This window comes from Anabrus simplex, chromosome 2 (assembly GCF_040414725.1).
Source record: "Anabrus simplex isolate iqAnaSimp1 chromosome 2, ASM4041472v1, whole genome shotgun sequence".
In the NCBI taxonomy this organism is placed as follows: Eukaryota; Metazoa; Arthropoda; class Insecta; order Orthoptera; family Tettigoniidae; genus Anabrus; species Anabrus simplex.
Window position 1 is genome coordinate 101,495,419 of NC_090266.1, and position 72,089 is coordinate 101,567,507.

The window sequence follows — 72,089 nt, forward strand, 5'->3', positions numbered from 1 at the left end:
CATTTTTCTGTATTTTGTAGCTACAGAACAAAGCTTGTGATATACAACGTTCTAGGTCTGTTGTGATATACAACCTCCTTGCTGGGAAAATGCACTAACGTCATGGTGAGTCCTACATCCTACATGTCACCATTTAAAAGAAATATAGTCCCACAGTGTTGGAAGAGCGATTGAAACTTTAATGTACAGACCTTTGTTTAACATATCTTGTACTAGCTGATGTACCTGTGCTTCGCCACGGAATTCTAGTATATATGTTGTGAGCAAGATTGTATTAAATTGCATAGCTCTTAACATTACCCTAGAAACGCGACGGAGAAGTCACCAAACATCTTTTCTCATATGAAGACTGAGTTAGGGAGTTATCACTGTAATGGTAGACCCGCCTGCATACCATCAGTCACAATCAGGTTGGGGAGATTTCATTAGAATGGTAGACACTCACTCTCCACCCGCTTTTTTTACATCCTCAGAAAACTGTCTTAGTGGTTTTCCCAACTGAAATGAACTTACAATTCAATGGCGTCAGTAAGAATGGCACGATTAAAAGCAATGCTTTCATATGAAATACTCGATCAAATGAAACACCACACATTTTCTCACTTTTAACGAATAGGACTACACTGCCGATCTAACAGTCCAAAGTTCCAGAGGTGGAATGACCAAGCCGCAGACAGCCGTGATTCGTGAACTCTCTTCGTCATTTTTCGGCGGGGAGAGGTTGGAATAGTGGAGACTCCCAGGGAAAAAACTACGCCCCTTTACTAATATGCTTCCAAGGAGTAGCCGATGAGTCGGAAAATATCAATTCACTACACTGGCGGCGGAAAAATCTATCTGAATTGGAGGCAATTTTTTTCCTCCAAGCCAAAGGAGGAACCCCCCTCTTGACTGATAATTTGGAATAAAATGAATGTAGAATTTAATAACAGTGAAGAGGAAGAAGTTTTTCTTAAGAAACGGCTCGTTTCGGGCTTGAATTTTGAGTTATTTAGTGAATTGTAATATAATTTGGAATAGGCCTAAATTGTTATTCTAGACCAGGCCATACTACTACTACTAAGTCAACCTCTGCCTTAAGTATGCACACTGCTCATTCAAAACAACGCATCAGAGTAGGGATCGAATAACTTGAATTCATGAAGAACCAGTGTGTTACGTACCAGCTGTATCAGAAAATGTATGAACCAGAGGAATGGCATGCTAAATAAGAAAGTTTTCTAACTCGCCGGCTATTTCCAGCCAATATTCAGTCAGGCTATTATACTCAGTACGCAGCAGTAGTCCCATCTATCGGAGTTGAGAGGCAACATAAGATACAAAGAACATCACAACAAACAATAGTCAATGTAATGTTTTTGTTGATCAATGCTATGCGCTTTCGATATTGTAGGCCTTCACATTTAGTTTTCTTCCGACTACTCATCGTAGTCGGTACGGTATAACTGAATAAAACATAAATTATCGGAAATTCTATTATCTGTAACTTTTGTTATGTAGTACTTTTCGATAGGACCAAAAACATAGGTATTTGAAAATAAGTTTTAGGCGCCTTCCCCTAAACTACAATTTCATCCAGGGTGAATAAAATTGTTTATGCTTGGAATGTAGTTTCTTATTCCCCGACTCTATAGGCTTATAGCGATTGTCATTAAATTCTGTTAACCCATTTTCTCGTGGCTCGGCGTCGATGTGGACTTAGCAACAAAATACAAATTCATGCATATCTGTGTTATCATAGCCGGTACGGTAAAAATGTATAAGACTAAATGGTCGGAAATGTAATTCTATATAGCTTTGGTTATGTAGTATTTATAGATACGACCACTAAAAATATAAATATTTGAGAACTAAATTTTAGTCCTTCCCCTAACCTACTATTTTTCAGCGTGAATAAAATGATTTACAGCCTAGATTGTAGTGGCTCATGCTCCGACTTTGTATGCCAGTTTTCAATGCGATAGGACCAATAATGACGTAAAATTTAAAAATTAAATTTAAGCCTTCCCCTAAACTACCGTTTCACTCAGCGTAAAGACAATGATTTATAGCCTACATTGTAGCGATGTATTCCCCGACTTTGCGTACCAGTTTTTATTAAGATACGACCACTAATAACATAAATATTTGAAAATTAAATTTTAGGCCTTCACCTAAACTACCTTTTCTATCAGCGTGAATAAAATTTTTTGTGGTTTATATTGTAGCGACTTATTTCCAGACTTTGTATACCGATTTTCATTAAATTCTCTTCAGCCGTTTTCTAGTGATGCGTGTACATACATACATACATACATACATATAGACAGACAGACAGACAGACAGACAGACAGACAGACAGACAGACAGACAGACAGACAGACAGACAGACAGACAGACAGACAGACAGACAGACAGACAGAAATTACGGAAAAGTTAGTGCATTTCCTTGTTACTGTGGACATGACCGATACAGAAGTACCATTCTTTTCAAATTCTGAGCAATGTACAGACAAAACTCTTATTTTATATACACTGACTGACAGAGCAAATGCAACACCAAGAAGGAGTGGTTCGAAAGGGATAAAAGTTGGGGAAAAAACAGAGACGGCACGGACGAATAATTGATGTTTATTTCAAACCGATATGCAGGTTACACAATGCGCACGCCATCGACTCAGTAGGATGTAGGACCACCGCGAGCGGCGATGCACGCAGAAACACGTCGAGGTACAGAGTCAATAAGAGTGCGGATGGTGTCCTGAGGGATGGTTCTCCATTCTCTGTCAACCATTTGCCACAGTTGGTCGTCCGTACGAGGCTGGGGCAGAGTTTACAAACGGCGTCCAATGAGATCCCACACGTGTTCGATTGGTGAGAGATCCGGAGAGTACGCTGGCCACGGAAGCATCTGTACAACTCGTAGAGCCTGTTGGGAGATGCGAGCAGTGTGTGGGCGGGCATTATCCTGCTGAAACAGAGCATTGGGCAGCCCCTGAAGGTACGGGAGTGCCACCGGCCGCAGCACATGCTGCACGTAGCGGTGGGCATTTAACGTGCCTTGAATATGCACTAGAGGTGACGTGGAATCATACGCAATAGCACCCCAAACCATGATGCCGCGTTGTCTAGCGGTAGGGCGCTCCACAGTTACTGCCGGATTTGACTTTTCTCCACGCCGACTCCACACTCGTCTGCGGTGACTATCACTGACAGAACAGAAGCGTGACTCATCGGAGAACATGACGTTCCGCCATTCCCTCATCCAAGTCGCTCTAGCCCGGCACCATGCCAGGCGTGCACGTCTATGCTGTGCAGTCAATGGTAGTCTTCTGAGCGGACGCCGGGAGTGCAGGCCTCCTTCAACCAATCGACGGGAAATTGTTCTGGTCGATATTGGAACAGCCAGGGTGTCTTGCACATGCTGAAGAATGGCGGTTGACGTGGCGTGCGGGGCTGCCACCGCTTGGCGACGGATGCGCCGATCCTCGCGTGCTGACGTCACTCGGGCTGCGCCTGGACCCCTCGCACGTGCCACATGTCCCTGCGCCAACCATCTTCGCCACAGGCGCTGCACCGTGGACACATCCCTATGGGTATCGGCTGCGATTTGACGAAGCGACCAACCTGCCCTTCTCAGCCCGATCACCATACCCCTCGTAAAGTCGTCTGTCTGCTGGAAATGCCTCCGTTGACGGCGGCCTGGCATTCTTAGCTATACACGTGTCCTGTGACACACGACAACACGTTCTACAATGACTGTCGGCTGAGAAATCACGGTACGAAGTGGGCCATTCGCCAACGCCGTGTCCCATTTATCGTTCTCTACGTGCGCAGCACAGCGGCGCATTTCACATCATGAGCATACCTCAGTGACGTCAGTCTACCCTGCAATTGGCATAAAGTTCTGACCACTCCTTCTTGGTGTTGCATTTGCTCTGTCAGTCAGTGTATATAGATTAGACTGGGCACATGAAGTTTTCTTAAAATACTGAAAACACTAAAGTGATACACAACGTATTTGCAGGTTTCAATTTCTGCACACAACAGGAAAGGGCTCCTAAAGTGTAGAGAAAAATCAGTCTCCAAAATCTAGTAATAAGGAAAAAATTCATTTGATGCAATTCAGCAAATATCTCATCTGGGCACAACACTTCATATGATAATGAAATAAACAACAATACCGGATAAATTCTGGCACGCAAAACAACGGTTTGACCTGCGATACCACTATGGATGACAAAGAATCTTACAGGCGTTGCACTAAGCAATGCAAACAGGGTTAGAGCACGACTAATTGCACTACTATCTGCTAATAAACGAAAACAAATCCCCCACCAAAGACAAAAAATATCGGGATATGGAGAAGAAAGTGCAGAAATTAGCGGATGCATTTGTCTCAGATCCTTATATATCCATGAAGCAGAGAAGTATACCTATTACCAGTTACCACGCAGATGAAGACGTGGCTGAATGACTTCGCGAACATTCTAAACACTGTCAGTGAAGCTAATACCATTCCCACGTCACAGCAAAAGCACATACGGAATAATCGAGGTTACAATATAAACAATTATGGAAAAAATAAGGAGTGTAGTAACAACATCAGCAATAGCGGAATCAATGGTTGCAGCGGATGATTTCAACTACGGCGAAATAAATCGAGTGTTTTCAAATATTAACTTTCATACACGACCAAAGTTATTTTACCCACAACGATGCCTTAATGACACAACACAAATGTCAATCTCAGTCAAGTGCTTATTTTATTTAAATAAGTGTGTTCTTGTAATAGTTCTCTTAATGTTATAAACCACTTTATGTAACATTTTAAGTATAGCCCTAAGTATGGTCTACCACTTCAATATTAATTTTAATGTTAAGACCAATAGGCTAAATAATGTCCAAATATTTTAACATGTAACTTCGATTTTGATTTTCAATAAATCAAAAATTGTATTGAAAAGGTGGACATGTATAATTATTTCATGACCTTACTCTACACAGGAAAAGACTCCACTCATGGCCGAAACTCCTATAGAGTCACAGAGTTATAAAGCAATCCGTTCCAGCTACTAGCAAGAATTCTAATCAGAATAGTAACGAGCACAGGTGACCAACAAGTCCCTCAACAGTATGAATTCAGGAAAGGACGATCCTGTCAAGAGGCAGTGAAAAACACTGAGTGACGTTCTCGAAGCTCTGTGCATGCCAAATCGTAGTGATGGTGATCATTGTTTTAAGGGTAAGTACAACTCGGCAACCTGCTTGCTTGTGATGAAGATGTTTCTTGTTTAAAGGGTCCTAATATCGAAGGTCATCGGCCAACTCGGCAACCATCTTATATTAATATTAATCGGGGGGCAAATATGGAAGGGATCCAACACTTCGAAAAATGAATGTCTCGGTCAAAACAGACAAGGTCCATGAAGGGTGTGAAAGTGAAAATTTTCCAGGCCTCTATACCTAATACCGTCGAGGTCGGGAAGGAACAAGGGTTGACGAAGGGAGACCGGATACAGTAGATGAAAGTGAGAAGCCTAGCACAAGAAAGTGGAAGCAATGCCAGGTCACCAAACCACGCTTCCAATGCGTTGGGGCTTCTTTCAGTCACCCCAAATGACAGGTAGGGAATATCGTGGGTGTTATTCTACAGCCCCCACCAACAGCGGGACTACATGCCAAAGCAAGAATACTACTCGGTTTTCATAGAATATGCAAAACAGCATTAACAGAAAGATCATCTCAGCTAATCTGTACACAGCAGGAATCATTTAATCCTTTAGTAAATTGTGCTGAGCAAAATAAGGTGGATGTCAGCCAAGAGAAAACGGCCAAGATTGTACACAGGAAAGGACGGAGGAATCCACAGGAATTCACCATCCGCTTCGCAATAGAACCCCTGACAAGTGCCGTAACACTGAACAAAGGAATTTTACCCCATAACGTCATCAGGATTTATGATTCAGTCACAACGTCGAAAGAAATAACAAATAACACATACATACATACATTATCATTATAGACTGTTATGCCTTTCAGCGTTCAGTCTGCAAGCCTCTGATAATTTACTAAACGTCGCCACAATCCTAGATTTGTAACTAGTGTTGTGGCCTCGTTTAATTTCAAGCAAGCCTCGGACTGACAAATAACACAAACCGGGGAAATTTTGCCAGCAGCCCCTCTGAGCCACCTGTTCTTCAATATCGCTGCTGCTGGCATCATGGAAAGTTTCACTACCTACAACATCTCTATATTCCAATGATAGGACCTCCAAAAATCATTTAATCCTTTAGTAAATTGTGCTGAGCAAAATAAGGTGGATGTCAGCCAAGAGAAAACGGCCAAGATTGTATACTGGAAAGGACGGAGGAATCCACAGGAAGTCGCCATCCGCTTCGCAATAGAACCCCTGACAATCCTCAAAATCTTCAAATATTTGGGGAAAACTACTTTACAACCAACGAAGAAATCATTCCGGATACATGTTAAAGATAGAGGAACCGTAGGAATACTCTAGATTAAAAATCTCAAGGAATTGAACAAAAGCACTGTCCTAAAACTTTTCGAAGCCAAAATATCTTTATTCTTTCTTCTGTGTAATGGCAAGTTATAGAAATTGTCCAGGAAAGCTTATGTCCCTCGGACTTCATGACGCTGGAAAGAGTAAAGTCACGTTTCCTTTAAGTTGCAGTTGACCTAACGAACTACTCCCATTTGAGGCTGACATATGAGCTCAAGAAGAAATCCTTCTTGATGAAGAACGTACGAATAACATTCCGGTTTCCATCAACGCAAAAATCGTTAAACTTTTAAAAACAATAGGAAATAGAGTGGAGATGAAGTGTGGCTGGAGGTTTACAAATCTAGTGCAATGTTGGGTCAAATTACTAGCCAGCCACTCCGCCAGGTCATAACAGGACTAGCAGAACATAGTTACAGTCACAAGATATGCAGAGTAAATGTGTTTAACGGACCCGAAGGTGAATACGTGTGAAAACTCCGCACACAATACTGTGGGAGACGTCATATCATGAGATGCGCAAAGAAAATTTACTCAATTAATCACTTTTGTAAAAATTAAGTAATATTCATACCCACACCTGTTCGTTCCTTGTGTTGTCATACATCTGTATACTGTATACTGACCCACAGTATAAAGCAATTCTTGTCACTGTCACAAAATTGGTGTCTGCTAGCCGAAAGTCAAGAACATACGTCAATGGATGTTACCGACGTAATATATATGTCCACGCCATCGGTCTCCGACGACCTTTTAGCGTCAGAAATCTGGACTGCATTTTGCAGGAACGAATGAAAGAAAATCCGATGCTCCTTTTATGTTTCAGACACACATCGACCTCCAGATCTCTCCGAGTATGGACAGATCCGATCTGCGATAAATCCCCGAGGTCATTCCTCATCATTTCTGTGGCCGGTCGGGTGGCTCTACATCTTTAATACAGCTCCCCGCCGGACTCAATAAAGCATACAGCTGCGTCCACGGTTGGAAAGTCAGCTACCCATCATGTCTACGTACCGTTCCGCCCTTACCATCACGACCAGCACCACCAATGCACATACCCTTCCCTTCGTTCCTTTCTATGTCTCATCCTTCCCCAATTATGTCATAGTCCCTCCCTCTCTCGGAAATCCCTGACAGACCCCGCTTTCTGTACACCCCCCCCCCCCCTGCTACTTTACACCTCAGCGACCTGAAGAGGAAGCCTCTGCTACGCTTGCCACTACTCAGCAATCGCCGCACCATCACTGTCGACACCACCACCAACATCTCAGGCCATGTACAGTTGTGTCATTCGAGGCGTCAATCCCGCCATCTCCAACCGTGAAATACTCAGTGAACTCCACGTAGAAAGCGTCCCTGCCCGGAGAGCATTCGGGATCCAGAACATCTACGGTCCAACATACCCGGTCCCCCTCCATCTACCTACAGAAGACGACGTGCAGCGCCTCATCAGCACAGGAGCGTATATACACCGCCAGCTACATCAAGTGGAACCCTATCTATCCTCTCCCCAACCTCTCCCTAGCCATCACGTCAACAATACACTTCATCGCCCCCGGCCAGCCCCTCCTACATACCAACGACGTCAACCCGCCCGTTCACCACTTCGCCCACCCTCTTTTTAGCTTCACACGAATCCGAATCTGGATATCATCAGACTCCTCGTCACCTCCTCATGCAACATCAGCGCAACCCTCCACCTCCTCACTCTTCCTTCCAACAATAGCACCTTCGTATAACCCTCCACTTCTTCCACACATCCCCCGTTATTTTGCATCTCGTCCCATCACTCCATCTCCACTAAAGAATATCTTCCTTTCAGATCTCCTTGATCTAACACTTCTCCACAACTCCGTCACCTCTCCAAGGTGGCCCGCCCCACCCCTTCCGGGTGGGGAATGAAAACTTTCTCAACTGCAGTTATATTTGTGATAAAGGCTTATGTACTTCCATTTTAAGATTGAAGAAAATAATATCCTTTAGAACTGTTCTGGAAAAGTATATTTTGTTGTCTGAATGGAGTGTTCTATTTAGAGCTGGAGTGGTAGAGTTGTTTTAATATTTGACTTTATCATTAACCTAATTGGATCTGTTGTGGTGTGTCGACCTACGAAATCCTAGACCACAGGTTCAAAACGGTGAGAGGCAATCGTGTTTTTGAAGGGCGGAAAAAAGCTTTTCTGCATTTCATGCCGTACGCATACGATGTCGGTATGCCAAGTATATCTGATGACACATTTTGTGTTCACTAGACAACATTAATTAAATCACAACCCCGAGGTTAATCAACAGATGTACGTTTCGCTATTATACGGTAAAGTAAACTGTACCATTGAAATCGATAGCTGAGGTCATAACCATGAAATTCTTCTTCTTATTATTATTATTATTATTATTATCATTATTATTACCGAACGGAGTGGTTGCGCGTGTTTAAAGCAGTACGGCTACGGAGCCATGCTCTGAATTCGACAGACGCCTTGGTTCGAGCCCCACCGTCGGCTATTCTGAGAATTTTTCTGTGGTTTTCCATTTTCACTTCCAGGCAAATGCTGGGAGAGTTCCTATTGATAGTTCACAACCGATTCCTTACACCTACCTACCGAATTTCCTTCACACTCATTCATTGTATCTTCATTAGCTCCTCAGATGAGGTTGGTGGCAGGAAGGGCATCGGCCGTAAAAACGTGCCATATACATTTTCCTTACCTCATGCCCAAATCTTTATCAAGAACGGGACTAAGGGATAGACATACAAGTATTATTATTATTAGTAGTAGTAGTAGTAGTAAATACTCCGATTAATCGACTCCCAAAACTTTCAAGTGTGAAAAATGTATAATTTCATATCATTTACTGAAACTATGCCTTATCTCGTTCAGATCATCCTAGTATTGTTTTACATGAAAAATGGAACCATTGTATAGATCATATTCGTGTGGTATTTAAGTATAGATGGACAAATACCACCGCTAATAACAACGTATTTGCATTTGTATTCGTGAATAAAGCATTATAGGCTCAAAGGATGAAACATTGTATAAAAAATTTCTGTGTACTGTCGCATTACTAAAATATCAAATTACTTACAACAAGTCAGTAAAACGGTTTCTCTAAAATTTAGTTTCAAATGCCCCTGAGACGTAGACCTCATTCCAAATTCAAATGGTTTGTATATTATTTTGATCGTGTAAGAGGGGCAACAAACGCTATTCGTATGAAAGTTTGTTTCTTCTCATGGCAATTTTTGATTAGGAAGTCAAAAAAAATAACCTAGGAGAGGCATGGAAGCACTCACTACAACAGCAATGTGTTCCCTGTGCTTCTCTGGTAGCAAATCATTTTGTCGGATGACATTACAGACATAATGGATTCTGTTATTAAGATCGTTGAATATTTGTCCACTATTCTGAAAGGAACATAATCCAATTCTGTCCAAGCATCCCTTTAGCTCCAATTATCACACAAGTCCACATGTATATATGTCATGTATGTGCCTTCCTCTCATGTGGAAAACAGAATAAGCTACAGTGTATTAGCCCCGGGCTGTGCCACATGCCCAATGATGCTCATGACGTGAGCTAGAAACGTTCACGTTCGCGTACTCGATAATCACTGAATACTTCCATCAAGCTTTGTGACATTTTAACTAAAATAGAGTTACATCATCGAGTTCCCTCCCACCCTTCACCTATATTCTGACATGATAGGATAATGAGATCAGACAATATCCAGCACTGATTTTGTCAGCTAGCTCATACGATTTAGAGTTCAAACTTGTGTGCATCATTACTAACTAACCATTCAAACAGTCCTCTGCGCAAACTTTCCATATTTCATTTTCTCCTACACTTTCGCAAAATACATTAAACCAGGCATAGTTGAATTTCGGGAATTAATAATAATTCCATTTCCTGACAATATGTCGTTCAGAGTGTTGTTATTTATTTCTGTTTCTTTACAATTCGCTTTAGGTCGCACCGACACAGATAGATCTTATGGTGTCTATGGGGCAGTAAAGACTTAGGAGTGGGAAGCAAGCGGCCGTTGCCTTCATTATGGTACAGCCTAATCATTTGTCTGGTGTGAAAACAGAGAACTACGGACATCCATTTTCAGGGCTGCCAAAAGTGGGTTTCGAACCCACTATCTTCCGGATCCAAGCTCACAGGTGTGCGCCCCTAACCGCACGGTCAACCCACCAGGTTTATTTGTTTATAATTTTGTCCTGGCGTTTTCTGAGCATTGGTATATTCTCTGTACATAAACCAGACAGTAATGATTACTGCGGGTGTTAAGTCTCATAAGAACTCCAAGCTCGATATCTTACGTCTGGTACTACAATGTAATATATATACAGATAACTTGTGTATAAACCGACTCCGGGGTTTATGAAGTGGAGGAGAATACGTAACAAAAGAAAATAGTTTAGGTATAGCAATGGGAGATTAAGACGACAATGGTTTGACTCAGATTTTAATGATATAAAGATAAGAGGTGTGGGATTAAATGAAGTCACAATTCCTTTAGTAAATAAATGATTGTATAGGCACTTATAACCAACGGAGGCATGAAGACTGAAAACTGAAATGCATAACAGTCTACACTGGTGATATACACTGTCCGATTACAACGACCACCTGCTAGTATCCAGAGTAACCATATGAAGTGCTAGCAGTGAGCCAGTCAGGTGTTGATAGGTATCTGGAGTTGTGCTGTCTACGTTGCATCCCAAAACACTTGAAGGAAATAGACTGCGAATACGACGATCGAGATGGTCCCATAATGTTCAACTGGACTGAGATAATGGCTGTTTGCGGGCCAGGGAAGAAATATTATGTCTTCATCGTGCTCTTCAAGCCACATATGGACACTTCTAGACGTATGGTAAGGCAAATTATCGTGCTGGAAGATCCTATTCTCCAAGAGAAGACAATCATCATGTAAGGGTAGACGTGATCGCTGAGGATGGACTCATAACCAACTTGATCAAGACTGCCTTCCCACATGGATGATGGGACATAGAGAATACCACAAGAACATTTCCCAGACGATAACACTGCCTCCATGGCCTTGTATTTGTAGAGAAATGGTTGCAGAGTGTAGGTTTCTCGCCGGAGACGCAGATATCCAACACATATATAAAAACATAACTAGTCGGAGAAGGCCAATCATCAGCAGGTCATGCGCCATCATTCTAAATCGTAGCCCGATCGCAAAAGGATTATCTTAACTGTTGCAGTAGGAAGGTATCTGGATGCCCCCTGGAACATTTGCACTGTGAGATATTGGAATTTAGCCTGTAGGTTGGTCTTTAACCTACCGTCGTATTCGACGTTCGTCTCTGATTTGAACGATGTGTGGAGCTCCGCTGTTTCCACTATGATTATTCCTAATGATGCCATTTGTCCAGTCACGATACACGAGGCACGTGAACAGCTCACAAAGGTTGCATTTTCCGGAATGTCGCTTTTGTTACCTATTTAGTACTTCTGATAAAATTAATAATTGCTGTATCCATTTTTTAAATTTCTTAATCAGTGCTCGACCTTGCAGCATAACTGGATTAATTTCCCCGTAATCTGGATCTCAATGTCACATGGGGGGGGGGGAACTCAACTGTCATCCTAACCTGTATATAAAGTAATACCTGTAAAATTGTCAGTATTACTCTCCGTTATTCCTTAATCAATGCATAATTTTAAATTATACTATATCATACATCGTTGTGGGATGGAGGGATGAGGAATTTACATGTGGTGTTTAACTTTCTGAGGTTCATAATAAATACAAAATAAGACAAAAATGCTTTGCTTCAGTATTCATTTAATGTACATCGTCTGATACACTTTAAGTGATAAGAGCCCGCACTTACGGGTCTAGTCACGCTCTTCAATTCAAAGTAGGTATAAGAAACGGCAGGCCCCATCCGGCCTCTGAGGAGAATGGTTTAAGTGAGGTTTTCTTATTTCCTGAACTGCTCTCAATATTTATAAATATTGATGTGAGTTAATGTAAATGAATACTGAATTAAAACCACTATATTTATTTAATAAAGAAGAGGTTTCTGCCTAATTGCATCGGCCTTCATCAGGGCATGTTAAGTTCTGCTTCCGAGAGTGAGTGGGTGAGTTTATATCCAATTTTGTCCTGAAAATAGTTCCGAGAATATAACCGGAGATTTTCTTCACTTTGCTCTCTCATCATGATGAAATAATGTAATGTACTCTAGGACAGTTTCCGATAACAACTTCTATTCTTTATTGACACAAATATATTACTGGAGTGGGGACACATGTTAACAGAGAAACTTTATGAAGTCTCTGTCTGATTGAGATAGCAATATCCTATATTAAAACGTCCAATCCCTGGATTACAAATATCGAATTGTATGAACCATACCCCATCCCTCTCCGATTAGATTCCTATTTCCCGCACTAATCTGCACGACGCCCATCATTCCCACGAGTTATCATACAGCATGGTCTATCTATACGGGATTGCAATCCAGTATAACAAATCTTGATTCAAAACGCTCTCGTGCCAGTATTTCACAATTATACCGATCGCGCGCACACAAGATTGGATACAAACGAGGAAAAATGTTCTGTGCGTTAGAAGTTGAATGTAACCACACGAGTTCCCCAAACATTCCACTGTGAAGGTCCAGTTAAGCTAATGATATAATGATATGTACGGACACTTGAAATTCACATGCGACATTCAGAAGCCACTGAAACAACATTTACTATGTAGACTAAATAAACACAAAAATCTATAAATTTGGAATGAATTTTCATTCGATTTATAGAATAAAATTTTCCACCAAAAGTAAATTAAAAATCCACCAAAACTGATATTTCTTAATTCACAAGTAATTTAACTTCGAGAGACTAATCCTACTAAGAGAAGACGTTATTTTTCAATATCGTGGTGTCTGTAGTTGTACCTGTTACTGACTCTGATCGAGTTTGCTCTCTGTGTTCGAGTGAAGTGAATATTGGAAGTTCCGTAATGGATAACCAAAAACCGTACCAATACGAATATTAACCTTTCAATATTGATCTGAGTTGTTCTAATTTATTAATACCCGTTCTTCGCTACGGAATTCTACATTGTATACAGAATTCTAGGTTAGGTAGTGTACACGTTCTGAGTAAGAATGTATTAAATTGCACAGCTCTTAACTTTACCCTAGAAACGCTATGGGGAAGTCACCAAACGTCTTTCATTATGTGAAGACTGGGTTAGGGAATTTTCATTGTAATGGTAGGCCATCTTGCCTACCATCAGTCATAATCAGTTTGGGGAGTTTTCATTAAAATGGCAGACACTCACTCTACACCTGCATTTTTACATCCTCATAAATGCTGTCTTAGCGGTTTCCCAACTGAAATCAACATAGATCAGTACGATGACGCCAGTAAGAATAGCATGATTAAAAGCAATGCTGTCATATGAAATACTCGATCAAATGAAAATCACACATTTTCTCGCTTTTAACGAACAGTACTCCGCTGCCGTCCAACAGCCCAAAGTTCCAGAGCCTGAATGACCAGTCCACAGACAGCCGTGAGCCGTAAACTCTCTTTAATTATTGGGGGGGGCCGCAATATTTTAGAGTCCTTGGGCAAAAGCAATGTCGGAAAATCTTAATTCGCTACACTGGTGGGGAAAAATATATCTGACTTGGAGGCAAATGTTTCCTCCTGGCCAGAGGAGTAAACCCTTCTTCGCTCCTAAATTGGAATAAATTAAATTTAGAATTTAATAAAATTGTAGAGGAAGAAGCTTTTCTTAATAAACGGCACTTTTCAGGGTTGAATTACGAGTTATTTAGTGAATGATGGTGCTATAATTTGGAATAGCCCGAAATTATAATTCTAGACCAGGTCATAAGTGAGCCTCTGCCATTATTCTATTGAGGTGTGCACACTGATCATTCCATTCAGCGCGTCAGTGTAGGGATTGAATAGTTGGAATACTAGGATGAAACAGTGTGTTACGTAACAGCTGTGTCAGAAAATGTATGAACCAAAGAAATGGCATGGTAAAGAATAAAGTTATCTAACTATCCGGCTATTTCCCTTCATTATTCAGGCAGGCTGTTATTCTCGGTACGGAGCAATAATCCCATCTATGGGAGATGAGTGGTAGCATAGGAGACGAAGAATATCACAACAAACAATGGTCAATATAATGTTATTGTTGATCAATTTTATGAGCTTTCAATATTGTAGATCTTCACATTTAGTATTATTCTGACTCTGAAATATAACTCTTATCATAGTCGGAACGCTAAAACTGAATAAAACATAAATGACCGGAAATTGTACTCATTACAACTTTTGTTATGTAGTACTTTACGGTAGGACAAATGACATAGATATTTAAAAATAAAATTGTATGCACTTTCCCCTAAACTACAATTTCATCCAGGGTGAATAAAATTATTGTTTATAGCTTATACTGTAGTTTCTCATTCCCCGCCTCTATATACCGATTTCCATTAAATTCTCTTTACCCATTTTACGGCTCGGCATTGATATGGACTTGGCAACAAAAATACAAATTCATTAATATCTCTGTTATAATAGCCGTTCCGGTAAATATTTGTGTGGCATAAATGATCGAAAATTTAATTCGGTATAACTTTAGTTATGTAGTATTTATCGACAAGGCCACTAATAATATAAATATTTGAGAATTACATATTAGGCCTTCCCCTAAACTACCATTTCACTCAGCGTCAATAAAATTACTTATAGCCTGGATTACATTGGCTCATTCCCCGACTTTACATACTGATTTTCATTAAATTATCTTCAGCCGTTTCCTCGTGATGTGCGTACATGGAAATTCGCGTAAAAAGTGCATTTTATTGTTCCTATGGACATGACCGACACAGAAATCACATTGTTTTTAAATTCTGGGCAATGTACAGACAATTCTGTAATTTTATATATATGCTGTAGATATGTTCCCATGCATTCTTATTCATTTTGTTTGCTTGTAATACTTCAGGTCTGATAGAGTTTAATTAGAAGATTGTTAATTTTTCAGGTTCTGTATAAAAGTGACGAGGTCATCGGCAAACGTCTAGATGCCGTTGCTTATAGACGAAGTAATTCAAGGTCTAATTTTCACATTTCACTGATATATGACGAGCTCAAACTTAAACAAACGATTTTATTAATCAAATAATGGTGTGTTTGGATCAGTCAATTGGACATCGTCAGACGTCTTAAATAATAGTAAAAAATAAAAGCTACTGTGAAAAAAATTTATACGAGTACTATATGAAGATATATTTACGAATTGTACACATTTCGTAATGAGGTGGAAGAAGTCTTCGTTCAACAGTTGTGATAGAGTTTTCGATACGGTGGGAGTAGCATGTTGTAGCACATTCGCAACTATGAGTTCACAAAAAAGAAAAAAATCTAGGATAGGACAAATGCAAACAGCAGGAAGCCTTTGCAGACTGTATAAGTAGTATAATTGGGTGGTTCGGCGGCCTCCTCCTCCTCCCGCGGCACGGGAAATTTGAATTTTGGCGGGAAATTTCAATTTTGGCGGGAGATTTGAATTTGTAAACAAAGCCACGTGCTTTTTGACAGCTGTCATCGACAACAACGCATCGCTAACCTCACTGCTGCCATCTTGACGGGCCTAAACCTCACTAGTGCCAACTTAACCTAACTAGCATGAGGTAAACAAAGCCACGTGTTTTTTTGACAGCCACGTGCCTTTTGACAGACAACAACGCATCGCTAACCTCAGTACTGCCATCTTGACGGGCCTAAACCTTAATGGTACCAACTTAACCTAACTAGCGCGTGGTAAACAAAGCCACGTGCTTTTTGACAGCCACGTGCTTTTTGACAGATTTGTAAACAAGGCCACGTGCTTTTTGACAGACAACAACGCATCGCTAACCTCAGTACTGACATCTTGACGGGCCTAAACCTTAGTGGTACCAACTTAACCTAACTAGCGCGTGGTAAACAAAGCCACGTGCTTTTTGACAGCTGTCATCCGCCATCTTTAATCTAGAGAGCACCGTGCTGCCCTCTATGTGGTGGTGGTAAATTCTACACGCTTTACAAACCCATGTGCTTTTCTGACAGCTGTCATCCGCCAGAGAGAACAGTGCTACCCGGTGGCGGCAAATTCCACGTGCTCTTGTTTGGAAACAAAGCCATGTGCTTTTTTGACAGCAGCCATCTTTAATCACCGTGCTGCCCGGTGGCGGTAAATTCCACGTGCTTTACAAACCCATGTGATTTTCTGACAGCTGTCATCCGCCATCTTTAATCCAGAGAGAACAGTGCTGCCCTCTTTATGGCTACTACCTTAAGCACGTAGTAGCGGGCAATTTGAAAAGTTCTGTTAGCTATCATCCGCCATCATTGAGCACCGTGCTGCCATCTTTAGTTGAAATGTGCTGGCGGATAATTTGAAAAATGCTTTTTGACAGCAGCTATCTTTGAGCACCGTGCTACCCTCTTTGTGGTGGTGGTAAATTCCACGTGCTTTACAAACCCATGTGATTTTCTGACAGCTGTCATCCGCCATCTTTAATCCAGAGAGAACAGTGCTGCCCTCTTTATGGCTACTACCTTAAGCACGTAGTAGCGGGCAATTTGAAAAGTTCTGTTAGCTATCATCCGTCATCTTTGAGCGCCGTGCTGCCATCTTTAGTTGAAATGTGGTGGCGGATAATTTGAAAAATGCTTTTTGACAGCAGCTATCTTTGAGCACCGTGCTACCCTCTATGTGGTGGCGCCAAATTCTACATGCTTTACAAACCCACGCGCTTTTTTTGACAGCCATCTTTAAGCAACAGAGTACAGTGCTGACCTCTTTGTTGTGGCGGCAAATTCCACGTGCTCTACAAAGCCACATGCTCTTTTGACAGCTGTCACCCGCCATCTTTAACCAACAGAGCACTATCATGCGGGCAATTTCGTTAGCTGTCATCCGACATCTTTAATGAACAGAGCACCGTGCTGCCCTCATGCGGGGCAATTTCGTTAGCTGTCATCCACCATCTTTAATGAACAGAGCACCGTGCTGCGGGCAATTTCGTTAGCTGTCATCCGCCATCTTTTAATGAACAGAGCACCGTGCTGCTCTCTGTAGTAGCGGGTAATTTGAAAAGTTCTGTTAGCTGTCATCCGCCATCTTTGAGCACCGTGCTGCCCGGTGGCGGAAAATTCCACGTGCTACGCGCAGCTGTCATCCGCCATCTTACATCGCAAACCTCAGTGCTACACTCTTTAGTTGAAAAATGGTGGTGGATAATTTAAAAAGAAAAATTCTACAGGAGCCATCTCTCGACGCTAATTGCACAAGATGGTGGCTATACATGACTCTTTAAAGGTGCTTATGCAAGATGATCGCTATACATAGACGCCCTTGGGATGCTTGCGCAAGATGGCGGTTATACATGGCTCCTTATGAGACACCCTAGGTATGCTTGCGCAAGATGGTGGTTGCTCTTATGAGGCGGCTTAAGGATCCTTGCACAAGATGGCTAGCGACGCCCCCTAAGGATGCTTGCGCAAGATGGCGGACGCAAGATGGCGGCTATACATAGCTCCTTATGAGACAGCCAGTACTCGATACAACACGTGATCAGAACATTGATTGATGTGTTCAGAACACAAAATAAGTAGAATCGAACACTGTACTCGATGTCGTTAACTTCAACATGTGATTAAAACATTGTTTGATGTGTTCAGAACACTACATAAGCAGAATCGAACGCTGTACAACATGTTAGGGGATACCTTTGTTCTAAGAAGATCAGATTGCATCCGGGAGATAGTAGGTTCGAATCCCACTATCGACAGCCCTGAAAATGGTTTTCCGTGGTTTCCCATTTTCACTCCAGGCAAATGCTGGGGCTGTACCTTATTTAAGGCCACGGCCGCTTCCATCCAACTCCTAGGCCTTTCCTATCCCATCGTCGCCATAAGACCTATGTGTGTCGGTGCGACGTAAAGCCCCTAGCAAAAAAAAAGAAGATCAGATTGAAACATAACAAGACTGGAATTGAACACAGCACTCGATATCGTTACATGTGATCAGAACATTGATTGATGTGTTCAGATCACTAAACAAGTAGAACCGAACACTGTACAACATGTTAGGGGATACCTTTGTTCTAAGAAGATCAGATTGAAGCATAACAAGACTAGAATTGAACACTGCACTCGATATCGTTACATGTGATCAGAACATTGATTGATGTGTTCAGATCACTAAACAAGTAGAACCGAACACTGTACAACATGTTAGGGGATACCTTTGTTCTAAGAAGATCAGATTGAAACATAACAAGACTAGAATTGAACACTGCACTCGATACAACATGTAATCAGAACATTGATTGATGTGTTCAGATCACTAAACAAGTAGAACCGAACACTGTACACTGTGATCCGATACAACATGTTAGGGGATACCTTTGTTTAGATTGAAACATAGCAAGCCTAGAATCGAACATTGTTTGATGTGTTCAGTACAACTTCAATGATTGACACACACTGTGCACATATCGCATAGCTAACACTTCAAATGATTTGCTTAGTACGAAAATAAAAAATCTATACCGCGTAGCTAACTCGTTCATCGCACTGCTAAGACGCTTAGTAAGTGCAAATATATCTCATACGAAAATCAAGAAAGCACACTGCGTAGCCAACTCGCTCGGGTCACTCGCTTAGTAATTGTAACACTGATACACACACACGGAAAAGAATGTTGCGAGATACTTACATGTTAAAAAAATATTAGGGGTGAAAGATCATAAATTATATGTGCACATGTTGTCTCCTCCAAGTTGTAAGATGAAATAGACGCAGTACTGCGAGTTTCCGCTCTAGCTCGCGAACGTAAGTAGCATGATATCTCAGCAAAAAAAAAAAATACGCGTGAGCTTGCTAGTCAGACACAATGATGGATACCGCGATTCAAATCCTGGCAAGTTATGCCGTCTTGCGCAAGCATCCCAAGGGCGTCTATGTATAGCGATCATCTTGCATAAGCACCTTTAAGGAGTCATGTATAGCCACCATCTTGTGCAATTAGCGTCGAGAGATGGCTCCTGTAGAATTTTTCTTTTTAAATTATCCACCACCATTTTTCAACTAAAGAGTGTAGCACTGAGGTTTGCGATGTAAGATGGCGGATGACAGCTGCGCGTAGCACGTGGAATTTTCCGCCACCGGGCAGCACGGTGCTCAAAGATGGCGGATGACAGCTAACAGAACTTTTCAAATTACCCGCTACTACAGAGAGCAGCACGGTGCTCTGTTCATTAAAAGATGGCGGATGACAGCTAACGAAATTGCCCGCAGCACGGTGCTCTGTTCATTAAAGATGGTGGATGACAGCTAACGAAATTGCCCCGCATGAGGGCAGCACGGTGCTCTGTTCATTAAAGATGTCGGATGACAGCTAACGAAATTGCCCGCATGATAGTGCTCTGTTGGTTAAAGATGGCGGGTGACAGCTGTCAAAAGAGCATGTGGCTTTGTAGAGCACGTGGAATTTGCCGCCACAACAAAGAGGTCAGCACTGTACTCTGTTGCTTAAAGATGGCTGTCAAAAAAAGCGCGTGGGTTTGTAAAGCATGTAGAATTTGGCGCCACCACATAGAGGGTAGCACGGTGCTCAAAGATAGCTGCTGTCAAAAAGCATTTTTCAAATTATCCGCCACCACATTTCAACTAAAGATGGCAGCACGGCGCTCAAAGATGACGGATGATGGCTAACAGAACTTTTCAAATTGCCCGCCACTACGTGCTTAAGGTAGTAGCCATGAAGAGGGCAGCACTGTTCTCTCTGGATTAAAGATGGCGGATGACAGCTGTCAGAAAATCACATGGGTTTGTAAAGCACGTGGAATTTACCACCACCACAAAGAGGGTAGCACGGTGCTCAAAGATAGCTGCTGTCAAAAAGCATTTTTCAAATTATCCGCCAGCACATTTCAACTAAAGATGGCAGCACGGTGCTCAAAGATGGCGGATGATAGCTAACAGAACTTTTCAAATTGCCCGCTACTACGTGCTTAAGGTAGTAGCCATAAAGAGGGCAGCACTGTTCTCTCTGGATTAAAGATGGCGGATGACAGCTGTCAGAAAATCACATGGGTTTGTAAAGCACGTGGAATTTACCGCCACCGGGCAGCACGGTGATTAAAGATGGCTGCTGTCAAAAAAGCACATGGCTTTGTTTCCAAACAAGAGCACGTGGAATTTTCCGCCACCGGGTAGCACTGTTCTCTCTGGCGGATGACAGCTGTCAGAAAAGCACATGGGTTTGTAAAGCGTGTAGAATTTACCACCACCACATAGAGGGCAGCACGGTGCTCTCTAGATTAAAGATGGCGGATGATAGCTGACAAAAAAGCGCATAGTTTTGTTTCCAAACAAGAACACGTGGAATTTGTCGTCACTACATAGAGTGCAGCACTGAGGTTTGCGATGCAAGATGGCGGATGACGTACCACATTTCAAAGGTAAGAAGCTAAAGAGGGCAGCACGGTGCTCAAAGATGGCGGATGACAGCTGCACGTGGATTTGTAGAGCACGTGGAATTTGCCGCCACTACATAGAGTGCAGCACTGTGGTTTCGGATGCAAGATGGCGGATGACGTACCACATTTCAAAGGTAAGTAGCTAAAGAGGACAGCACGGTGCTCAAAGATGGCGGATGATAGCTGCACGTGGCTTTGTTTCCAAACAAGAGCACGTGGAATTTGCCGCCACCACATAGAGGGCAGCACTGCTTAAAGATGGCGGATGACAGCTGTCAAAGGTAAGTAGCTAAAGAGGGCAGCACTGTTCTCTCTGGATTAAAGATGGCGGATGACAGCTGTCAAAAAGCACGTGGCTTTGTTTACCACGCGCTAGTTAGGTTAAGTTGGTACCACTAAGTTTTAGGCCCGTCAAGATGGCAGTACTGAGGTTAGCGATGCGTTGTTGTCTGTCAAAAAGCACGTGGCCTTGTTTACAAATCTGTCAAAAAGCACGTGGCTGTCAAAAAGCACGTGGCTTTGTTTACCACGCGCTAGTTAGGTTAAGTTGGTACCACTAAGGTTTAGGCCCGTCAAGATGGCAGTACTGAGGTTAGCGATGCGTTGTTGTCTGTCAAAAAGCACGTGGCTGTCCAAAATACACGTGGCTTTGTTTACCTCATGCTAGTTAGGTTAAGTTGGCACTAGTGAGGTTTAGGCCCGTCAAGATGGCAGCAGTGAGGTTAGCGATGCGTTGTTGTCGATGACAGCTGTCAGAAAGCACGTGGCTTTGTTTACAAATTCAAATCTCCCGCCAAAATTCAAATTTCCCGCCAAAATTCAAATTTCCCGTGCCGCGGGAGGAGGAGGAGGCCGCCGAACCACCCAATTATACTGCTTGTATAATTTGAAAGTAATATATATTCTAATTAAGTGTAACATTAAAACATTAAGGAGAGATCACAAATAATGCAACTGGTGAGAATTTTGTCGATCATACGGCGATCTGAAAAGCACTTAAGGAAGTTATGAACGTCAAGGTACATTGAGATGCGAATGTAGATTCTGGTACATATTCAACTGAAATTAATATGAATTGATCTTCTCTCAGCATGAAGTAAAACAAAAACTGAGAAGCCCTAGTTTTGATTTTTAGAAGCTAAGGATCAACAAAGACATACAAGGAAATTGAAAATAAAAATTGTCGGTTGACCCCGATGACTCTACAAAGATGGCGAAGAATATTCTTAAAGTGGCAAAAGAGTCCATTTTGCAAACTAAACGGAAGAAGAGTATGTGGTGGAATAATTAATGTGAAAAGACCTTAATTCAAATAACATCAGGAGCATAGAAGAGCAGAAACTCATCATAAACAAAGATTGGCTACGAAACTTTTAGTGGCTGATTCCAGGCCGCTGCAAACGCACTTGGACAAGGAAAATGGGAATAAAGCAACCGACAGTTATCACAAGTGAAATGCGATTTCCTGGATACAGAAATGAGGATTTTCTCCTACTTCTTACAAACGAAGCTCACTGAATATATATCAAGCACTAAGTGTCTGTTTCAAATTGTGAACAACAAAGACAGCGGTGAGAGTTTAGCAAAGTTTCTCAAAACGCTTATCAACTGTGATAAATGGAAAGAGACGTGAGCTGTAGACCAACTAAATGTCAAAGATTATGATTGTAACCTACAAGACAAATCTGAAATAAAAGCTATTTTCATGTAACTGGTGAACAACAAGGAAGCAGAGGAAGATTGGATTATGACACAACAGTTCAAAATGGAAAATGAACATTTTTTTTAATTAATGAGAAGATTCCACACGTTTAACAGTCAGCCTTGATGCATTCCTAACATAAAAATGGTGCATTAGAGAGGTGCACCACTCTTGTCAAATCATGCAAGGTATTTGGCAAAGCAATACAGAAAAGAAGTGAAAAGTAATCCACCAAACTTTTGCACATTACCAGGTCAGTTTCCGGAAAGTACGATCAAGAGAGAAAATAAATTTACCGAAAATGAAGATTATCTCACGGTACTTGTAGAATTCAGGGAGGTCTATTATTCTGTTGTAAAGGTGACTCTCCTGACGTCGTCGAAGTGTTTAGTGTAGACCAGAAATCACGGAAAATGTGCAAATAGTCTATTGGCTACACAGTTTGAAAATCAAGCTCATGGGAGAAGACTCGAATTCCTTGAAATTATGATGGTGTTAAACAAGGAGGAGGAGGAAAGTCCTCTGGGAACGAAGGACATATCTAAGAGTAGAGAAAAGAGGAACGAGTCAAACTCGGGAAAAAATCTTAAGGAATTATGAATCTGGTGGTCTTGCGAACAACATCGGATCAGCCACAAGAAAAACCAACAACCTTTAAGAGATGACCATTAAGCCTTGTCTGTAGTGGCTCATACCGCACAGAAGAATAGCCTTAATATTGTGTTGGTATCGCAAATGGTGTTGCGTTCTCATTCGTAATTGGCCGACATTTGAATTCGAGTACTGTGTATCCAATGCCATTCACTTTGTAAGGAAGTTGATTCCCTGAAACACCTACGTAGTGGTGCAGGTAATTGTACAGTAACGTTGTGAATCTGACGATCAAGAAACTCAAATTATCAACGGTATTCAGAAATTGAACTCGGCTGCTCTATATTTCGGTTAATCCATGTGATTCATAAATACATTGGAATTGTACCACCCTTCAACAAAGTTGGTGCTCATAATGATAAGAAAGAATGTATAATATTTACACGAATACGTATGGCAGTAACTAGAACATCTTAAATTATCAAATAAAGTGCACGAAACCAATATAATGAGATATTTTTCTAGATCTATCTTGCATGCCTTCTAGTCATACTGTGAAGTATACTGTTTGTTTCCTTTCTTCTGGCGTCTCACTTTAACCGCGATAACATAATCGTTATATGTTTTAGGAGCACGAAACATGTCTAAGAAGTTATGCATCCACCTACTCACACCATCGTATTTTATGAACCTACCCCTCTTTATTCAGCTTTGCCATTCGACAATATTGTGTTGCATTTTCATTTTAGCATTTGCCCTGGTTAATGCGTACCTGAAATTGAACAAGATTATATCGATATACCAGGAAGAGTTAACATTCTTCTTCCGAATGCAGAATCTAAATTAAAATTGCATCTTCAGCATAAGTTGAAATACTTCCATAGCGTTTCAAAGTACAGTCGCTCAAAAGGGAATATGTACATGGAATTTTATGTTCCTCTTATTTAATCATTTGGAGAGTAAAAATGGAAATGGGCGAATTGCCGCTATTGTGAATTGTCCTGTTTTGCTCGGAATTGGCCGAAAGGACTGTACGGCGTACCTGTGTGAAGGCTGGAAGCCTGGAGTCACACAATATGAACTTGCAGCCTTCACAATGGTACGCCGCATGGTCCTTTTAGCCAATTCCGAGCAAAGGATGACAATTCACCATTGTGGCACATTCAGATTTTTTTCATTTTCACTCTTCATTTACAAAATCATTGTAATTATTATCAAAACGTAATGCATCTGCCATGCACATACAAAATCTTCGGATATCCACAACAAACACTATATCTATGAATCCAGTTGTATTTGAGACAAGTGTACCAGCGAAAAATTTATACAATACCACGCACTCATTCTACATACTTTGAGTGGCTATATATTGAAAATGTAATGTACAAGGTAGGACCGGCCTTAATTATTTGAATGGTTTGAACCTTGAAATACTTGTGTAGTATACAGAATGTCTTTCCTCTCCTTTATTTACACTATTTTATTTCTGTTGATTTTTCATATTATTGCATATTTCTATAGCAGAGACAAAAGGACGACGAGGAGAGACAGGTGTAGGGACTGTAGCACTAAGTGAGCATTGAAGAGTTTGAGGGAGATAATTTGACCTTTGACAAAGGACCGAAATGGTCCTAGATCTCCCTCAATCAATGTAAAGGACATGGTATGTGCGCAAGAAGGAGGGGTAAGAAAGGGAGAAGGTATGAAAAGGGAAGGATGATGATGCTTGTAGTTTAAACCGCCCGACATCTAAGGTCATCGGCCCAAAATGGGAAGGAAAATAAGTACTAATTATCCTCAACGGGGAGAGAGTTCCGGAAATGTGTCAGTGAGGATTCGGTGTCAGTTTCTGCAGGTAGAATAGTCAGCAGATGGATGATGGTGAACAGGGAAATGTTGTACGGAACGAGTGAGGCAAGAGGAAAGAGAACGGTAGGAAATTGATACGTATGAAGAGGCTAGGAGGAGGAAAGTGGAACATGGCAGTGAGAGGGACAGGAGTATGTCCTGCATCTATCATGGAATTTAAGAGAGACCAGGAGAGGAGAGAATGTGAAGAGGTGAGTGGGGGTTGAGATTCCTGTTATGGGCGACAATACTGTTAGGCATGTGGGGAAATTGTGTTGAGGAAAGAGAACCAGAGTATAGAGTTATCTGGAAATAAGTTTAAGACGGACGTTGAGTAAAGTAGAAGGGAACGAGGATGTTGAGGAGAAGGTGACAATTTTCAAGTTAGTACTAACGACGTAAGGTAAAACGGAATAGGAAATAATAGAGTCACTGATGTAGGGGATCTGGTTATGATAGCGTGGGAAAAATTTACGGGGCGGAGATTGTTATCAGTAGGATACAAGTGTAGGAAGGATACTGACTGGATGGTGACCGAATATTTAAATTAGTCTATGGAGTGGGTATTCGGGAAACTGGGAGAGAGGTTTGGAGTTTCTAATGGGTTGGTAAGAGATATGGATCTTCACTCAAATGACCTTCACTTTAACTGAAAAGTTAATTATTATTTAGGGATCTCGTTCATAAGATTTTGAGAAAGGTACATTCAGTTAAACTGGGTGGACTAGGGAGCGGTGATGAGAGCATAGGGAGCAGAAAATCAAGTGTCAATGTTAAACTGCGGAATAGGAGAAAGAAATAGAATTAAGTAATTTTTAGGTATATATCTTTTTACAAGATTTTAAAATAGCAGTTGAATCGTAGCTGAGAATTTATGTTATGGATGCAGAAATCTTGTCATGAAGCAGGAGTTCTCATCGCAAAGTCAGGATAGGAGCGGTTGGAAAAGGGGTACAGATATTGGTGAAAGAATAATTTGTAAGCGACGAAAAATTTAAGTTTCAGCATTAAATGAAAGTTGTAAGCCCCATATCCAAAGATAATGGTCAAGTTGAGTACTTTTTGGTGTACGAACCCAGCCAGGATGGCGTTGATTCTGGTGGAAATTTTTTCTTAACAACCCAGAAAGTGACATTATTTTAGTGGGTGATCTCAAATTTTACCAGATGTGAACACTAAGGGAATGCGAATGACATAATGTATGGCCGGCATGTTTGCTCCTTTAAAGGAGGTAAGCAATGGTAATAACCCACTACATTATAACAGAGAAATGTACAGTATAACGAGGAGTTGAAGGTTAGAACGAAATTAAATTTGGAATGGACTTGGAGTGAGGAAATATTGACGGAAATAACTGTGAAATTGAGTTTAGAAAATACGTCAGGTAAGAATCATATACCGGTGTAATGCCAAACGCAGTTGACAGGCATATGGACTTCAGTGAAATATGGAGTGATACGTATAAGTACTTCAAGGCAGGAATAGTTTCAACGGAGGAAATTACAAGGATCATGGGTATTGAATGGGAGTGCATGTGTTAGGATTTATTTATTTATTTATTTATTTATTTATTTATTTATTTATTTATTTATTTATTTATTTATTTATTTATTTATTTATTTATTTATTTATTTATTTATTCCTGAGTTACATTTGTGGCGAAGTTAGGGCTCACGGCCCTCTCTTACACTTAAACACTATAAACAGAATTTAAAAATGTAAACATGAAAGTAAGACATAGAAATTCTAAACCGAAATAACACTACATACAGATAATTCTAAGACTACCGGTAAGTTAGGCCTACATGTCAGTACAGCAAATAATGGGCCAATAATAATAATAATAATAATAATAATAATAATAATAATAATAATAATAATAATAATAATAATAATAATAATCATCATCATCATCATCATAATAAATGAAGAAAAACCATTCACACAACATACACACAATGACTCACACAACTCAGTTTTATGTTACCAGGAAAAACTTTCGGCAGACAGATCTGAAGTTATGAGAGGAAGTAAGGTGCCGAATGTCCATTGGGAGTGTTTTCCAGAGTCTCGATGCGGTAATTAAAAGGGAATGATTGTAGGAATTCGTTCGACTTAGTGGAATTTCAAGTAAGGAACCAGAACGGGTACTAATTTCATGGAATGAGGAAAGGAAACGAAAATTAGAAGAGAGGTAAGTAGGAGTGTTCGTCGAGAGCACTTGGTAAACAAATGTCATTAGGTGAAACTTCCTTCGTTCATTTATGCGTAGCCATTCCAATGTTTTGAAATATGGTGTAACATGGGCGTCATGTCGCAGTTGGAAGGCATATCGTATCGCTGAAGTCTCAAAGCTTGTTCAGCATTTAGATTGACTAGTACCGTATCACAGTAGTCTAAAATTGGGAATAGTTGTGCTTGGATTAATTTAATTTCAGTTTTTGAGGAGAAGAATTCTTGTGACGTTTCAGGGGAACCTTTCTGCATACATTTGTTACGTGATCATTCCAGGTCAGATACTCATTGATGGAGATCCCAAGATTAGTTACATTTTTAAGGTACGTTACAGCAATGTCATTGATTATGATTGGAGGAGGATTGATATTGCTTGTTACATGTAATAATTGAGAGTTTCCTATGATAATACTTTGTGTTTTACGAGGATTTAGGAGTAAGCGGTTGTTTTAGCATAGACGCTAAGCCTTTCAGTATCCGAATTAATATGCTGAACTGTTTCATGTAAATCGTTTGTAGTGGTGTGTCTGTATATCTGCATATCATCAGCATATAAGTTGTAGTTGCAATACTGAAGTGTGGAAGATATGTCATTAATATGCAAGACAAATAGTAAGGGCCCTAGAACAGACCCTTGAGGGACACCGGACGATTTTACAGCCCATTGGAATCTTTGATTGTTTACCACTACGCACTGGCGACGATTTGTAAGGTACGACTTAAAAAAATTAAGGGCTATCGGGCCGATATGCAGAGAGCGTAGCTTGGATAATAGTATGTCTATATGTACCGTGTCGAACGTACTACTAAAGTCAAGGAATGTCAATATCGTCACCTGCCGTTTGTCCATTGCTAGTCTTATGTCATCTGTTACCCGAAGAAATGCAGTTGTAGTACTGTGTCCCTTTCTGAAGCCAGATTGCAATGGGTCAAAAAGAGAAAGTCTGGTTAAGAATTCTACTAGCTGCTCGTGTACAACTCGTTCAATAACTTTTGAGAGAGGGGGAAGAATCGAAATAGGCCGGTAATCAGATGGCATTTGCTGTGGTACCGGTATGCTTTTATATTGGGGTTACAATAGCATCCTTCCATGCAGTTGAAAACGTCCCTGTGGTGAGATAGTGGTTTACAATGTGGGTAATAATTGGTAGGACCGCGCCAATAATGTTTTTTATAAAGCCTATTGGCATATTATCTGCTCCTGTAGCTTGTGACTTAACTGAATTCAAAATACGCTTTACATCATTTACACTGACAGAGTGAAAAGATAAATTATTTTCGATTTCTATAGGGTCACTGATTATTTTATTTAGATTGATATCATTTCGAGGTTGAGATTCCTTTATTGGGTTAGTTACGAAGTGAGAGTTAAGTGTATCGAGAGGTATAGTTGGCATATGTGGCTCTTTGCATTTTCCAACACCCATAGCTCGAAGTTCGTTCCAGGTTTCACGTGCATTTAAGTTCCGTGTTACATTTTTAATGTGATTAAATTTGCTATTGCGAATTAATTGCTTTGTTCTGTTACATAAAAGACGATACTGTTCGAAATCTAGTTCATTATTTGTTTCCTTGTATCGGCGGATCATTGCGTCACGGCGAGCCATTGTTGCTTTTATATCGCTTGTTAACCAAGTTGCAGGCGAGCGAGTGACTCTAGCTTGCCTAACTGGAGCATGTTTGTCATATAGTCCTATGAGTAGAGAGTTACATCTTCTCACTTTCATGTCTGTGTCCTGCAACTGCTTTATATCTTCCCAAGGTAAATTGTACGCATCATTTTGGAGTTGTTGTAGATCGATATTTTTCAGAATCCTATAACTAATGTATTTAGCTCTGTATCTTGGTACACGTAGAGAGTAGCACAGGTAAATTAAGTCATGAGTTGAGATGCCAGGTACAGGAAATTGACGGTACATAAGAACTTTATGCGGGTTATTTGTAACTAGGAGGTCAATTCCAGTATGGCTTGTATATTTAAGTGTATGAACATGATTAGTTGCATCAAGCGGTAAGATCGTCATGTCGACTGAGGTAAGTAGGTTGCTGATTCGTTCTGATGTGTCAGTCGGGGCTAAGATATTTGAGTTAAAGTCACCAAGAATTAGTATATGCTCGTAGGTTGGTACTAGTTTGAGAAGGTCAAATTCAAGGTCAGAGGTATTAGTAACATTCGGTGGTTTATAGACAACTCCTATCAATACTTTTTGACGGTTAATTATGGTCTCAGCAAACATATATTCTGTATGTGGAGTGATGCCAGATGATTATTTGATAAATATTCTACATTTAATATCATCTCTACAATATACTGCTACACCAACACCGCGTCTGGCAGTGCGATCATGCCGATAGAGAGTATATCCTTCTAGATTTACAAGGGTAGAGCTAATTTTATCAGATAACCAGGTTTCAGTAATACACATAATGTGTATTTTACAGGTTGATATCATCGAACGCACTTCATTTATGTGACTGAGGAGTGAGAGAGAATTGATATGGCAACACTGTAGACTTCGCGAGAACTGTGACAGAGATTGTTTCAATAGCAGTTCAGTAGGCTGAAGGTTGGGTGTAGTTGGTGAAGGTACACGAGGGTTATTTTCGTCTTGGAATACACTCGGATCAATGACATTCAGGAATGCCTCATCTACCGTAACAGTGGTTTCAAGGACACCAGCTGCTGACATGTTTAAAGGGTAGGTGACACATTCCTGGAACAAACACTGATAACACACACTGACAGACACAGGCAAATAATTACATACACATAGCATATGTTTGAACATTTCAATAGACAAATAAGTAATAATAATAATAATAATAATAATAATAATAATAATAATAATAATAATAATAATAATAATAATAATAATAATAATAATAATAATAATAATAATAAAAATAATAATAATAATAAAATTACACTAATATACAGTTGAAGAGTTAGTCTAGAGTAGGGTTTTGCTAAAGTGCTGTACTCCCAGGTTTTAAGTGCACCTGCCGGCGAGAATTTCAGAAATAAGTAGAAAAGAAAGAGCTTGTACGTGTGTGTAGAACTTGTGAATGCTATAAGACTATTTTACGAATTTGTTACAAATGAAGAAATCACATTGGAAGAGACAGTTGAGGAACTAGAAAGCTATTTCACAGTAGAATATACAGACACAGGGTAAGATACTACACTATGGTATTGTTCATTTATTTAAGAGTTCAGTTCATCCATTGTTGTTATGTTGTGTCTGGTTTCCCCTCTTTTTACAACAATGCGTCCCTGTATGGTCCAGACATTTCTCACTCCAAATTTATCTACAGCAGCCTTTAACATGAGAGTGCGAGCCGCAGTCAGGTCCTCCCTGATAGTCAGTGCTGGATTAAGGTGTTTGGGGGCCCTGGGCTATTTAAAAATGTTGGGCCCCTTCTTCGTATCATCACGTAAGACTAGCATACTGAAGTCGTTATAGAACTACTTCCATTTAAATTGATGAATAGGGAAGTGTTGAAATAGACTATCATTTTTCTCTATTTTTCATGTTAATATTTCATAATGCCAAAACATATTTTACATTTGTCTCATCATCACTATCAAATCGACATACAAAACAGAACTTACGTTGTTTGGCACCACTAGGATATTTTCTATCCATTTTACAAAAACATTACAGTTGTAACTTACGAATGGTTCAATAATCAAAGGTGAACTGGAAGTTCTCTTCCTGATGCAAAGACATAGTATAGCATCCGCATTCCACCGTGCTCCGTGCTTCCCCTGCCCCCTCCCGCTCACTGCATAGGCCTCTTCACCCCCTTTCCCCTCTGCCCGTACTCGCAAGCTGCCAAATTTAAATTTTCATCAACAATAACCTTTACAATAATTACAGTGCGTAAGTAGCGAGGATTCGTGTCTCCGGGCAGTAATTTATTCTAGCGGTGATGAAATATTAACGCGGACAGCTGATAAGAAGGAAGGAAGAGTGCGTGTTCGATATTTTGGGAGCGTAAATAGTCATATACATGCACGGAGGTGGAGCAGCAGGCCTTTTTATACAATTTAAGGATCGGCCAAGGGCCGAGGCCCCTTGGCACGCGGGGCCCTGGGCTGCAGCCCCTTTAGCCCCCCTCTTAATCCGACCCTGCTGATAGTGATTCCAGTGCCTGCTAATCTGCGCTTGTTACGGAAGACTTCCTCCCTTTTCCTATAGCTTACAAATTTCACTATTATAGGGCGTTTCACTCCCGGCCCCGGCCTGCCAACACGGTGAGACCTATCAATATCCTGCACGGCAATGTCAAGGCCACGTTTATCTTTAAACAACCTGACTGAAAGTTCGTCCGTATTCTCATTCGGTGATTCGGGAATTCCGAACACACGCACACTTCCTCTACGTTGATATTGCTCAAGAGCATCAGTACTCCTTTTGAGTTCATCCTGCACTGCTTTCAGTTCAATTTCCCTATTTTTAATATCAATTTTAAGTTCATTGAAAACCTCAGTGTTGAAGTCCATGGTGGCCTTGAGTTGTTCAGCCACGGCCTTTGTGACACTTTCAGTTATTACCTCTACGATAGCCGAGAGAATGTCTTTCGACTGTAGAGATTCTCTTACCTGCTGAACAATGTTGTCCGCTAGGGTAGCTCCACTACCGCTGCCGGCTGCAGGCCCCGCCTCGGTCCTGGTTCCCCGACTGGCCGCATTCTTCGTATCTCTTCCCATAATTAAATGTTGTTTATGTTTACAAAAATCCACTGCACAGCACTGAGCGATGACGTGATGTAAACAACACACACATTTAAAGTTGAAATTCACTATTTTCGTAACGAATTACGCCTTTACTACACCGGCTAATGATCGAAAACTGCGAGCACACACACAGCACTAACAGCGTTCAGCCTTCTTACTCAGTCTCCAAAAGATGTGGAACGCTTCAAGATTTTGGTGTGTCATCCTTTAGCAGGAGCCATGCTAATCTTCTCTGTATCGTTCCAATTTTAGTATAGGTATGTACCGGCGAAGGCGATCCTCACGCTCAATTCATGAGGATCGGTCTCAAATATAAATCCTTGCCTTCATGGTCATTTTCATATGAACGTAAAAAATTACACGGCATGTATTAGATCACGATGTTCAATCATGACCGAAACGATTAGAGGGAAAACATAAAATAACTCTTATGTAACAGAGCGGATATGATACAGGAAAATAAATACACTGACCGACAGAGCAAATGCAACACCAAGAAGGAGTGGTCAGAACTTTATGCCAATTGCAGGGTAGACTGACGTCACTGAGGTATGCTCATGATGTGAAATGCGCCGCTGTGCTGCGCACGTAGCGAACGATAAAAGGGACACGGCGTTGGCGAATGGACCACTTCGTACCGTGATTTCTCAGCCGACAGTCATTGTAGAACGTGTTGTCGTGTGCCACAGGACACGTGTAGAGCTAAGAATGCCAGGCCGCCGTCAACGGAGGCATTTCCAGCAGACAGACGACTTTACGAGGGGTATGGTGATCGGGCTGAGAAGGGCAGGTTGGTCGCTTCGTCAAATCGCAGCCGATACCTATAGGGATGTGTCCACGGTGCAGGGCCTGTGGCGAAGATGGTTGGCGCAGGGACATGTGGCACGTGCGAGAGGTCCAGGCGCAGCCCGAGTGACGTCAGCACGCGAGGATCGGCGCATCCGCCGCCAAGCGGTGGCAGCCCCGCACGCCACGTCAACCGCCATTCTTCAGCATGTGCAAGACACCCTGGCTGTTCCAATATCGACCAGAACAATTTCCCGTCGATTGGTTGAAGGAGGCCTGCACTCCCGGCGTCCGCTCAGAAGACTGCCATTGACTCCACAGCATAGACGTACACGCCTGGCATGGTGCCGGGCTAGAGTGACTTGGATGAGGGAATGGCGGAACGTCGTGTTCTCCGATGAGTCACGCTTCTGTTCTGTCAGTGATAGTCACCGCAGACGAGTGTGGCGTCGGCGTGGAGAAAGGTCAAATCCGGCAGTAACTGTGGAGCGCCCTACCGCTAGACAACGCGGCATCATGGTTTGGGGCGCTATTGCGTATGATTCCACGTCACCTCTAGTGCGTATTCAAGGCACATTAAATGCCCACCGCTACGTGCAGCATGTGCTGCGGCCGGTGGCACTCCCGTACCTTCAGGGGCTGCCCAATGCTCTGTTTCAGCAGGATAATGCCCGCCCACACACTGCTCGCATCTCCCAACAGGCTCTACGAGGTGTACAGATGCTTCCGTGGCCAGCGTACTCTCCGGATCTCTCACCAATCGAACACGTGTGGGATCTCATTGGACGCCGTTTGCAAACTCTGCCCCAGCCTCGTACGGACGACCAACTGTGGCAAATGGTTGACAGAGAATGGAGAACCATCCCTCAGGACACCATCCGCACTCTTATTGACTCTGTACCTCGACGTGTTTCTGCGTGCATCGCCGCTCGCGGTGGTCCTACATCCTACTGAGTCGATGCCGTGCGCATTGTGTAACCTGCATATCGGTTTGAAATAAACATCAATTATTCGTCCGTGCCGTCTCTGTTTTTTCCTCAACTTTCATCCCTTTCGAATTACTCCTTCTTGGTGTTGCATTTGCTCTGTCAGTCAGTGTACACCACGTACATCATAGTGCTATCCGTAAGCCTTTGAAAATGGATAATGGATAACGGCAGAGGGTACGAATTGTACATGAGAACGAATGTCATAAATATATATGTTTCGAGGAATTTTCTTCATTCCGTTTGCATGTCTACGTGTAGGGAATGTTTCTCTTACGTGGATGACCCGAGTGTGCTCCCTTGCGAGGTGAGGAAATTTTGCTTGGATCTGGTGGCTGATTCCAGGCCCAATTTGCATAAGTAAGAGCAATGGATGAGCTATCTAACAGTGAGGTAGCGGTTCTTGTCCGGTAAGCCCAGAAAAACTGCCGAGGGAATTTGTCTGACTTGGTAGGCCAGGGCCCATGAGGCCTGTAGAACCATGGTGTGTTTGTTTGTCTCTTGTCCTCATTCCGTTTTCCTTTAGTAGTTCAAACTTTAAAACGTATAATTTTCAGCTCCTGTACCAATTGCATATCTAGAGGGACACGTAGAATTGCAATTGCTAAGTGATTAGTCGTGGAAGGAAGTTCATGAATTCATGAATATTTAGCTCCCGACGGATAACCTAATGAGAATCAGAAAAAGGAGTGAATCTACGTTCTACATTTGGGACTATGTTTATGAGAACGAATCCATTTGAAGCAAGTTATACTCCTTGGTCAATTATAAGCTCTAAAACTCGCAAATTCTGATTTATTGAATATTTTTCAAAGCGCACTTTTTGATTGTATTGGTATATTGTATTGGTATATTGCGTTCAGTTATCTCTATCGAGAAAAAAAGGATCATTAAGAAATATAATTTCGGTAAGAAGTCTACTTTAGTTATTTGGTTGTGTGAGTGAGTACTCGTTTCCTTAAGTACTCTATCGTAACCACTGATTTCACTATGGAACTTCAGAACAAGGAATCGCTTCTTGGGGTGAGGATGCTCGGAATAATATGGAGACAATATCCTTGATAACACTTCTCACGTAGGATACTCTGTGGTTAACTTCCTAGTAAACGAAGAAAATTACAGTGTCTGAAAAATTTATAGTTTTTTCAGCCGTATGCAAGTGACATGAGAATGAGTATTCAACAAAAAATTATGATTTTAGATTATTTAGCACTAAGAGCAGCAGTTAATTCCCAATAATAATCGTATTGGGTTTTACATCCCACTAACTAATTTGTAAGCTTTTCGGACACGCTGAGGTGCCGGAATTTAGTCCTGTAGGAGTTAATTTACGTGCAAGTAAATATACTGACCTGAGGCTGACGTATTTCAGCACCTTCTAATACCACCGGACTGAGACCGGATCGAACCTGCCAAGTTAGGCTTCAGAAGGCCAGCGCAGCAACCGTTTGAACCACTCAGCCCGGCAGTTAATTGCCAAAAGATAACCGCATTGTTATGCAGACGTGACCCAGGTGGAATAACGTTGCCTTAGGTTGCATTTGAACCATCTCAGTCTTGGACACTCCTACGGATGAACGGACTGTTTAAGGGCATTTCTGCCAAACAAAATGGTAAATGTAATTTAATGCTACAAATGGCATATAGTCAAAATTTGGTGCCATTAATATATAGTCAATTATGAAATATTCTGGATCATTTGTATGTCAAAATATGTTGAAACGAAAAATCAAATAATAGGATGAAAGAAGTGAAATTTAGTTTGACAATGTATATTTTACGAAAAATTAAAATATTAAATTGAAACGCACACTTACCACGGTCCCTAGTTCATAAGTATAGTATTAGGTTTCATATCTTAATTGTTCTTGTATAGTATTTATAACATCAGAAATAAGAAATGGAAATGTTTTGTAAGTGGGCAGAAATGTCTGTTGAACAATCGTTTAAATAAATAAATATTGTGCTTGGGTATCCGTTTATATTGTCAACTTGAAACTCTTTTCCATGGAATGGACTATCTTCAGTGCACATCTTCATTATATTTTCGTACATAATCTCCTGTCTACAAGAGAGACGTATCTGTAATCCCATTTAATTTTATCCATTTTCAGAAGCAGTTAATAAATGCAACTACCACACATTTGTGGAGACTTACCCATGATCTAGACAGAAACTTACGAAGCTTTTACCTGAAATATTAATGCGGGAGTTTATTCAATACATATTCATGGACAGAAGTTTGCGAAATGAGCTGAATTTCAAATATCGGAGGAAGTAGTTCATTTCACAAAGTTTCCAGGTTATTTAATCAGTTGCATGTAATGTTAGTCTAGATCCTACTGCACAGAGTCAATCACCTGAAATTACAACCGCGAATATTTCCGAAACGAGAGTGCAATTAACGCACTATTTTTACTGTTTGGATGTACACACAATTACCAAGAAATGTAGCCCATAGAGCGATTCCAACAGTGCTCAGAAAACTGAGTCAAACACTAAGTTTACTTTTAAATTAAACAGTGCCTATTAGCACACGGAAATTACATGAAGTGACCTTTAGAATTACAATGGCCCTTGCTGTAGTATCGTGGAGCACATAGTTCATGGTGTATCGTCATTTCCATCTGGCAGTACTCTCCGCGTCAACTGACCAACCACTGCTAGGTTATTCGTGTCTACCTGGCCCTTATAAGTACGTTTGCCAGTTGTGTTCAAAATGATTGCCTTTAGTCGTAATAGGTGCTCCAGTTTTTCTCACAAAAAATTTCAGAGATACCAAATCGGAGGAATGGGCTGGTCAGCTTACAGCTCCTATACACCAAATCAAGTGAAATGAACAATGGCAATGGCAAGTGTTATGGGGCAAGCACGAATCAAAAGCAAAACTATTCTATTGAGGACGTGGTAAAGTTGATACTAGAGCTGCAAAGTGAAATAATGGAACTCAAATCTGAGCAAATGAAGAAATAGTGTGAGCTAGGGAAGTCTATAGATCTCTGCCATGAAGAGACAGACAGCAACACTAAGTCTATTGCTGAGCAAGACGAGCTTATAAGGAAAATTAGTGAACAGTTGGAAGCAATCCGGGTGGAGAACTCTAATAATCTCAGAGCTCAGTTGAGAAGTCTCGGCACTCGATTAACAGAGTCTGAACAATATTCTCGCAGAAACACGCTTTAAATATTTGGTGTTCCAGAGGAAGCCAACGAAGACGTGCTGGAAACTCTAAAGGGTGTAGGGAGAACTCTGGACTTTCAAGTAGAAGGAAATATGATAGATGCCTGTCACCGGTTACCTAGACTACCCGGCCAGTCTCACAATGGGATCATCGTGAGGTTTGTTCGACGTACCGACAAGGAGAACTTCATGCAGAGAAGGCGAGTTAAACACAACTTTTCTACACGGCACCTAGGACTTCCGGACAACAGCATAATTGAGGCGTCTAGTATCAAAACCGGCCAAGTCACTCAAGGGATATTTTTCAATATGGACGAAAAACATGTAGAGGCATAGCAATGATAGTCAGAAAAGATTTTCTTTCAGAGTTATATCCTTAATGGTTTAATATTTAAGTTCCGCTGTTTTGAGAAATCTAACTCATAATTAACCCATCTTTTTTTGTTAATTTAAATTTTGACTTGGCCGTTTTTGTTGCAATTTTGTACAATTTCACAAGGTATGAAAGTAAATCTTTCAGTTCACCACTCGGAACAATATCCACGTTACAGCACACAATAATGACAAAATACGAGCACACCGGAAATAGGATTGCTTTGGCGCCAGTGACGGTAAGAAGCCCGCGAATACGTAAATCAGTGTTGCAAACGAACGAGAAACAAAATATTATGACTTCAAAGAATATACATTACAAGGAACGATTTTGCCTACTGATATTATCACATTGTTGCTTAATGTAACAACATAAGATTCCAAACAATAATGCTGCATCATAAAGATCGTCGCTCGTTCCTTGACTTGGCCGGTTTTGAATTCACTGGCTGCATGACTTGGCCGATTCTGTTGCACGACCGAGAATTCAGTGCTCTATAACATGAAGACATGGACGATTTTAAGGCATATTCTTGTTTCACCTGATAGTGCTATACATCTACTTCAAATTGATAACCTTAACTCATTTTCGTAAATTTTGTGACTTGGCCGGTTTTGATACTAGACGCCTCAATTTATGTGAACGAAAGCCTGGCCTGTTAGCACTAGCTCGTAGATTCAAGACGGAGCATAACTACAGTTATCTATGGGTAAGAAATGGAATCATACGACTAAGACAGAGTGAAGGTTCAAAGATCTGTGTAATTAATGAAATTGAAGACTTGAATAAGTTGAATTAGAAATGCCAGCTACGATTTCTATTATGATTATGTCCTTTGTAATGTCTGTAGTATTAGGAAAGTGAGTGTAGTCCTACTCAGGTACGTTCAGAGAGCACCTGGCCTATTCTTCTTTACTTTCACTTTGTAAGAGCTTCTATTCATAGTTACCGGCATTCCTCCCTGCATTACTGAAGAGTTCTCTCCAATTAAGTCATTAAACGTGTATTACCAGAACTTTGGAGGTCTAAGGACGAAGCTTGATCTATTTTATACAAACTTATTAGGTGAGAAATTCGATCTGTTGGCTTTGATGGAGAACGGGATAAATTCTCCTATTAGCAATTATGAGCTCTTTGATCAGAGGTATAACGTATTTCGATGCGATCGTAATAAAATATCAACAGGTAAAGAACTTGGCGGAGGTGTTGTACTGGCTGCCAGTAAAAATATAAGGCCTCACAGATTCACATAGATATTTCAGCTGAGCATGTATGTGTTAAACTTCTAAGGGAAAATCTTGATAGTATCCTTATATATGTGGTATACTTTCCGCCTAGTACTAAACTGACTGCATGTAATGAATTATACGAAGGTATTGAAGCCAGTCCTGTTTTAAATAGTACACACTTAGTAATATTAGGAAACTATAATTTGCCACAAATTATTGCAGAAAATGATATAACGTGCACATCGGTACGCTTAACTAATTTCTTACAATTCATGGTATTAAGAAATGTTAACGACATTGTTAATAACAATGGCCGAGTGCTTGACCTAGTATTGTCAGATATCACTCCCATTACTGTCGACAAAAGCTTCCATCCTCTCGTACCAGAGGACAAACATCACCCGGCCTTAATCATTACTTTCTGTTACCAATAAAAGAGAGCAAACCGTAACGATGCGGGAAATAAATTTTTATACAATTATAACAAGGCAGATTTTGAGTTGTTATACAGAGGACATTCGCACATATATTAGAGCTTTTTTTTTTTTTTTTGCTGGTTGCTTTACGTCGCACCGACACAGATAGGTCTTATGGCGACGATGGGATAGGAAATGGCTAGGATTGGGAAGGAAGCGGCCGTGGCCTTAACCAATGTACAGCCCCAACATTTGCCTGGTGTGAAAATGGGAAACCACGGAAAACCATTTTCAGGGCTGCCGACAGTGGGGTTCGAACCTACTATCTCCCGAATACTGGATACTGGTCGCACTTAAGCGACTGCAGTTATCGAGCTCGGTTTGAGCTTTTTTTTAATACTAAATTTTATTCTGTAATAAATTCCTGTGTTCCGGCAACCGTCAAGGAAAAGAAATGATAACCCTGTTGGCTTAAGCAAAATATAATGAGGAATATTAGGCGGAAAGCACACCGTCACAGGAAAAAACTCCAACGGCAGAGAAATCAGGCTTCCCGTTTCTTGAAATTCAAATAATTTAGAAGAAGTGTTAAGAAAGATATAAACATCGCGTATAAAGCATATACCGGCTAGGTAGAGCATGAAATAGGCGTAGATACGAAGAACTTTTGGGCATTCGTTAAAGGTAAGAAAGGAACCCCTACGACAGTGTAATGAAATACAGTGGAAAATAACTATTAGGCGACAAATCTGTTGCTGACAGTTTTGCAGGCTATTTCTCATCTGTATAGTCAGAGAAATGGGCGCAGTATTATTTACCGAAATATGAGAATACGGAAATAGATCCATTGATGAATGTACTAAATGTTAATGAAATTAGTACTACCCGAAATTCTAAACGCAATACGCAAGATGCAACCTAAAAAAGCCACAGGCCCAGATCTAATCTCTCTGTATATAATTAAAGGCTGTGGAGATATTTTATTGTACACTCTCTCAATTATTTTTAACATTTCGCTAAAAACTGGAACTTTTCCTACAAAGTGGAAGGTAACGCGAGTTAGTCCGCTTCACAAATCCGGGGATAGGTCAGTAATTAATAACCACAGACCCGTTGAAATTTCTTCCGCGTTAGCAAAAGTTTACGAACTAACCCTGTATCGGCATGTGTTCAAACACGTAGAAATTATCATTAGTGACACCCAACATGGCTTCAGACCAAGGAAATCGACAACGACGAATCTGTTGGAGTTCACTCATGAACTATCGGCAGCAATGGATACAGGAGGCCAAGTTGATCTACTTTTCGCAGATTTTAGAACAGTATTCGATAAAGTTGATCACGATGTACTTTTGTATAAATTAGCTTATTATGGACTCGCTAACAGCTTAAGAAAAAAATTTGCATCTTATCTCTCTGATAGACAGCAATTTGTGTCCTATAAATGATTTGAATCTGAGTATTACAATACTGGATCAGGTGTCGTACAGGGCTCAAATCTTGGAACATTACTCTTCTTACTACTTATTAATGATCTTCCTAAATACATACAGTATTCAAACATGTTGCTATTCGCAGACGATGTAAAATTTTCAAAACCATTCGGTCGCAGGAGGACTGTAGATTTCTTCAGAAAGACCTCAATAGCATATCACATTGGAGCGTTATTAACAAGTTCGATTTTAACATCAACAAGTGGCATGTAATAGTATTTTCTAGGAATAAAAATAAAATTAGTCACTCGTATAATATTTTGAATACTAATTTGTCATCAGTGAATTCTATCAAGTACCTTAGTGTGCATTTTGACTCTAAATCGACGTTTTCTCTAGGCTACATATAAACGAAGTTGTTGCAGATACTCACAGAATATTAGGATTTATTAAGAGATGCACACGTGACTTCACAAATCGCGAGGCAATAAAGCTATTATACAACTCCTTTGTAAGAAGTCGGCTGGAGTATGCATCGAACATTTGGATTACCAGCTTTAAACTATATAGAAACAAAGTTGAAATGGTGCAAAAAATATTCTTAGATGCCTTACGTACAAAATCACTAATAATTACCATAAATTTGATTCGTATGATGACTTAACGAAACAACTTGGCAGTAAGTCCTTAGCAAAAAGGCGAGTAATTGCAGTTCTTCTATTTGTCTACAAATTATTTAACAATCTTATTGGTAGTCCTAACTTGCTCTCCCTCTTCAACTTGTCCGTCCCTAATTCATTTACACGCCCAAAACGTATTACTTTCTACTGCTCTAGATCATGAACCGTACAACATAGTAATTCGCAAGTGTTAAACGCAATGAAAATACAGACTAGATATATTTGCAACTACGTGTCCGCCTCCATGGTTAGATGGTTAGCGTGCTGGCCTTTGGTCACAGGTGTCCACAGTTCGATTCCCGGCAAGGTCGGGAATTTTAAACTTAATTGGTTAATTTCGCTGGCACGGAGGCTGGGTGTATGTGTCGTCTTCATCATCATTTCAACCTTATCGTGACGCGCAAGTCGCCTACAGGTGTCAAGTCAAAAGACCTGCATCTGGCGAGCCGAACTAATCCTCGGACACTCCCGGCACTAAAAGCCGTACGCCATTTATGTCATGCAACTACATGCACTTCCATAGCAACATAATGTAAACAAATAAATTAGTTATTTTCTGTTCTAAGTTATAATCCCACTTTGCTGACTCATATTGTTAAGTTCTCTTTCTAGTTTCTAGTAATGCCATTTACCTCATCATCATTATTATCTTCGATAACATAACTACCACCATGTATAATTACAGTACTAATGCTGCTTTAAAGCCGTTAGTAAATAATTGTAATTGTAATATTTTAAATAGCTTCTTATACCATGTGCAAATGTAACTGAATATGTTTAATATTATGTTACTGAAGAAAAGTATATTTTTATTTTATTTATGACCTTATTTTACAAGGACTTTCGTAAGAGATAATATAATTTTAATTGTATATTTTTTTATCTGATGTAATAGTATATGTGTTTCACATCATTAGGTTTATACCTGTCTGTAGCACAATAAATAAATAAATAAATACATAAATAAATAAATAAATAAATAAATAAATAAATAAATAAATAAATAAATAAATAAGTTCCTCCGCGTCGACCACGAAATGATCCCCGACATTGACGGAAGTTCATGTGTTAGGTTTGAGGTAGCTGACGCACCTCGTGGCATGCAGTGACCCATCTAAGAAAACGGTTCTATGAAATGATGCCCATCTATTTCGCACCACACGTTTACGGCTCCGTGGTTCTTGAAGTTCCACGCTGGGATGTGCAATCGCCCAGGGTGGTAGTTAAATGACATCGAATCAAAGTATACCAAAGATAATGCAGTGAAATCGCAGTTGCAATCAACTGTTTCTGTTTAAACAAAAGGGCGAGTTTTCGGGCGAAATTACCTTTACATCCATGTGGTGTCATGCCGAATTTGTTGAACAGGAGTGAAAGCTGGGTGGAGTTAGGATATCTTGTTCATGATCTGGAAATAACTATGAACACAGTGAGAGTAATTGCTCCTACAAGTAGGCATGAGCATTGTCAGGATGATACTCAGAATTGGAAGGTAAAGACTATGTTAGGAATGAAATTGACTGTTGAAATTCTGCTTATTATCTATCACCAGATGTGGGGTCACATGAGGGGAATGAAAGAGGATAGATTATTGCAAGGAATGAATTTCATTAATATTCCGTATCGACTTACTAATTATATTAAATTTGATATTTGGGTCCACCTTTTCAATATATTTATTGACCAGCACTTAAATCATTTAAACCATGCAGGATAGATTATCAAGGAGAAAATGGACGCGGACCTGAAGAGTAGGAGAAGCAACACTTCAATGGTCAGACTTAGTTTTATGGATTTAAATATAATTGCTGTGAAAATAAATGAGTAAATAAATAAGTGAAAATAACTCAAATATTATATGAAATATTTCGATGGAATCTCAGACTGAGATATCGCCTTCGCCAAATGACTAGTGGAAAATTTGTCAACGGTATACTCTGAATGGCCTTATTTAGAAGTTACCAAGCTTTCTTCACTTACAAGGACGCTTTCCGACATCCCGCTGAAGGTGTCACGAAATTCTGCGTGGGGGAAGAAGCATGAGTCTAAACTAACTAGTGTGAAGTGCAGAACTTCGCAATTACCCTCAATCACTAAATCCAAGCTCGTGAGTGTAGGGTGCACGCTTGTAACATTTGCAGTCATATAGATTTAAACACTATGTACCTGTGAAATGGAAGACATATAAATGCTGGGATTGCACACCCATGGGAAAATGTGAACAGTTACTTCAGCGAGTAATTAACGAGAATATACGGAAAAATCAGATAAATGTGTACCAGCTCGTACCAATTGATTCCCTAAAGTAAAATGGGTTCTAACATTAGAACTTTCTAGTCTGTCTGCTTTCGGAGTACACATATACAACAGTTCGCACCATTTCACGGACATTAACATAGACCTAAAAACTTTACACATCGAAAATAAAAGTATATCTTTGAATATTAGGTAAGCAATCGAAATTTGCGTTGCAAAAAAGCTAACGAAACCAGCGTAAATGACCATACACATTTAAAGAATTCCCCGTTCTTCCCTCTACCTACATAACATCTGGTCAACACTTACTGTTTAAATTAGCGCTTAACGGCCTTTTCAGTATGGTCTATAGTAAAAGTAACATCTAAAGGCGGCCATGCACGAGCGGGATTTCCTCAAGGTTCGGCCTGAACAGTCCAATCCGTGAGGAATTCCTCAACGTGTGTGGTGGCCTCCTTGAGGCCGCGCTGGGTGCGAGAAATCCAAAAATCCCGAACAAAATTCAATTCTTTTCCGCCTTGAAGCCAAACAGGCCGGATTTTCCCAGTCTCTTGCTGCGTGTATGTGATGACGGCAGTAGGCCCTGAGCATTTGAGAAGTGAAGTGATTGCCGGGAGTGTCCTATATCGTCATGTCTCGAGAAATTTTAACAGAATTTATACAAATATACCAGAATAAACCTTTCTTGTGGCAAGTGAGTTCAAAGAATTACTATGATGTAAATTATTTGCAACACCACGTGAACCACCAACCACCACCAGTCAACCCGGAGTTGAACCTTGAGAAAATCCCCAACGCCTTTTCCTTGAGAATTTCCTTGAGGATATCCTCTCCGCGTGTGGGCGAGGGTTCGGTTGAGAAAATCCCTTAGAAAATTCCGAAGGCTTTTTCCTTGAGGATTTCCTTAGCTTAATAGATACCGTACTCTCTATTTCAATTCTGCACTTTATTCAATCATTACCTTGCATTTATCCATAATACATAAATACGGTACATTATTACATGAAGATGGTTAAAAGCGTTCTCCCCCTCTCCAACCCTCATACCCAGTAGATGCAGGAAAGTTCCACAACACTCACATCGCCCCGCCCCGTACTACTCCACGCCCTCTCCACGGCACAGTATGCTAGATTATAGCATGGGGAAGGTACTGACCTGCTCACCGCTATCGAATGGGAAGGATCAACAACGTTCCAGTAGCCCCTCCCCTCTCCACGGAACAACATGCTTTGCCCAATATCTTTCACTAGATTTTCCTTCACCACAGTCGTGAAATAGTCTTTTTCGACAGCGGACTAAGCTTCGGCAGTGCAGATAAGTACAGAATGCTGTTTTTCATTATGTTAATAGGCTGTTGGTTGAGTACTTCTAAAATCATCATTTGTTAATACTTGTTCATATTACCTCTGACTTGTTTACGCAACGTAAACAATGCTGTACATATTTACGCACGATTTAAGTGATTTGTTAGAATCTGAGGATGTTCTTGTAGAACTAAACATGCCATTCTTTGTGTAATAGTGTGTATTTTTTCCAGGTAAGTTCATAGTGTTATAATTTTTATTGAAATTTTGTTTGACAGACTGGAAAGTTTTTATGTTAAAACCTACAACCTGTGACAATGAGGTTCGGTGAATGAAGTCAGAACGGTCGATCCGGCAACACTGGCGACACGCAACGTGGCACGTGCGTAGCAGCAGGTGTTGACCACCTGCCCCGAAGTTGTTCAGTTGAGCATCGTGTGTGTGCCGTGTAAGACCTGTTTGACACAGTGCGTGTTTAGTGCGTTGGTTCTGAACTGCGAACAGGAACATGGACGACCAAAAGATCAAGGTACAGTTTTGTTTTAAGCGTGGCGAGACAGCAAAAGAAACGCATGCGATTCTGGTACGTGTTTATGAAGATCAAACACTGTCCGTGTAGTGTGTGTACGAGTGGTTCGCCCGTTTTCGAGGAGGCCGAGAAGGTGTTTCTGACAAACCCCGTAGCGGGAGACCGGCGACCGCCGTCAGTGACGAAAACATTGAGAAGGTGATGACATTAATCACGAACGATCAGCTATGCGCATGGTAGCGGATGAACTGCGAATTAACCGTGAATCCGTGCGACAAATCGTTACCCAGAAGTAAGGGAAGAGGAAAACTTGTTCTCGTCTTGTGCCACATCACTTGACTGGGGATCAGAAGCGGGCACGTTTAGAGGCTTCACAGGATTTTGTCGAAACGGTCGATGCGATACGAAATTTCTTGAACTGTATCGTCACTGAGGATGAAACCTGGGGTCTCAGGCACGACCGTGAAACAAAACGGCCAGGCATGAGATGGCGTTCTCCGGGATCACCCCGACGGGAAAAGGTCCAAGAAGAAAAGTCACGCATTAAAACGATGCTCATCACCTTTTTCGATAGTCAAGGCGTTATCCACAAAGAATGTCTACCTCAGGGAACGACGTTGAATGCTGCACGGTACAGTGAAATTTTGTCCCGATTCATGAAACGTCTACGCAGGGAACGATCACAGTACGCACAAGTTCATGGTTCTTTTCCATGACAACACTCGTCCACACACAGCCAATATCGTCAAACAGTTCATGGCAAAAAAGGGGGTGGTGCAACTTGAACATCCTCCATACTCGCCAGATCTCAATCGTCCAGACTTCTTCCTATTGGCACGACTCAAACTCGCTTTGAAAGGAGAGGGATTTGACGATATTCCTAACATCCAACGAAACGTGACGAGGCTTTTGAAAACCATCCCAAAGGAAGCCTTCTTGTAAAGTTTCCAGGACATATATAGCCGATAACAGCAGTGCATAGTTATGGGAAGGGACTATTTCTAAGGACAGTAAGATCACTGCCGTGCATTTTTCATCTGTGTTGATAGTAGAGGACTATTCACCGAACTTTATTTTCACAGGTTGTATTTGACTAACGAGGGAACACGTACATTTGTTACACTCGGATTCGGTTGAAATTTGGTAGGAATATTCATGGGAGGTAGTAGAATGCTAAGGTGAAAACTCCATGTGCCCAGCGCAAGTTTAAACTCCAAAATTGAACAAATAGGTAGTCGTAAAATTAGAAGTACCGCGGGAGTATCGGGGTGTGGCGGAGAGGTAGGGAGGGGCGAAGCAGCGGACGTGAGCCAACCAGGCTGTAACAAGCTGTACCAGCAGCCAGGCAACGTATAGTTAGCGCGTTCCCCTTAACTTACCGATCAGATGTGCAAAACGTAAATATGAAATCAGCACATGAGTATACAAAGGACGATGTTTGAACAACGATGCCAATAAGGTTTGAATGAATTGTAGCTCTTTTCATGTACACCCGCAATGGAGGTGAGTTGCATGTACCATTTTAACCACCTCCTGCCCTCCTGCCATTCATAAATCTCTCTCAGTGCCGGGAATCGAACACGAGTATACGTGGTCGGAAACTAATTGTGTTGACCGTTACGATACGGAGGTATACTACCCTGGGCTGAGCTACATGTACCACCCCAAACACATAGCAGCCCTCCTGTCATTCTCAGATGGCGTTCTTGGTGGCGTGGCTTCGTGGAGCAATGTTGGGTGTACCTGGAAAGGTCTGCACCACCTCGGAACGAGGACACTAGTTTACTTACTAATCTTATATTTTTCAGGAGAGTATAGCTACAATTTAAAATATTCTTCATGCAATTCCCAGTGTATATTATATCACGAAGTACTCTTTCTGTATAAAACCAAAAAATAGCTCATCTTACTGGCAAATAAATTAAAATGGTTTCAACAAAATACTGTTTCGCAAGAATCCTCTTTATATAAATTACATACGTAAAATTAACCATTGTATTAATATATTGAAGAAAAATAGATACAAAAAGAGCAAGAAGACTATGTCCGTTACTTCAGTCACGATTCAGCTGAAGGTAATATAGATTGAACACATTACATCATCAACAATACAGACCAGACCAAGCAATAGACAGCAAGTACTGTACGTACTTAGCACCACATACATATAGAGTGCAAGCACACAGGGTAGTATTTTCTCATTTAGACGATCTTGTAGGACATCTGCAGTATTGTGTCTGAAGCCTCATGCACCTGTGTTCGTAATTATGCTGGTTAGTACATGGCCGTAGAGAATGAATCAGATGTTGTCCCATAATAACCATAATATTTTCAATGTGAGAGATGTTCGGCAATCATGCAGGACGGGGTAGTTTTCCGAACACAGAGAAGAGCATGCCATGCAGTAGTAGCAGTCGTGGACTAGCATTATCCTGCCGAAAGAGTTTCTTACCTTTCTGTTCCAGGAACGGCACCCAGACGGGTCCGAGGATGCCTCGAATGTCACTCTTTAACGGACCCTCCATAAGCATCAAAAGTGAAAAGGAGTTGTTGAACCCTTGAACTTACCATTCCATCGTTGGTCGGCCACGGCTGCTACAGTAGAACAATTTAGAACTCTTAAATCTTGGGTCGTTGCGGGAATAAATTCGGTCACGATCTTAACCAAACGATGGGGTTCAGAAGAGAGCCTAACTACTTGAAATGAGGAGCAAAAATGTGCTTACTAACTTTTATTAAATTGAAAGAGCACGATAACATCATTAATTTAATGTGCATTCTTGCAAAATAAAAAATATGAATTATTGATTTTTTGAATGTTCCAAACACAGTCACATTACATAACGTCAATTCGTTTCTTACAATATCGAAGAGTTGCTTCTGAGAAGCTAATATGTTAGTGGACAGCGAAACTGAAAAACTGAAAAAGGGAAGACCTGAAAACCGGGCACCTATTATTCCAAACGAGAACTGAGAGTTAATCCACACGATCCGTGGAAAATCTGACTTTCAACAATTAGAACGCCTGATTTTCTCCTAATTAAGGTTATCCACCAGTCGAATACCCTTCACGGATACGGAACACCCGCCGAATGGACCCTTAATCGAACCAAACTGACTATCAGTTGCTTTGGATAGGTTGCGAAATATTATGTGAAAGCATGGTGTTCACTACAAGTTAACAGCATCATTCACAATTGAAATAAAATTCCACCATGTATTTGTCATTCATGACACCCTTAAGTGATAAGGTAATCCCGATGCTAAATGTGCATCACCCAAACAGCTGTTCGGAAGGAACCAACAACAACAGGATCCGAGAGGATCTTACGTTATGTCGTTCTAAAGGAACAAAACTGCGAAATGCAGGAAACAATTACTAATCATGCATTTAGAAGAAATGCCAAACACTGAAGTTAATTAAAGAGTGGAAAGTCACTTGAAAAGTATTATTATCGAACCGATTTTCAGGTTAGAAATGGGTTTGTTATGCTTAATAAAATTACCAGTCCACGCTAAAATTTACTACAACATTAAGGAATTCTTTCCCTTGAAAAACAATGCTACCAGTACAGATCTCTCTATTTACTGTCTGTCCCAACACACTACTTGTAAAGTGATTACTTACTTACTTTAACTATGAATAAAAATGAAAGTACGACAAGATTGAAAATAAATATGTTACTGGCTGACGAATCGAAACCGCATTCGCAACTCAAGTCTCACACAAATACACTGAGTGTCAATAAGCACATTATCAAACGAAAACGGACGTTAAAACGAGAAAACAATAAAGTCCGTAAAAAATAAATCAACATCTCGAAGTCATTAAAGCTTAACACGCACGAAGAATTACAGTAAAATATTTAATCTATATCGAGCCGATATCCAACACTTGGACAACCCTCACTAGTCAACAGCTGTCCCGTTATCTCAATGGAGAGCTACGCGTTGACCCTCTTCATAAATCATATCGTACTGTAACTGCTACCTTCCTCCAGGCCGCTTCAACAAAAAAAAACAAAAGAAACATCTAAACTGAGACTTGAGTGTGTACACCTACCATCCCAGACCTATCGTCGGGCTCACCTGAAATCTGTACACCCTAACCCTAATCATTATGTACATGATGCCTTCCAAATTCTATCGTCGGGCGTGACCTAGGACGTCTCATCATCAGTGACTCCAAGAATAACATGTGACGTCCTAAATCTATCGTCGGGCGTCAAAGTGGGTCGTACTACGCCTCCCTTAACATATCAGGCGAACTGGCAATTTCAAACACCTCCGACATTTGACACTAAATCTTGTCAGACAGAATACGCACGACGGAACCACGTCTCTTACTATCAAATGAATGCAAGTCGAAAAAACACAGTAAGTCTCTACCATTACAATACATGAACTCAAAAATAAATATACGTGACGAACGATTCTCCAGCTCGAACACAATCTCAGCCTGTGCACTGAAGTGTTAGGGAAGCAAATGAAAATTCCCTACACACATTTACCGTTTAGTAGATGCCTTCAAAATAATAATCATCACTACCGCATTCGAAATTCTCAAATCGCCTATCATCAATTCCAACTATATTATCAATGACCTCCCCAGTGAACAAATTCAATACAACCCAACCATGGGTCCAAAGTGCTCTTTGATCCTTGAGGTCGCTCATTATCTTATTATCCATACGGGCTTTCCGTAACCAAAAATCACTGGATGTGTACTACCCAGACTTTAACATTTAACTAGAGTCGTTTTCACTTGGAATCTTTCTATAAATTTACGATGCTTCACACCATAGTCGTCTCAAATTCGGATTGATTGCGGAAAACAGTACAGCCTGCCTCAACACAGCCTGTTTCCTAAATACTTCATCTTTAAAAATATAGCTTGTCTCAAACTCCTTCTCCTCGCTTTATTCCAGCGGTATCACTTCCATCTGTCTCGTCTCCACATACATATAAATGCGTCGCTCTCAATTCCTTTTCCTTCAAGACCCTTTTCATACTTCGATCCCCTGGTGAAAACGACAACCATTATTAAACACATCTCTTACTTTACCATTATTACGACTTTCGAACCTCGAGAGTCCAAGAGCACCCAGCGACTTTTCGTATCATTGATATACACGATGTCTCAAAATTTCCTTCCCATTAATGACTGTGACTCTAACAAATTTCCCCGAAATCATCTAAATATGCCTGCGATCCTTGAAAAAAATATACTGGTTAAATGCACTTTAACATAGAAAAATTTCCTTATCCCGCGGTAGACATTATTATTATTGTTATTATTATTATTATTATTATTATTATTATTATTATTATTATTATTATTATTATTATTATTATTATTTACCAACATTTCTGAATTCAACTGCTATCTGAGATTAAGATATTCGCCACGACAAATTTACACTTATAACGTTCCAAAAATCCACGCTTTGAATGATATCTCATCGAACATTCAACACAAAATTTTAAGCGTCGCATTTTACCGTTCTTGACATGAACTTTACACACTGAAATTTTCACACGCTGACCAAAAATTACAACACCTTTCGCCTGATAATTACGAATATCAACCCGACAATCATCTGGAAAAGTTGGTTGGGACAGACAATAACTAACTAACTACAACATAATATAAAATAGACAGACCTGCACAATGGTGACATTCCCAGCATTCTGATTACATCGTCACCAGCTGACCTCGGGCTTAGCCGCACATTTTCACAGATAACACTTTCATTTCCAAAATCTCACTCATACAAACACTACCCTTCACACACACGAGATTAAAACTACCATATAAATCAGGCACTTTCTCTGTAACTTGCACCACGAACCTCCCTCGTCCTGCAGTCGACTACAACTGTCTGATGCGTTCCCAGAGTGGTTTCTCAATAAAAACAGGTGTTCGGCCGATAAGGGAGCAGAACTACTCTGAATAGCTTCCCCCAAGTCTCTGCTTCACTTTCAAGTGTACACAAGATGATATAAATAAAACCTGCTGCGTATATTTCAACCAGCCTACACCTTCCTAATTCGTCGGCAAACGTTCAGAACTTTCCCAATCACTTTTTCTTCTTAACCAAGTATATGGACCTTAGCCACGGACATGTATTTAATTATTTGTCGGTCAATCTGGCGCGAATTTCCAATGGCAACGGGCGCAAGCTCCCGCGGCTTCAAGTTCCAGATCGACACTGAAAATTATACGGTGGGGGGGTTTCTTTTATAATCTCAGGAGGGACGCTATCCCCTCTATGAGGCTTGGTTGTGTAATCTTCCAATTTTGCGTCTAATAGACCAATTTTGATGAGACTTGTCCCAGAACTCCGGACAGACTTGCACTTATGTTAGATGTTAAATTTATAATTTTTCTGCACTCACAACAGGGGAAATAAATTGTTTCTGCCCGTGCGTTTCGCGCGTTTTCTTCCTCCCCTGACCTTGGCACGTGTAGCTGGTTCGCTGGTCTCACGCTAACATGTACTTAGACTTAACTGCATTTAAGTTTTTCCCTAGTGTCTCTGTCTTCACGGAGGGTGTACGAATAATTTTGCTTATTTATTTCTTCATTTACTATATTGTCAAAATCCCTCGTTGTGCAGAATTCCATGAATTTAAAGAATTGTCGGGCACTCGAGTCCCACCGAGGTGTCCCGGCAATTCACGAGCTCGCCGTGAGTGAGAACCTTCCCACGCGACATCGGTGCTCGTAGGAGCGCAACATGGCTGCCTTCAAACATAAAAGTACTTTCTTAATACCAAATAAATATTGGAGAAAAAAAAATATTTTTCTCACCGTAGAATTATGGGTTCATAATCCACCTACAACGACGAAATGTTTACCCAGAAAGGGGAAATATTTAAACAGATATATTCCTTCAAAATTCTGAATTGTACATGGGAATTGTGATACAAATGAACCATGATTCTACGTAAAATTTTCCAGTCGATCTCACTCTTGACGCAGGGCTCTGTTACTTTCACGTATTTCCCTGTTTTCTTCTTCCAACAATAGAATTGCGTTACAGATGTCATCAATAAATTCTTCTCTTAAGAACGAACATTGTAAACATTCAGCGTCTTCCTCTTCTCTACTCCTGCTGCTTGCCTGTCCTTGGAGTGGTGCCTCGACCTGTCTTCCTCTCGACGTGACGATCATATTTACGGGTTGCACTTCTTCTTCTTCTTTTTCGGTGACCATTTCCCCAGCTGGTAAGGCTGCGTCATCCTGTACTGGGATTCTTTCTTCTGCTCTATGATAAACCTTTTAGTTGGCTGCATTGAATATAGCTTCGCTGCTGCCATCCAGACTCTGAATTCTATAGGAATTATTCCTGAAACTTTTGACTACCTTGAAAGGCCCAACATACAAGGGAGCAAATTTAGCATAGATGTTTTCCTGCGGTTTTGACATCATGGGTCTCCTAACAAGCACCAATTCGCCTTCCTCTAAGGGACGGTGGAATCTCCGGTTCCTCACCCTGCGCAACCGGCGGTCTGCCTGCCGACGTAGATGTTCTGCCGTACTTTGAATGCATAACTCCTGTGACGGGCGGGGATCGATGGGACACTGGATGACACCATGCCAGGATCTCACAGGATACCTATTGAAGTGCACGATAGAGGGAATCCTCCCAATAGATTCGTGTATGGTGTTATTTACACAAGTTACTATCAGGGGTAGCAGAGCAACCCACTTGAAATGCTCTTGGGCGCAATAAATTCTACAGAATTTTGCAATTACTTGCATTACCCTTTCGCTGGGATTTCCTCAGGATGTCTCACGCTGCTCAGGATGTGATGAATTTCCATATTCTGAAGGGCAGTTTTGAACTGTGCAGAGGTGAACTGGGGACCATGATCTGTCAGAAGGAATTTCGGTGTGCCCATTTCCGGAATGATATTTCGGGAAATACATCTCAAGACTAGCTTGGTGTTAGCTTTTTGCATGGGAAACAGAGTCGTATACTTGGAGAAAACATCAATGGTTACCAGCACGAACTTGTTCCCACGCTTTCCTTTGAAGAGCGGCCCATAGATATCCATCGCGAACAACTCTTTAGGTTGCGAAGGTAAGAGAGGAATAGGCGCCTGCCTCATCAGATAAGGGTTTGCCTTAACCCGTTGGCATGTATCGCAGGTGATGATGATGTCTCTGACATTTTCCCTCAGATTCACCCAGGTGAACGTTTCTTGGATGGTTGACACAACCTTATCAATCCCTCCATGACCAATAACCCTGTGTACGTGCCAGATTAATCCCTTTCGAAGCTGCGGTGGTACCAAAATTCGGGATTTTACGTGATCGCTGTCCACGAATTTTACCAACATGTTATTCACGTACAAGTAGTTATTTGACAATTTCTGGATGGCAAAGTACCGTGGATCGTCAGCCGGAAGCGTCCCTCGGAGGAAAGAAATCATTTTTTCCGCAGAAAGGATCTCTCAATTGCAAGTCTCCCAGTTGTCTCAACTCTGATAGGACATCGTGGTCTTCCTGAACTAAGTCCAAATGATTCACGGCGTGTTCTTCCTCATTAGGATTTCGGCTTAACAGGTCTGCCAAGATGTTCGATTTTCCGGAACAGTGCTCAATCTCGAAGTCAAATTGTTGTATGAAAATGGCCCACCTAGCCACTCGTTCACTAGCGACAGCTGTTTTCATTATAAAGGTCAGTGCCTTATGGTCGGTTTTAATGATCATGTGAAAACCATAAATCATTTTACTCCAATGTTGCAATGCCTGAACAATAGCCAACATTTCCAATTCGGTCACGCTGTATTTGACTTCGTGTGATCTCAACTTTCGGCTGTAGAAAGATAAATAATTCCTATTATGAGGCTGGTCCAAACATTCCTGATATAGGAGTGCCCCGATTCCTACGGTCGATGCATCAGTCTGTACGATAAAGGGTTTCTCGAAATCCGGATACCCTAGCTTAACGCTGTTTAGCAAGAGCTCTTTGGTCTTTCTGAACGCCTCCTCGTGCTCGGGACTCCATTTCCACCTGTTGTTCTTGTGAAGCAAGCTCTGAAGTGGGGCTACAACCTCCGTGTAATTCGTGCAATGGTCCGAAAAAAGTTGCACATTCCAAGGAATTGCCTGACGTTCTTAATTTTTAGCGGTCTTGGGAACTTGTCTATGGCTTGGAGCTTCACCGGGTTTGGGCGAACTCCTTCACCATCAATGACATGGCCGAGAAATAGGACCTCCTTTGACAAAAATGCGATTTCTTCAAGTTGATTTTGAAACCTGATGCCCTTAAATTATCCAGTAGTTTCCTCAAATCCCTGATATTTTCCTCAAAACTTGATGAAGCTAGCAAGATGTCATCGACGTACTGAGTTGTAGCGGCTTTAACTTCATCAGTTAGACATCGATCTAGGGCGCGTATGAGAGCTGCACCGGCGTTTTTCAACCAGAATGGGAGACGATTGAAGACATACGTCTGTTGGTCAAAAATGAAGCCAGTAAATAATTTAGACTTGAGTTCCAAACCTATGTGATGATACGAATATGTCAAATCTACGCTAATAAAACGTGATTTTCCTCTGAAACGTTTGATAACCTCTTTAATAGGAGGGGCATGGTCATGCTCGGGGACTAAGCGCTCGTTGAGAGCACGTGCGTCCAAACACACGCGCAGAGACCCGTCCTGTTTTTGAACCCCGACCAACGGATTCAAATATGGAGTGGGCTGCTTGGAAATTAGCCCGTTCTCCTCCATTTCCTTAATAATTTTAGCAGCTTGAGCATAATACTTGTCCGGTATAGGGTACGGTCTCCTCTTAAACGGTGTCCTATCAGTAACAGCTAGTGCATATGTGAAATTAGGGATTAGACCCGGTTTGGAATCGAACACAGATATATATTCCATTAAGAGAGCTCTAAGTTTTTCCTTCTCTTCTACAGTACCAGGGCATTCCGCGACCTTTAACCTAATTAAGGCCTCGTAATCAGTGTCAACCTCAGCTTCCAAGACGTCATGTAACTCCTCATGATGAATCCCTTCGTCATCTACACTGTCAATTTCACCAGCGACTCCCTCTAATAAATTTACGAAGTCTACACATTGGGCCTCCTCTTCGCCATATTCTAATGTTCTATCTTCTCCCAATTCCTCGTTTAGTGTAACGACTTCTGCTCCCTCTTCTTTCCTGAACTTTATCTGGTTCCTGCTCAAATCAATGACTGCGTTGGTCTCACGGATAAAATCAGCCCCTAAAATTACATTGTAGTGCATTTTGGACATGACTACGAATGCATGAGCGAAAGTGGAATTTCCAATTTGTACGTCCAAATAAGTTTGTACCTTACAAACAGCAATTTTGTCAGGAATGACCCCTCGAATTTTTACATTTGACACCGGAATAATTGGCAATTTATTTCGTTGTCTCAAATCGTCAAAAAGAGCTTGGGAGATGATGCTGATACTGGCCCCGGTATCTACCAAACTTTTGACATGAAAATTACAGATGCGGACATTTATTAAAGGCAGTTTCTTTACTTGATTGCTCTCTTGTTTTAATTGGTCTTCCACCAAGTCATCAGAGGTAATGATCCACGAATCTATCTGTGCGACCACCCACTCATCGGACGTCTCTCTTTCAGAATCTGGGATGAAAGACTCTGAAACATTTCCTACTGGGAATTTGAAGTTTTTTTCTATCAAGAGTCGACATTGACTCTTGCTCGAAATTCGGCGCAAACGGGTTCAGACCGGAGTTTCGCTGGTCTTGCCTATGTGCCTTCTGGAATTCCAGACTTTCAGCCCCGAAACAATCGGTGTTGACTTCCTGGCGCTGTATAGCCCCCTTCCATTTTTCCCTTTCGTGGTCCTTCCTTAACCCGTCGGTGTACTGAACACGTTCGCGGTACCTTTCATCATCATCACGGCGGAAGTTCTGGGTTCGATTATTTCCCCAGTCCCTGCGGTTATTATATCCATTTCTGAAATTCCTCTGGGTTTCTCCGCCCCCATCGTATCGCCTCCAGTAAGGGTTCCTCCTTTGTGGATAATTCCAGTTACCCCTACGCCTTTTCCAATCCTCATTGCGTGGATGCGAGGGTTCCCAGTTATTACGAAACTCACGCCTCCGCTCGGTCGACTGTGGTTTCCCCTGCTCAGGTGCCTTTTGACTTCCCTCTGGAACCTGGCTAAGAGTGTTTATATGTTGCTCGTGCGATCGTCCCCCTCTGGGTGCTACTTGATTATGGGTATGATCCAGTTGCCTAAGGATCATTTCTGCTTGCATGGGGGTCTCTACCTTTGATGCAATGAGCATCCTTTGTACTTCGGGAGGTAGCTGCTTTTGGATGGCCTGGACCAATTCCTGCTCCGAGGGCGGCGCCTCAAGTTCTCTGAACTTTACCATTTGTGCAATAAAGTACTCACTGAATTTTGTAGGGCCTATTGCAGTATAACGACGTGAGTATAGTTCTAATCTGAGACTCTGCTGAATTTCCATGCTCCAAAATTTATTTAGAAACGCCCTCTGGAATTCATCAAAGGTATCAAAGTGGTATCGGAAGCCTTTGAACCATAAAAGTGGTGCCCCCTCTAAATATCTTTCAGCTACCCTTAACTGACGTTCCTCAGGAATCTTGGCGTCCCGGATGTACTCCCTGAGATCCTTAAGAAATCCCTTCGGCGTGGTATATGGACCTCCATTAAATTTCTTAGGTTGGTCCTCATGTAACTTAATCATGTTAATAACGTTTGTGACCCCTGAAACTTGAGATCGACTGGTATCTACATTCGAGCTCTGACCGTTATTATTTACATGACTGATATTTGGCAATTGACCGCTGAGGTCAGAGTGAACAACTGTCGAGGTTTGACTCAATACTTTGTCCACCTTGGACTGCATATCCACCACGCTGCTAATCCAACTGCTCACTTCGCTCTTAATGAACCCAACTTTCTTGTCCGTTTCTTCCTGAGCTGACGTGATTTCCCTTAAGTCCTGTTCTATACTATTTTGCCTGTCGTTGAATTCACGGGTATGTTCATTTTTCATTTCAACTAACTCCTCTCGAATTTCTTTAATTAAAATTTCGGAGTCCTCATTAGCCACTTGGAGTTTACTAATTGCTTCCTCATTGATTTGCAACAGTTTCTTCTCCATGGTTTCGGTTTTTGACAATACTTGACTATCCAATTCCACACTAATTTTATCTACCTTGTTGTTCAGTGACTTAATGTCCGCAGATAATAATTGACGTTGTTCTTCTATTATGGTTAGCGTTTTCCCCTTTTCCTTATCAATGGAATTCCGCATCTCTACGACCTGTTGTGTAATGTCGTCCTTAAATTCGACCTGACTGTCGATCAGCTGTTTGTGCGCTGCCTGGCTTTCCAGTAAATGCTTGTCCAGTTCCTTCCTCATCTCCTCCTGACTATCGCATAACCTACTGTACATGTCGTGGCTTTCGTCAAAACGCTTGTCCATATCGGTTTTTAAACTATCATGGATTTTGGAAAACTGTTTATCAAAATCGTTCTTTAAATTGACCTGCACTTCCGCAAATTGTTTATCAATTTCATTCCTAATGTCCACTTGGCTATCATCAAAACGCTGGTTGAGTTTACCTATCTCACCCCTAACTTCCCCTTTAAGTTCGGTGCACATAGTGTGTGTCTCATGAACTATGTTCTTCAATCCAGCCTTCAACTCGTCACTAGACTCTTTACACCTAGCCTGGGTATCCTCGATACTATTCTTTAACTCGTCACTAGTGTCTTTCAAACTAGCTGCCAAACATTCACTTTGAAATTTGATATCCTCCATTTTACTATTTAAATTCTCATTATGAGCCTTCATGTCCTCCCTCAAATTCTCACTCTGGACCTTCGTGTCCTCTCTCAACTTACTACCCAAACTATCTATCTTACTATCCAAGTTCTCATTTGTCTTACTATTTAACATCTCCATCTTACTATCCAAATTCTCATTCTGGACTTTCGCGGCCTCCATCTTACTATTTAAACTATCATTCATGGCTTTCATGTCCTCCCTCATCTGCTTTAGCATCTCCATCACCGCCTGATCCTCCATGTCACAATACCACAAAGAATAAAATGATGAGTACGCTGGCTGTTGATGCAACCAGAATACTCCAAACTACTAAGGAAAGAATTCACTATCTACTGCGTTTTCACATACAAACGCTATTATAATTTAATACCGAAACTGACAACATTCCAACAGTTGTCTTATAAAATTTTGTTTACATGGCTGGTATCACAAAATTGTTTAATAAAAGAAAATCTGAAGTTAATAAGTTACTCTGGATAAATATCCCAAATAGTTTCGCTTCCGTAAATTAGTTAAATAAAGAACATGTTAACGCATAAACTTTGAATGTAATTCAGCGTTACCACTTCCAAAATTTATATTGGCAACATGACATAAGCTTCAATAAAGCTTTAAGTACTGGTTTCCTAAAATGCATTGTGACTGTTATTATTATTATTATCTACCAAGTAGTTACGCTCCTCGTTAAACGTGATAATATCTAGCACTCTCATTGGGCATAATTCGTTTAACTGTGGCTCAGCCATAGTTCTCACCCGCTTGTATTATTTATAATGTGGCTTAGGCCTCAACATTATTTTATATTTCCTAACATTTATTTTCAATATATAATTTCATTATCGTTATCGTGGCATCGTATCGTTATCGTGACTTTGGGCTCCTCATCGTTATCGTGACATAAGCCCTAACGTTGATGGCGCCACTTCTTACTGAACCCTTGAACTTACCATTCCATCGTTGGTCGGCCACGGCTGCTAGAGTAGAACAATTTAGAACTCTTAAATCTTGGGTCGTTGCGGGAATAAATTCGGTCACGATCTTAACCAAACGATGGGGTTCAGAAGAGAGCCTAACTACTTGAAATGAGGAGCAAAAATGTGCTTACTAACTTTTATTAAATTGAAAGAGCACGATAACATCATTAATTTAATGTGCATTCTTGCAAAATAAAAAATATAAATTATATTGATTTTTTTGAATGTTCCAAACACAGTCACATTACATAACGTCAATTCGTTTCTTACAATATCGAAGAGTTGCTTCGGAGAAGCTAATATGTTAGTGGACAGCGAAACTGAAAAACTGAAAAAGGGAAGACCTGAAAACCGGGCACCTATTATTCCAAACGAGAACTGAGAGTTAATCCACACGATCCGTGGAAAATCTGACTTTCAACAATTAGAACGCCTGATTTTCTCTTAATTAAGGTTATCCACCAGTCGAATACCCTTCACGGATACGGAACACCCGCCGAATGGACCCTTAATCGAACCAAACTGACTATCAGTTGCTTTGGATAGGTTGCGAAATATTTTGTGAAAGCATGGTGTTCACTACAAGTTAACAGCATCATTCACAATTGAAATAAAATTCCACCATGTATTTGTCATTCATGACACCCTTAAGTGATAAGGTAATCCCGATGCTAAATGTGCATCACCCAAACAGCTGTTCGGAAGGAACCAACAACAACAGGATCCGAGAGGATCTTACATTATGTCGTTCTAAAGGAACAAAACTGCGAAATGCAGGAAACAATTACTAATCATGCATTTAGAAGAAATGCCAAACACTGAAGTTAATTAAAGAGTGGAAAGTCACTTGAAAAGTATTATTATCGAACCGATTTTCAGGTTAGAAATGGGTTTGTTATGCTTAATAAAATTACCAGTCCACGCTAAAATTTACTACAACTTTAAGGAATTCTTTCCCTTGAAAAACAATGCTACCAGTACAGATCTCTCTATTTACTGTCTGTCCCAACACACTACTTGTAAAGTGATTACTTACTTACTTTAACTATGAATAAAAATGAAAGTACGACAAGATTGAAAATAAATATGTTACTGGCTGACGAATCGAAACCGCATTCGCAACTCAAGTCTCACACTAATACACTGAGTGTCAATAAGCACACTATCAAACGAAAACGGACGTTAAAACGAGAAAACAATAAAGTCCGTAAAAAATAGATTAACATCTCGAAGTCATTAAAGCTTAACACGCACGAAGAATTACAGTAAAATATTTAATCTATATCGAGCCGATATCCAACACTTGGACAACCCTCACTAATCAACAGCTGTCCCGTTATCTCAATGGAGAGCTACGCGTTGACCCTCTTCATAAATCATATCGTACTGTAACTGCTACCTTCCTCCAGGCCGCTTCAACAAAAAAAAACAAAAGAAACATCTAAACTGAGACTTGAGTGTGTACACCTACCATCCCAGACCTATCGTCGGGCTCACCTGAAATCTGTACACCCTAACCCTAATCATTATGTACATGATGCCTTCCAAATTCTATCGTCGGGCGTGACCTAGGACGTCTCATCATCAGTGACTCCAAGAATAACATGTGACGTCCTAAATCTATCGTCGGGCGTCAAAGTGGGTCGTACTACGCCTCCCTTAACATATCAGGCGAACTGGCAATTTCAAACACCTCCGACATTTGACACTAAATCTTGTCAGACAGAATACGCACGACGGAACCACGTCTCTTACTATCAAATGAATGCAAGTCGAAAAATCAAAGTAAGTCTCTACCATTACAATACATGAACTCAAAAATAAATATACGTGACGAACGATTCTCCACCTCGAACACAATCTCAGCCTGTGCACTGAAGTGTTAGGGAAGCAAATGAAAATTCCCTACACACATTTACCATTTAGTAGATGCCTTCAAAATAATAATCATCACTACCGCATTCGAAATTCTCAAATCGCCTATCATCAATTCCAACTATATTATCAATGACCTCCCCAGTGAACAAATTCAATACAACCCAACCATGGGTCCAAAGTGCTCTTTGATCCTTGAGGTCGCTCATTATCTTATTATCCATACGGGCTTTCCGTAACCAAAAATCACTGGATGTATACTACCCAGACTTTAACATTTTACTAGAGTCGTTTTCACTTGGAATCTTTCTATAAATTTACGATGCTTCACACCATAGTCGTCTCAAATTCGGATTGATTGCGGAAAACAGTACAGCCTGCCTCAACACAGCCTGTTTCCTAAATACTTCCTCTTTAAAAATATAGCTTGTCTCAAACTCCTTCTCCTCGCTTTATTCCAGCGGTATCACTTCCATCTATCTCGTCTCCACATACATATAAATGCGTCGCTCTCAATTCCTTTTCCTTCAAGACCCTTTTCATACTTCGATCCCCTGGTGAAAACGACAACCATTATTAAACACATCTCTTACTTTACCATTATTACGACTTTCGAACCTCGAGAGTCCAAGAGCACCCAGCGACTTTTCGTATCATTGATATACACGATGTCTCAAAATTTCCTTCCCATTAATGACTGTGACTCTAACAAATTTCCCCGAAATCATCTAAATATGCCTGCGATCCTTGTAAAAAATATACTGGTTAAATGCACTTTAACATAGAAAAATTTCCTTATCCCGCGGTAGACATTATTATTATTATTATTATTATTTACCAACATTTCTGAATTCAACTGCTATCTGAGATTAAGATATTCGCCACGACAAATTTACACTTATAACGTTCCAAAAATCCACGCTTTGAATGATATCTCATCGAACATTCAACACAAAATTTTAAGCGTCGCATTTTACCGTTCTTGACATGAACTTTACACACTGAAATTTTCACACGCTGACCAAAAATTACAACACCTTTCGCCTGATAATTACGAATATCAACCCAACAATCATCTGGAAAAGTTGGTTGGGACAGACAATAACTAACTAACTACAACATAATATAAAATAGACAGACCTGCACAATGGTGACATTCCCAGCATTCTGATTACATCGTCACCAGCTGACCTCGGGCTTAGCCGCTCATTTTCACAGATAACATTTTCATTTCCAAAATCTCACTCATACAAACACTACCCTTCACACACACGAGATTAAAATTACCATATAAATCAGGCACTTTCTCTGTAACTTGCACCACGAACTTCCCTCGTCCTGCAGTCGACTACAACTGTCTGATGCGTTCCCAGAGTGGTTTCTCAATAAAAACAGGTGTTCGGCCGATAAGGGAGCAGAACTACTCTGAATAGCTTCCCCCAAGACTCTGCTTCACTTTCAAGTGTACACAAGATGATATAAATGAAACCTGCTGCGTATATTTCAACCAGCCTACACCTTCCTAATTCGTCGGCAAACGTTCAGAACTTTCCCAATCACTTTTTCTTCTTAACCAAGTATATGGACCTTAGCCACGGACATGTATTTAATTATTTGTCGGTCAATCTGGCGCGAATTTCCAATGGCGACGGGCGCAAGCTCCCGCGGCTTCAAGTTCCAGATCGACACTGAAAATTATACGGTGGGGGGGTTTCTTTTATAATCTCAGGAGGGACGCTATCCCCTCTATGAGGCTTGGTTGTGTAATCTTCCAATTTTGCGTCTAATAGACCAATTTTGATGAGACTTGTCCCAGAACTCCGGACAGACTTGCACTTATGTTAGATGTTAAATTTATAATTTTTCTGCACTCACAACAGGGGAAATAAATTGTTTCTGCCCGTGCGTTTCGCGCGTTTTCTTCCTCGCCTGACCTTGGCACGTGTAGCTGGTTCGCTGGTCTCACGCTAACATGTACTTAGGCTTAACTGCATTTAAGTTTTTCCCTAGTGTCTCTGTCTTCACGGAGGGTGTACGAATAATTTTGCTTATTTATTTCTTCATTTACTATATTGTCAAAATCCCTCGTTGTGCAGAATTCCATGAATTTAAAGAATTGTCGGGCACTCGAGTCCCACCGAGGTGTCCCGGCAATTCACGAGCTCGCCGTGAGTGAGAACCTTCCCACGCGACATCGGTGCTCGTAGGAGCGCAACATGGCTGCCTTCAAACATAAAAGTACTTTCTTAATACCAAATAAATATTGGAGAAAAAAAAATATTTTTCTCACCGTAGAATTATGGGTTCATTGTAGCATATCGTGCCCCGAACTACGATCCAAGGTTTGGCCGCGTATGTCGGGTCGAATTCACTCAGGCGATCCTCCGCTGACACCACTGGACACGTACAAGATGCTGTTGTGACAGAAGAGGAAACCAAGCAAAATGCACAAGTCTTCGTAGTCGTGGTACAAGTAGACGGTTGCCAATGATACGTGTGCATGTCTCTGGTGCCACTTTCGTTCGGATCTCCGCTGTGAGTGATGGGTGCCAATGTTGCCCTAACAATACGCCGAATTTTACACACGTCTGTTCTACGTGGTTCTTCTGAACCTGACCAGCGGATGTGGGCCAGTTCAACTGGCCACCTTTCAAAACATCACATCACTGTGGAAGTATCACAACCTACGTGTGCAGAAATCAGCCGTTATGGCCATTCCACCTCGCCAAATTCCACGATGCGACAACTCTCAGGCGTTGTTATTGTACACGCATGAACAGAAATGGTGTCCCGACATAAGCAATCAACACTGTCGTACCCAGTAGTGAAAATGAGTGAATGTAGAAGGAATATCGTGTGATAGTTACGAATGCCTAAGAGAAATAACTTAGCTAAATTACTGACCTGTCTCAGGAATACTAAATTAACTCTATAGCTATGGTAGCTGATTATAAATTAGTGTGCTTTACAACATATGACACGTAAGGTCCAGCTGTGTACATCGGACAAGGTACGCAGGACTTTGAAGTTATTACCACTCGAAAATGACGGAACATGGAGACGACAACTATTAGGAAGTGTTCAATCACATCCCCAGCGGCAACAAAGCACCAAACAATGAAAAGATGAATCGGTAAACCGGGTAAACTGACCTCCACATCCTCCCCACCTCTTACACCTTATCCTGGAGCCAATACCGGGGATTTTAAAAGCCATCATACATTTTGAGTTACTGCTTGTACAACATTCTGGGAGGGACTGTAATGAAATGATTGTAACCATGACATCTTTATTTAACCTACAATGCAAAACCCTTAGAAAACTTTAAATCTTCTGAATGCCAGTCAGTTACTAACACAGAACATTTTATAACAACAGCTGATGCATAGCATGTTCCATCAACTTACTCGCCAGACTGTAGACTGAATTCACACGCAGTTAACATCGTACAGTACAGGTAAGTACATGTATACAGGTGTCCTTAAATAATTACATACAATAAAACAGAAGAAATTTCAGCGATGCTTTCAGGGACTCTCACTCCAATTGGGATGGAACCCAGAAGAGGTAAAATATTTTAAGTTCGTTGTTGACGTCGTCATTGGAGCAATAAACTGCGATAAGCCACGAGGGTATAAAAATGATTATATCCCATACTGGAATAAGCATATGACACGCAAGGTCCAGCTGTGTATATCGGACAAGGTACGCAGGACTTTAAGGTCATTACCACTCGAAAATGACAGAACATGGAGACGGCAACTATTAGGAAGGCTTCAATCGCATCCATGTATGAGACCAATAGTGATGGAGAAATGTAACATACGGTGGTTGGAGAGAAAGAGAATAGGAGGAATAAAATCATAAGGAAGCTGGCAGGAACCTTATTTGGAGGACAAGCTGACACTTCGCGCACTACAGCCCTGTCCTTGGCATAAACTTTTTAAGTATACTGTACACCTGTATGGCACCTAGAGTGCACATGCATACAAGGTTGATGCCCAGCTTAATGAAAACACGAGGATCATACAATGCATTCTAAGATATATAATAAAACCATCACTACCGATCTGCATTTAGGGCAGTCACCCAGGTGGCAGATTCCGAATCTGTTGCTTTCGTAGGCTTCCCTTAAATGATTGCAAAGAAATTTGAAATGTACCGAACATCTCTCTGGTACGTTAGACCAATCCCTAACTCCCCTCCATATAAACGAATATTTGCCTCAATTTGTCCTCTTGAATTTTAAATTTACCCTCAAATTGTGACCTTTCCTACTTTTAAAGACACCACTCAACGTTATTCGTCTACTAATATAAGGTGAGATAAAGCTTCGAATGCTCTAATTCTCTGAGATCTATTTTCTAGAAATATAGCCACCCATTCAGTCACTCTTGTCTATTCCAATTGCACTCATTTTGATGATTATTATAATACTCGTTGTTTAAAGGGGCCTAACATATAAAGTAATCGGCCCAAACTCATTTTTGCCAGTTGTTTCCCATGATCCACTATGTCAAATACCTTAGACAGGCCAATCGCGATACAATCCATTTGACTTCCTGAGTCCAAAATATCTACTGTATCTTGCTCGAATCCTACAAGTTGACCTTCAGTGGAATAACCTTTCCTAAACACGAACTGCCTTCTATCGAACCATTTTTCAATTTCGCAAACATGTCTAACATAATCGGCAAGAATGCTTTCCCAAAGCTTACATGCAATGCATGTCAAACTGACTGGCCTATTATTTTCAGCTTTATGTCTATCAACCTTTCCTTTATACAGAGGGTTTCTATAGCAATTCTCCGTTCATTTGGTATGGCTCCTCCATGCAAATAACAATAAAAAGTACTTCAGATATGGTACTATATCCCAACCCATTATCTTTAGTATATCCCCAGAAATCTTATCAATTCCAGCCGATTGTTTAGTTACAAAATTTACATCTTATTGTATGTGGTAATTATCATAGATACTGTAAATTTTAATACGGCTTTAGCATTAGTGAAATCATCTAACTGGACATTACCACTGTAACCAACAATCTTACTACTGCTGACTGAATACTTCTGCCTTTTGAATATCGTCGCATACGCAGTCCCCTTGTTCATTAATGATTCCTGGAATGTCCTTTTTGTAACCTGTTTCTGCCTTAAAGTACCTATTTATATCGCCCCATACATACATACATACATACATACATACATTATCATTATAGACTGTTATGCCTTTCAGCGTTCAGTCTGCAAGCCTCTGAGAATTTACTAAACGTCGCCACAATCCTCGATTTGCAACTAGTGTTGTGGCCTCATTTAGTTCTATACCTCTTATCTTTAAATCGTTAGAAACCGAGTCTAACCATCGTCGTCTTGGTCTCCCTCTACTTCTCTTACCCTCCATAACAGAGACCATTATTCTCCTAGGTAACCTATCCTCCTCCGTTCACCTCACATGACCCCACCACCGAAGCCGGTTTATGCGTACAGCTTCATCCACCGAGTTCATTTCTTAATTAGCCTTTATCTCCTCATTCCGAGTACCCTCCTGCCATTGTTCCCACCTGTTTGTACCAGCAATCATCCTTGCTACTTTCATGTCTGTTACGTCTAACTTATGAATAAGATATCCTGAGTCCACCCAGCTTTCGCTCCCGTAAAGCAAAGTTGGTCTGAAAACAGACCGATGTAAAGATAGTTTCGCCTGGGAGCTGACTTCCTTCTTACAGAATACTGCTGATCGCAACTGCGAGCTCACTGCATTAGCTTTAATACACCTTGATTCTATCTCACTGACTATATTACCATCCTGGGAGAACACACAACCTAAATACTTGAAATTATCGACCTGTTCTAGCTTTGTATCACCAATCTGACATTCAATTCTGTTGATTTTCTTACCTACTGACATCAATTTAGTCTTCGAGAGGCTAATTTTCATACCATACTCATTGCACTTATTTTCAAGTTCCAAGATATCAGACTGCAGGCTTTCTGCACAGTCTGCCATTAAGACCAAGTCGTCAGCATAGGCCAAACGGCTTACTATATTTCCACCTAACTGAATCCCTCCCTGCCATTTTATACCTTTCAGCAGATGATCCATGTAAACTACGAACAGCAAAGGTGAAAGATTACAGCCTTGTCTAACTCCTGTAAGTACTCTGAACCAAGAACTCATTCTACCATCAATTCTCACTGAAGCCAAATTGTCAACATACATGCTTTTGATTTATTTTAATAATCTAACTTTAATTCCATAGTCCCCCAGTATGGCGAACATCTTTTCCCTCGGTACCCTGTCGTATGCTTTCTCTAGATCTACGAAACATAAACACAACTGCCTATTCCTCTCGTAGCATTTTTCAATTACCTGGCGCATACTGAAAATCTGATCCTGACAGCCTCTCTGTGGTCTGAAACCACACTGGTTTTCATCCAACTTCCTCTCAACGACTGATCGCACCCTCCCTTCCAAAATGCCAGTGAATACTTTGCCTGGTATACTAATCAATGAGATACCTCGATAGTTGTTGCAATTCTTCCTGTTCCCTTGCTTATAGATAGGTGCAATTACTGCTTTTGTCCAATCTGAAGGTACCTTACCAACACTCCACGCTAGTTTTACTACTCTATGAAGCCATTTCATCCCTGCCTTCCCACTATACTTCACCATTTCAGGTCTAATTTCATCTATTTCTGCTGCCTTATGACAGTGGAGTTTATTTACTATCCTTTCCACTTCGTCAAGCATAATTTCACCAACATCATTTTCCTCCTCCCCATGAGCTTGGCTGTTTGCAACACCACCAAAATTATTTCCATTTACATTGAGAAGATGTTCAAAATATTTCCTCCACCTTTCCAGTGATTACCTGGGATCTATTATGAGTTCACCGGAATTACTCAAAACACTGTTCATTTCCTTTTTCCCTCCCTTCCTAAGATTCTTTATTACCGTCCAGAAAGGTTTCCCTGCTGCTTGACCTAGCCTTTCCACGTTATTACCAAAATCTTCCCATGACTTCTTTTGGGATTCAATCACTATTTGTTTCGCTCTGTTTCTTTCATCTACGTACGAATCTCTGTCTGCATCCGCCCTTGTTTGGAGCCATTTCTGATAAGCCTTCTTTTTACGTTTACAGGCTGCTCTCACTTCATTATTCCACCAAGAATTTCGCCTTTTCCCGTCTTTACACACAGTTGTTCCTAGGCATTCCCTTGCTGTTTCTACTACAGCATCCCTGTATGCCACCCATTCACTTTCTATATCCTGATCCTGCTTACTGTCTACTGTTCGAAACTTCTCACTAATCATTTCAATGTACTCCTGTCTAATTTCCTCATCCTGGAGCTTTTCTACCCTTATTCGTTTGCAGACAGATTTCACTTTCACTACCCTAGGCCTAGAGATACTTAGTTCACTACAGATCAGATAGTGGTCTGTATCATCGAAAAATCCGCGAAAAACTCGTACATTCCTAACAGATTTCCTGAATTCAAAGTCTGTTAAGATATAGTTTTTTTTTTGCTAGTGGCTTTACGTCGCACCGACACAGATAGGTCTTATGGCGACGATGGGATAGGATAGGAAAGGCCTAGGATTTGGAAGGAAGCGGCCGTGGCCTTAATTAAGGTACAGCCCCAGCATTTGCCTGGTGTGAAAATGGGAAACCACGGAAAACCATCTTCAGGGCTGCCGATAGTGGGATTCGAACCTACTATCTCCCGGATGCAAGCTCACAGCCGCGAAGATATAGTCTATTATGGATCTGGTACCCATAGCCTCCCATGTGTAGCGGTGAGTAGCCTTATGTTTGAAGAATGTATTCGTAACAGCTAAACCCATACCAGCACAGAAGTCCAGCAAACGCTGCCCATTCCCATTAGCTTCCATATCTCCCCCACATTTACCAATCACCCTTTCGTATCCTTCAGTTCTATTCCAAACTCTCGCATTGAAATCGCCCATTAGCACCATTCTATCCTTGCTGTTGACTCTGACCACGATGTCACTCAATGCTTCATAAAACTTGTCAACTTCATCCTCATCTGCACCCTCACATGGTGAATACACGGACACAATTCTTGTCCTAATTCCTCCCACTGACAAATCTGCCCACATCATTCGCTCATTTACGTGTCTAACAGAAACTATGTTGCGTGCAATGGTATTCCTGATAAAGAGCCCTACCCTTTCTAACACCTGTCAAGTACACTTTATAATCTCCTATATCTTCCTCGTTATCTCCCCTTTCCTGAGTATCACTTACTTCTAGCACATCCAGATGCATCCTCTTTGCTGACTCAGCCAGTTCTACCTTCTTTAAATCCATCCCAGCGTATATTTACATTTTTATTTACCATTTTCCACCGATCATAATCACTTTCTAAAAATTCCCTCATGCCTCCTTGATCAGCCATATGGCACTGCCTAATAGTCATACTTTTGAGACCCTCCCCTCTATGACATTTATTTTTAAATCGAACAATACAGCTTCGTGATCGCTAATACGACTTATTACTTCAGTTTCTCTATAGAGCTCATCTGTTTTACCAGCACCACGTCCAAGATATTCCTCCCTCTATTTGTTTCTATCACTTTCTGCATCAGCTGTGTTTCCCATGTTAGTTTATTTGCCATTTGTTGGTCATGCTTCCTGTCGTTCGCATTACCTTCCCAGTTGACAGTTGGTAAATTGAGATCTCTGATTACCTGATTAGCTAATCAATTAATTCTGAATCAGCGTCTGTGCTACCCTTTCCCGGTCTGTACACTCCAAAGACATCGAGTTGCCCGTTATGTTTAGAAATTAGCCTTACACCTAGAATTTCACGTTTGTCATCGTTGACTTTTTCGTAACTTACAAATTAGTCCTTCACTGGAATAAATATATCTACGATACACACTTCAGTTCCGTGATAAAATTTTTGCATCCATTATATCATTTCTCAGCCATGATCCAGCTCCTATTACAATATATGGTAAGTATATGTCTATTCAATTACTTAATCCTATCCTTTCCTTTGCGATACTTCTACAGTTCAACACTAACGTTTTATGTCATCCCTACTTGACACCCATATCCCTATACCCTTATCACCACTAACTAGATCACCCCGTTTCCCTGAATGTAGCTCGCTATAACCCTTCTAAACAAATTTCCGAACTATATACTCCTACACCCTGAATGCATGCTCTAAATCACAACTGAGTCCACGATAAGCAGTGCTACGTCAATGGGAAAAATACAACAATGTGAAGTTTCCTCAAACACTGTAATACAATTCCAGAGATAATTATCGGCAAGCTGTCAAATGTAGATATTCAAAATTGAAGTTCCTTGGAAAGGTAAATATTCCAAGACTAAGTCACCACAATACTGACCACCTCACGCATGCACTAGGACTTCAGTTGCTGAGGAAACCTTCGGGCCTGCTGAGAAAAATTAGATGTGACCACGGAAGAACTAAGCCCATGGGGAAAACTCGACTCTCTACCATGTGATTGTGGTACTTTGGAACAGTCCATAACACACATCGTTCAGGAGTACTGCAATAGACGGTTCAAGGGCAGGCTGAACATACAAATTATTGTCACTTCAATTCTTTGTGTAATGAGTAAATTCACTTGATATCAACCCTTGATCAATTTCACAACGTATATCCAACTTTCCGATGTGTGATACTGCTGTAAAAATGTAAATATCTATAAGATAAATAAAATAACAAAATCATCACTGTGACCTTATATAACATTCCGACTAGTGCCTTCCATATTTAATTATAAATAATTTGGTTTGGAAGTAACGAGCATCTGATTATATTCATTTGTGGATTAATTGAATAGGGCCTCTATAGAGCTCATCTGGCTTTACCAGCACCAGTGCCACTTAAGGCATTGTCACTTAAGGTGATAATGTGATAGTCTTCATACGATCAAAGGAGTAATCCGAGGGCAAGAGGAGCAGAGACCGCTGAGACATAATTTCCAGCTGTGTACTGACATACTCTATAGTTCAACCAGAAGATTATGAACGGGTACTTAGGAATATGTTTATTTAGTGTGTTTACGTCCCACTGAGTACTTTTATTACAATTTCGGCAGGAAGTGTTTATGTATATCTAGAATTGCTTCAACATTCATTGATAGAATTCGGAAAAAATATATTTCGCTACCTTATTTCGCTTCTCATTATGATTAGCCACGAGAAATTCAGTTCGGATTTGAATCCATATTGTAGGTACGTGGCGATCAAATTCACAATTTCTACAATTTGAATTACAGTAAGAAGCCAGTTATTAAAGAATTAATATACTTGGTTCAAGGTCAGTCCAGTTCCCAAAGAGTTTAACACGCCAGGATGTCGGAATTTTGCTCCTCAGGTGTTCAAAGACACGGACTTGCTGAAATTAAACATCTCTATTACTTTAGCTCGGACCGGTTTCATTGTTTCGGAAAAAGGACGACCACAAACACACTGCACCACGGTGATCGGTGGAAGTTAAAGGATATGGCGCTGAACTAGGAAGTCTTCAGCTTCAGTCACATACTTTTATAAACGCTTGTCATACTGCTCTTCTCAGAACTTGTACAAATTCTTCTTTTCCTTTTACTTCTTCTGATCATGCTGCTCCTCCCACACCCTGAAGGGATCTCGGATGGGAACTCTATTGCACATGGGAACTGGGTCCAGTTTTACGTCTGTGTGCCCTTTCTGACTCAACTGTAAGTGCAGGGATGTATTCCGTATTGCGTCTTCGTGTGGTGGTTTGTAGTGTGTTATGTTTTGAATGCATGTATTGGTGTGTATTAAAACGAACAAAAATATCCCGTAGCTAACCCAGAGGAATTAACCATACGTGATTAAAGTCTCAAAGCCGACTAGGAATCAAACCCGCGCACTGCGAAACGAACAGCACGACGCTGATCATACAGAGACATTAAGAGCATTTTCTGTTGTAATTGCGTAGGATAATTATCTTGAAAATATTCATACGTCGTGATGTTCAGGAAGTTTCGAACACGTTGAAATGAAAGTTTTCCTAAGTGCGAAGC

At 40.8% G+C, this 72,089-nt stretch overlaps 1 pseudogene; it reads right to left on the bottom strand.

The window, feature by feature from the left end:
- Positions 1–32,341: 32,341 nt before the first annotated feature.
- Positions 32,342–32,438, bottom strand: LOC137498668 (U6 spliceosomal RNA; annotated as a pseudogene).
- Between the last annotated feature and the right edge of the window lie 39,651 nt (positions 32,439–72,089).